The sequence below is a fragment of the Akebia trifoliata genome, chromosome 6 (genome assembly GCF_017979445.1).
Source record: "Akebia trifoliata isolate Shusen 1 chromosome 6, ASM1797944v1, whole genome shotgun sequence".
Lineage (NCBI taxonomy): Eukaryota > Viridiplantae > Streptophyta > Magnoliopsida > Ranunculales > Lardizabalaceae > Akebia > Akebia trifoliata.
In genome coordinates, this window is record NC_141380.1 from 27713999 (window position 1) to 27786087 (window position 72089).

Below are 72089 nucleotides of genomic sequence, written 5' to 3' on the forward strand. Positions count from 1 at the left end.
AATTTCATTTTTTCATTACTAATATACTTACTGTCTATCAAATAAACAATAAATAATTAACTAAAATTTTACATCGTCATGTATATATAACACTGTAAATATGCTGAGCAATCTCAATTCATACAATATTCATATCAGCAATTAATTCATCATCAAATATTCATGTCAATATTTTCATTCTCATATTATGTAAACCAATTATTAGTAACTGATTGTTATCGGATAAAATTATGAAAGGCCATGCACACACATACAATACGTGTTTGAGTCACAAAAGAATATGAAGACATCTGTTTCAAAATCAAAAATCGTTTCTTTAGTATACTGAAGCAATGCTAAATAATGTTTCTACACGAAGAGTGATTATAATTGAACCACCCCTCCTTTGTTCTTGACCCATTTCTTTACGGAAATCATGTATGTGATACTAGAGGTACAAGTTAATTCGATTCAAATCGAGAACCGAACCAAACCGTGAATTTTGGATTGGTTTGGTTCGATTTATACTAGGGGTGCAACTTAATTCGGTTCAAACCGAGAACCGAACCAAACCGTGAGATTTGGATTGGTTTGGTTCGGTTTAGATTGAATTCGGTTCGGTTTCGGATTTAAAAAATAAAAAACCAATGAATTCGGTTCGGTTCTCGCTTTAGGTAATTTAAAAAATCAAACCAAACCGAAAATCGAATTAATTAATTTAAAATAAAATATTACATATATATATATATATATTTGTTTTTTAATTTTTATTATATAAAATCTCATTCGTTCGTCTCTCTCATCTCTCTCACTCCCTGCGCTCTCTCTCTCGTCTCTACGTTTTCTCTCGTCTCTGTGATCCGCTGCCACCGGCTGCTATTTATCTCTCTCTTGTCTCTCTTATCTCTCTCTCGTCTCTGTGATCCACAATCAGTGGCTGCTCTGCCTCTCTCTCTCTCTCTCGTCTCTCTCATCTCTCTCTTTCGTCGTTGCGCTCTCTCTCTCTCTCTCTTCTCTGCGATCCACCGCCAGTGCCAACCTCTCGTGTCTCTCTCTCTCTCTGCGACCTGCTGCCACCGTCCTTTCTCTCTCTCTCTCTGTGGTTGGGTCTTGATCAGTGACCTGAGGCGCGATCTGCGACTGTGACCACCGGTTGCGACAGGTTCCTCCCCCCCTTTCCCTCTCTCTCTCTCCGTTGCTGCAATTTACGACCAAATTGTAAATCTCATTGAACCGAACCGAACCAAACTGAATTAAGATCGGTTTGGATTGGTTTGGTTTTAAAAGACTTCGGTTCTGGTTCTTATATAGTGGAACTGATCTTGGTCGGTTCGGTTCTGATTTTGCTCTAACCCGAACCAACCCGAACCAAGTTGCACCCTTAATTTATACTAATAACGATTTGGTTTCAGGTTTAAAAAAATGAAGAATGGATGGGTTCGATTCGGTTCTCGATTCAGACTTGATAAATAATCGAACTAAACCTAAAATCGAACTAATATATTATTTTAAAATAAAATATAATTTTTTTAAAAACCCTAAAGAATAAATTCTTATTCTCTTTTTTTCTTTATCTTTCCCTCGTTTACTCTCTTTCTCATTTCTTACGACTACGGGCTGCGGACTACTCTTAACTCCGGTGGTCGGAGTCCTCTCTCCTGCTCTCTCTTTCTCTCTCTCTCTCCCCTCTTGCAACTTACAAGGTGTGCGGCTGCAGGTATGCGGGCTACCTCTCAACTCCAGCGGTCGGGGTCATCTTTCCTTCATCTCTCTCACTCTCTCCTCTTGCAACTTGCAAGGTGTGCGACTGTGGGCGTGCGGCTATGGGTTACCTCTCAACTCCGGTGGCTGACGAATCATCCCTCCCTCTGCGATTTGATTACTTTTATGAATTGATTTACTCACTTACCTGTCTCTTCTATACTATTGAGTGTGTGTTAGATTATTTTTTGGCTGTTTTATTTATTTATTTTGGAAATCATAAAAAAATATTATTGTTTTGAAATAATATTATTGTTTGTGTTCATGTTCTCTATTTTCTTGAAGGAGATCTTATTATGCTTTTACCATGTTTTATTATCTTAGTTTCTATTTTCTTATTATCACTTTGCAATTTTTGTTCTTAAATATTAGATAAAGTTTAGTAAAAATAGGTATTTTTTTTATTTAACAAAAAAAATATTAGATGAAGTTTTTTGGCAACCCATGGAGCCGAACCGAACCAAACCGAATTAAGGTCGATTTTGGTTGGTTCGATTCTAGATCAATTCGATTTGGTTCTAGTTCCTATATAATGGAGCCAACCTTGGTCGGTTCAATTCTGATTTTGCTCTAAACCGATCAAACCCGAATCAAGTTGTACCCATATGTAGTACTGTGTATTACGATATGTTATAAGACATTATCACATATTTTGGTAACCTGCATCAACCGTGTAATATTTTTCAAAGACAATTAAAAAAATTAGTAAATTTAAATTACCTTAATGGGTATAAAAAATATCAAAAATAAGAAAATAAAATAATGTTTCATTGCCAATAGGAGGATGTGGGAAATTCAAACTCTGATTGTTAAGTGTAGATTGAAAGACTCGCCAGTCGTGTGTCAAACCTCCCCACCCAACTAAAACAAAAGTGAACTGCATGTCAAATGAATAATTAATCAAAATATTCTATGTACATTTAATCTTTCTTCCTGATTGAAATGGTATTTATTTGTCAAATGGTACAATTACAAGTATATGAGTGTCGTCGTTTGCACCCATGCAATCCTGTTCCATTTAAAAGTAAACATTAAATAATTATTATGTTATTAATTATATTAATTCAAATATTAAATAATTAATTACCTTAAACTATGAAAAATATCGTCGATCTGCTAATATTTTTGGTGGTGTGACGTTCAAGTCAGGTGCTTTAATTAAGTTACAGACAAAACTATATAATGTTTGCAACACGTGTTGAAAATATCAGCTTATCGTTTCACCAAAATGTTGGAATCTACCCTGATTATTTCTATTCCTAAAATTATATCTAATTGTATATCAAAAAATTACAATTTGTTCTTCAATTCTCACTGCTCTACTATCTTGAAGCAATCTCCTATCTTTTATAAAATAACATAATCTATTGAAGACATACTTATCCATACGAAAATTGTTATAGCAAAACATCGATTGTCTGAATCAAGTATTTCGCTGACATATGAATTATCAGAAAATAGTGAAATCCAATATGGTTGCTTTATGCGTTGATTTCTTGTACGGTAGTAATGTCATAGTAAAATAAAAAAGAATTTTTTTTTTATACTAACATCCATCTACAGGGTGCATCCCTACAACGGTCGTTTTGACTAACTGATCGATTGGGTTATCACCTGCGACTAGCATCCTGGTTTAACACAAAAGGGTATTTTAGTACTCTTCCAATGGTCCATGTAAAAGATCAATTTTTTATTTTCTTTTGGAAAATTTTATGGAAAATATTCTTTCTTGAAAAATATTTTTTCTAGAGAACACTTCTTTTGGAAAACATTTTCTTTCTGGAAAATATTTTTTTTCAGTAAATTATTTGAAAGTTTGATTTCTATTTTAAATTTAAATGACTCGGCCCACCATGATTGTTGGATCGGGATGGACTGAGTCATTATTGTAAAAGAATTGATTCTTTATTGGGTCGGTGCACCCATTTTAATTTTCAAAAACAACATTTGATCCTTAAGGACAATCATACACTCTGATCTACACCATTCACATCACTCACATACATTCATCAATCAACAGGCTCCATTCAATAAACAACCCGGGAACACCCATGATAAGTTCGAGTCGTGACCTACTGGGAAGGTTTCTAGACTCTAAGCTTACTACGTGCAATGCATTTTTATCTAGCCACCCTTACCCAAGCACACATATATACCTTTCGATACGTGGTGACTTGGTTTGATATACCGTGTAGGTGATAATCTAAAACTTCAATTCACTTCTCTGAAGCCAAAAACAGCCAGTTTGATCTCCAGTTGAGAGGTGGCGCACAATGCTGAGCAAGGGCCCACTTAAATACCTCTCGTTTAGAATAGACGTAGTCTATCCCCCTAGTACAGTAGGGTACAGCGGGGCAAGATCTGCTTAGGCACCGGTTTTGACCAAGAAGTGCAATTGATATACTTAGATTATCTTTTATACCTATGGGTACGAGTCAAGAGTTGTAGCTTTCATAAATGGTTTGGCATCCCACGAGGGGACCGACCACGTACTAGTACTACGTTGGCAATCGGGACATATGACTGTGTGACTTACAATAGGTCAAAGGCTCAGGTTGCTCCAGCCTGGGTGCATCAATATACTTCTCAGAATCACCTGATCAGATGGTATTGATGCCCCCAGTTTGATATACCTTAAGGTACATGACTGGAGTTGTGGGTTTCATGAATGACGTCGCATCTCCGAAGAGACCGGGCCACGCACTAGTGCCACGTTGGCTAAATGGGACGTGTAAGTGCTCAAAACAGGGTGGGGTGTGCCCGGGGCCTTTTCAAACAAGTGGGTCCATGGGCTCAATCAAACCAATCATACATTGGATTAAAAAAACATTCGAATCATGTGAATATTCAATCAAGATCAACACCATTCCATGTTATAATCTTGATTGAATATCAAGCACACATATCCATGTTATAATCAAATATTTAATCCGGCATTATTTCTTTATGTATTTCGATCAAGGGTTATTTCGGATGGCCCAAAATAATTCAGAATTTCAAAGCATAATGACTTGAGGATGATTGGATATATGTTAAGATGGAGATTTTAAAATCAAATGCCCTTTTTAAAATAAAACAAAAACAAAATCCTAAGAAAAAACTAACCAACGAGTGGATTGTTGTTGACAAACCAACTTTTACTAGCGTCACCCCAATTTCCACGTACATCATTAAGGCGGCCTTAGAACAATTGGTGAGTCAATAACAATTCGCAAAGGAACCAGAATCATTCTCTATTTCAATAATTTGGGATAACATTTCGAGACATTATTAGTATACCCAATATTCATTTACAACACGCCAATTATCTTTAAAGGCAAATAATTGTTTACATTTAGATTGGTGTATTATAAATAAACAATAGGGTGTTACCAATAATTCTCTAAAACTCCTCAACAAAGAGTACTAAAAATATTTTGATTGCTGCCGATACCAACGATTTATTCGATTTTCCCCTTTTTTAAAACAAACTCACTTCGATCATTGTCAACGCATGAGTCTTTCTTGCACCATATTGCTGACCCCTTTTTTTTTTATTTTAAAAGCACATTCTCGAGTTCAAAATAGTATGGAAGGATTTGCTTAAAAATGGCACTCATTGGAGTTCAAAACAGTATGTAATGGTTCGATTAAAAATTGTTTTTGAACGCAGCCCTTACTCGATGATCTTAACCCAACCAAAAAACAAATACATATGGTTCTGCTCTTCCTCCAATTCCTTGATCCACATAGCCATCAAATTCTACCATTTTATGGAGCAAATTTGCAGACAAATCGAGCCTGCAAAAAGAGCTTTATAAATAATGGCAGACTTTGCAAAATCTGGCCATTTCCTAAGGTTTCTTGCCGATCCGAATCGGCAAAAATTCTGCACGTCTACACCATGGATTTTCATGAAACTAAACCTTCAAGGTTGATGAGGTTCAACGATTTCAGATTTCGCGCCTCTAAATCAGATGAGATCAGAAGTTTCTTTGAGTCTTAACGGCTTTGAAATCGACTAAAAAGGAGGTTCGATTGGTTTTAAAGAACAGGCCGATCGGGTCTTGCTCAAGATACCATGAATATAGCTGAAAACTGCTTAGAATCAAGGGTTCGGTTAGTTTGAAGGAGCAATCCGATCGGTTTCCGTTGAAAAACGCGAAGGTCATAGCTGAAAATCGATAAAAATGGAAGTTCGACTGGATTGAATGAACCAGTCGATCGACCTCTGTTGGAAACCCAACGGACCTGGTTGAAAACCGATTAAAAATGGTGTTGAAGTCGAAAATAAACTCAAACGTCCAAGCTTTGGATCGTTCGAGCCTCACAAACCAAAAATAAGAGTTTAAAACCCTTGAGGAGTCGATCTCTCTTTGTTAAGGTCGACAGCACCAAATGGAGAAGACGATGGATCCTTTTTAAAACAAAATTATTTAAAAGGGGTGAAACAGAAATAATTAAAAGCTTTCTACTAACAGCACCCCAAAAACATTGGTTTACACTAAGCACACACCAACGAAAATTTCTGCCGGCAGAATTTTTTTATTTTTTTTTTTCTTTCTCTCTTTGAAATTCTATATGCTGTCAATGGAAAACATGTCTCGCCTACTAAAAGAGATCAAATACCTACGTAATAAGCGAAAAAAAAACAAATAATTAATAATAAGGAAAATGGTCAAATGTTGAATCAAGCACACACCCAAATTTTCAATCGAAATATACTTATATGTGTAAAAAAAATCATGGTCCAAAAATCATTATCTCATCCTCAATAAAATTATTCCTTCGAAATCTCGCATTATCTAGGGTCATTCCGAATGACTTTCGATTGAACCATAAAAAAAAGATATACCGAATTAGGATATTCAAAATTGAATCACATGATCTATAATTAAGCCAAAAAAATAGAGAAAAACATAAATAAATAAAACACAATAAACAAATAATCAACTAACTAAAAATCAAATAAAAAGGTCCTACTAGCGACGTATCCCATACTCGGGGCTTTTCAAGTTTGATCCTCACTTTCCCCAGTGGAATCGCCACTGAAAGCGCCCTCGATCCGCGGGATGCGCGGATCCACTTTTGACCCTTGAGGTTTGGGAGTCGCCACCTAGTTATTACGGTCTAGGAACCAAATTGACCCTACAATGGATAAAAAGAACTAATCTACTATAGAAATCTGAATCCGGGAATCATGTTACGGGGTTGGAAGGTGTTAGGCACCAACCCCGCCCGGCCAATGCCGGTCTCTACTTATCCCAAATAGATCTACATTGCTAATGATAAACCTAGATTAAAAAAAATAAAAAAAAATTTACCTTTGATCTGCAAAAGTGTTATTCCCTCAGATCTGGTTAGAATGGCTCCTTGTACCGTATTCCTTACTTCGTTCTATCTCCGGATCTGATTCCTGATCTCCGAGGTAAGGTATCTCCTTCTTGGATCTGAGTGCTTCAAATTTGTTGTGGATTTTTGGGATGTTTTTGAGAGGTTTTTAGGTGTTTTTTAGGCTAAAATCGGAGTAGGGGCTCCAAAATTAGGGTTTTGGGGAGGCTATGGAGGCTTCTTTACCTACTTTTCCTAGGGTTTTTTCTTTGATACGAAAATAGGGTGTGGAGACTCCTATTTATAAAGTTTTTGGAAGCATTAGGGTTTGATTAGGGTTTCTTTTTAGGGTTTCAATTAGGGTTTAGACTTTGGTCTCATGAGATGGACTTAATCTTTAGGATTTTGACTTTAGTCTTAGGAGATTGACTTGATTAGTTTAGATTAGGGTTTTGATTTAGGGTTTTGACTTTAGTCTTATGAGATTGACTTGATTAGTTTAGATTAGGGTTTTGATTTAGGATTTTGACTTTAGTCTTATGAGATTGACTTTAATACTTGACTTTAGTCTTACTTAATTGACTTTAATTTTGACTTTAGTTTTATTTGATTGACTTTAATATCTTGACTTTAGTCTTGCTTGATTGACTTTAAATTTTTGGAGAACCCCTCTCTATTATATCTTTAATTCTTTGGACCCCCAAATGGAGGGGTCCTTAAAGAAATATCTTGCGAACCCTCAACAATTTTGCCTGAAAGCCTGATTGATCGATTTTTTTGTTCACATTTTAAAATTAATTTTATTAATGTTTCACTTTACATTATTTAATGATTTATTTATTAATTTAGAAAATTTTAATTATTAAAATTGTGAAATTACCGTTTTGCCCTCGGAGAGGATTTTTTACGTTTTAAGTCGTTTTTCAATGTTCCAAGATGTTTTGAAATCAGGTTTTCGTAAGGAATTCAATGGGAATGTTGGTTTTTGTCATTTATGAAATTTTTTGTATGAAATGGTCGTGAATTTTATGAGGGGTATTTTCGTAATTTTGTCAAATTTTGTGAAAATTGGCGAAATGATTTATTTGATTTCGATTTGTCGTTTTATGTATTTGAACGGATTTTCCTAAGCGTAATGTAGGCTCTAAAGTTGTTTTGAGGTTATGGGTATATTGGTAATTTGATCATTTTTAGTGATTTTTATCGTGAAACTTTTTTTTGGCTTGCAGGATGATGATTTCTATGTTTCTGGGGTAGTATTTTCCTAGCGTAGCGTGGTTTCTAAGTTTTGTCAGTTCGAGATACCTCATCCGGATTTCTGAAACATATCTGGTAACAAAATAAAGCATTGGAATAGACATCCATCATTGGGAACCTTTGCGATCGGATTGCCGACTTGATTAATCAGGCGGATGCAAAAATGGGGTGTCTACAGTGGATGGGACAATCGATGAGTGATACCATTAGATGATAAAAGAGTACGGAATCAACAACTTGTGAATTCATCACCACCATCTGATTGTATAGATTTGATTTTAATATTGAGCATGTTTTCAATCAACAATTTAAAAGAGACAAAGATATCATATGTTTGAGATTTAGAACATAGGATACAATCATGTATATTTACTAAAATCATCAATAATGATTAAATAAAAATGTGCACCATTTAGTGATTTAATTAGAGAATATCCCCAAACATCAGTGTGTAGTAGTTCAAAAGGGGATTGAGATATAGTAGATGATAACATAAATGGAAGACAACAACTTTTTTCCTGTTGTCACGAGGAACATATAGTGGTAATTTTTTGTGAACCACATAGAGGAAGATGCTTGTGGGAAATAAGAAAGCGAAGGACCCGTTGAGAAGGATGCCCAAGTCGCTGATGCCATAACAAGGAAGATGCACATTCACCTACAAAAGCACAAGGAGGAGAAGAACTAATGTGGAAACTACGAATCAAAATGTGATAAAGTCCATCTTTAATTATTTCGTGGATGAGCGTCTTCCCTGTGAGTCATTCATTCACAACAAAACCAAAAGCATCAAATTCAAATATGCAATTATTGTTTTTTGAAAACTTTTGAATAAAAATTAGGTTTGAATGAATTAGAGGGACATGTAAGATGTCATTCAAAAGAAATGAATTTGACTCAAATGAAATAGAGGATTGTCCAGTGTTACATATGTGCAAACCTGATCCATTTTTTTTTTATCATAATCTGGTCTGGACCACGATAGTTTGATTGAACAAATGAGTTAGAGACAAATCTTATTTAACGTGGTTTGTGGCCTTTCGTTTTCACTCCATTAATTTTATGTCTTTCCTTTCCCCTCCCTTTTTTTTAAATATAATATCCCTCCAATTTTCCTATATTTCATATTTTACCCATTTAACCCACTTTATTGTCTTTCTTTATCTCCCACTTTCTTAATAGTACCTCTCTAACTTTGTTATTTTTTCTCTTTTAACCTTGATTTTTTTCCCTTTTACACGTAAACCCCCAAAGGGATGCCTGTGCAATAGGCACATGTGCACTCTAGTATATATATAAAATAAAGGAAAAATTACTTAAAGGTCCTTGGTGCCAACTTTTCATTCTGATTAGTTATTGACTTTTCAATGTGAGCTAAATAGTCCATTTACAAAATTTCTCTTTTTTAATCAATCTCTCAAACTCATTTTCCCCTATTTTCAATTGTGAACAATCAAAAATATCATTTTTTTGCTTTATACAAATCTTTGTTGGTATTTTTTGGCTCTTTTCTTCTACAACAATCGCTCTAAAGAATTATTTTACTCCAAATCCATCGTTTTCAATGATTTATCTTATTCTTTGGGTTCCTTACCACTCTTCTTCTACCAATACAGGTTCAAGTAAGTTATTCTTCGATGTTTTACCACTTTTTAATGTGGATATAAATAATCTAGTTAGGTTTTATTATTTTCCAATGTTATACAAACTTATTATGGTCCATATTGTCCCTTAGAAGAAAAAAAAATCAAGTTTGTTTTTGTTTTTTGTTTTTATTTTTAGAAAAAGCCAAAAATAGCATTTTACAAGTTAAAGTATTGAGGTTGGCAATAATTTAAATTATCATCAAACTCGACAATTTTCGATTTTATTAATTGTCAAACTTGATGAAAAGTAATTGACGAACTCGACAATAATTTCATTAAATTGTTGACCTCGACGGTAATAAAATTCACTTTTTTTGTTGTGTTTTTTAATTTGTTTTTGTTTCACTAGGTTCCATTACATTTTTATTGTTGGAAGTCAAATTTAGTGTCTTAGATGGGACCAGTTTGTTAAATTGTAAAACATTTTTCGTACAAAATGATTTCTTGGTGAATCAGTACCAAATAACTAAAAAAATAGAACAAATTAAGATTTTGATCTTATTAAAAATAGTAGCAAGTAAATTACAAAAATAGATACTTAAACTTCTCGACATAAAATATTTGTGTTAGTTTGTTTTAATTTCACATGGTGGTATACAAATTCAAATGGTTTTCTCCTTACTTCACTTTCTATTAATTTGAACTCAATATCCAGGTAAGTAATTTTGTTGTGTAAAAAAAAATTTCGAGATCGACTCTACATAGTAAAAGAAATTGTCGACCTTGACTCTACAAGAGTATCGAGGTTGTCAATTTTATTTTGAGTTCGACATTTTCAATTTTGTCAAAATATTGTTGACCTAGTCAATTTTAATTGAAAACATGCATTTCGATTATTATCGAGGTTGACAATAAAATTGTCAAACTCAGATTTAAATTTATCGACGTAGTCATTTTTATTTTGAGTTCGACATTTTTAGATAAAATTGTCGAACTCATCTATTCTTTAGTTATATTATTGTCGAGGTCACATTTTTATATAAAATTATTAGTGATCTCAACACTATAAATCTGAAGCAATTTTTTCACAAAAAAAAAAAAAAAATGTTAAAATAACATTATTTAATGATTTCGAACATAATGACAATTTGAAGGATTTTCATTCAGAAACGAAGTGAAAAATTGAAAAAACCCTAACTATAACATACCTTGTTAAAATACGTGAACCCACCCTAGAAAAATCAATTTTTTCTTCCTTCTTTCACGTTTTCGGTAGGAATGAAAGCTCCAAATCATGATGTCGAATGGTAAAGGTAGGTTTGTATATAGAAAATAGTATTTTTGGTAGTTTACAATAGAAAATGGGTTTGAGGGACTTATTAGAAAAGTGAGATTTTGTAAATAGACTATTTAACTCACATTGAAAAGTTAAGGACTAATTAGAAAGAAAAGTTAGCGTCAACGGCCTTTAAGTAATTTTTTCTAAAATAAAATACAATGGTGGGTCCCACCATTACTATAATTTTGTGGGGGATAAATGTTCCATCCAGTTACAGTACCTTTCCTCTTCACTCCATCCCTCAATTTTATTATCGTTCCTCTCTTCCTCCTCCTCTTTTCAATAATGCCCCTCTAACTTTACTATCTTTCCTCTTTCACCCCTTTAACCCACTTTATTGTCTTTGTTCATCTCTCATTTTCTTAATAATACCTCTCTAACTTTATTACTTTTACTCTCTTAACCTCAAAGATTTTTAATAATGCCCTTCCAACATTATTATTTTTCATCTTTTACCCCTTTAGTCCCAAAGAGGATGTTGGTGTTATGGCACGAGTGAACTCTAGTATATGGGAAATGTTCAACACCCTAAGTTTTACCCTACACTTTAACAAACGTGTTTTGTCCTACATAGGTTAGAAGTTTTGGAATGGGCTGATTTTTTGTGAGGATGATCTCTATGATTAGAAGATCATCCTCACCAAAATCAGCTCATTCCGAAATTTTTAGCCCCATGTTTACAAGTTGAAAAATCGTGGACCGTCCATTTTTTGTAAACCATTTTTATGGGGTTAGAAGTTTTGGAATGAGCTGATTTTTGGTAAGGATGATCTCCTCACCATAGAAATCATCCTCACCAAAAATCAACCCATTCCAAAACTTCTAACCCATGTAGGACAAAACACGTTTGTTAAAGTGTAGGGTAAAGCTTAGGGTGGGGAACGGGACCCCTAGTATATATATACATACATATATATATATATATATATATATATATATATATATATATATATATATATATATATATATATATATATATGGGAGCGGTTCAGCGGCCCTAAAGTTAAACCAGATCCGTGCCAAGTTTTTTCAACCACTAGATTTCCACGCATCCGACGGTTCAGCGGTAAAACACGGTTCTAACATTAAAAACCATGTTTTTAACTGCTACCCCCTCAAATATCCAAGTATTCTATTAGAGGCCCTCCCCCTTAACTAACAGGAACCTCTCTTCGTTCAGAAAGAAAACTTCTTTCTTCGTTCAGAAACGAAATCCTTGCAAAACCTCTCTTCCCTCTCGTTACAGATCGAAACCCCCCTCCCATCTCTCTCTCTCTCTCTCGTTACAATTTTCTTGGTTGCAGGTCTTCTTGGAGACAGAAGCATAAGGTTTTAGAATTTCCTTAGCCAAAACTCTTGCATTGAAGAATAAATAAATAAAACAAAACAAAACATAACCCAAAAATAACCACCAAATCCATACCTCGACTTTTAATACACGAGAAGTTTCGGTTCTGTCGTATATATGATTGCACCCTTACATAAACAAAGTCTAGCATTCAAAATGGGAACTGGATATACCTTGTTAATCAGTGGATTATGGTTTGAGAGGATGGGCTATGAGTGTTGACAAATCCAGACTTGAGTCAATATCTTCATCTACTTCTCCAACAATACTTCTGCAAGAGCCACAAGAGGTATAATAAAGGGGTATAAATGAAACTTTTTTTTTGTTTTATAACACACCAAACAATGAGATTAAAATTGGTGTCTGGGTGTGGATGATCATTATACATTTTTTATTGACCGCACCCTTTTCCCAATTATTTTACTTCTCAAAATAAGCTAATTCAATTTGGGTTTTTATTCCAATGAGAGTGGTCAGGAAAAATATCGAAGGTTGACTGCAGCTGTCAAATTGCGGTCACAACTATTTCGTTCTCTCTTCTTTTTAATGTGTTTCGAAACCACTGTTATGTGTCTATATTCATATCTGGTATGTTACATATAATTCCCTGAATAGGAGTGCTATAAAGAAAGGTTGGTGTGACAATCAGTTTTGAACGGTAACGAAAGAGAGAGAGAGAGATGGGGGGGGGGTTTCGATCTGTAACAAGAGGGAAGAGAGGTTTTGCAAGGATTTCGTTTCTAAACGAAGAAATAAGTTTCGTTTCTGAACGAAGAGAGGTTCCTATTAGTTAAGGGAGAGGGCCTCTAATAGAAAACTTGGATATTTGAGGGGGCAGCAATTAAAAACGTGGTTTTTAATGTTAGAACCGTGTTTTACCGCTGAACCGTTGGATGCGTGGAGATCTAGTGGTCGAAAAAACTTGGCACGGATCTGGTTTAACTTTAGGGCCGCTGAACCGCTCCCTATATATATATATATATATATATATATATGGGAAATGTTCATCAACAAACATTTTGGCAAAACATTTTTCAAAATATGGGTTAGAGATTTTGGAATGGGTTGATTTTTGGTGAGGATGATCTCTACGGTGAGGAGATCATCATCACCAAAAATCAGCCCATTCTAAAACTTCTAACCCATCAAAAATGGTTTACAAAAAATGGACAGTCCACAATTTTTCAACTTGTAAACATGGGGCTAGAAGTTTTGGAATGGGCTGATTTTTGGTGAGGATGATCTCCTCACCGTAGAGATCATCCTCACCAAAAATCAGCCCATTCCAAAACCTCTAACCTATGTTTTGAAAAATGTTTTGCCAAAATGTTTGTTGCTGAACGGGACCCTATATATATATATATATAGGGTCCCGTTCAGCAACAAACATTTTGGCAAAACATTTTTCAAAACATGGGTATATATATATATATATATATATATATATATATATATATATATATATAGGGTTCCGTTCAGCAACAAACATTTTGGCAAAACATTTTTCAAAACATGGGTTAGAGGTTTTGGAATGGGTGATTTTTGGTGAGGATGATCTCTACGGTGAGGAGATCATCCTCACCAAAAATCAGCCCATTCCAAAACTTCTAGCCCCATGTTTACAAGTTGAAAAATCGTGGACTGTCCATTTTTTGTAAACCATTTTTGATGGGTTAGAAGTTTTAGAATGGGCTGATTTTTGGTGATGATGATCTCCTCACCATAGAGATCATCCTCACCAAAAATCAGCCCATTCCAAAACCTCTAACCCATATTTTGAAAAATATTTTGCCAAAATGTTTGTGAAAATGTTTGTTGTTGAACATTTCCCTATATATATATATATATATAGGGAAATGTTCAACACCCTACACTTACCTTACGCTTTACCAAACATGTTTTGTCCTACATGGGTTAGAAGTTTTGGAATGAGCTGATTTTTGGTGAGGATGATCTTTATGATTAGAAGATCCTCCTCACCAAAAATCAGCCCATTCTGAAATTTCTAGCCCCATGTTTACAAGTTGAAAAATCGTGGACCGTCCATTTTTTATAAACCATTTTTTATGGGCTTAGAAATTTTGGAATGGGCTGATTTTTGGTGAGGATGATCTCCTCACCATAGAGATCATCCTCACCAAAAATACCATAGAGATCATCCTCACCAAAAATCAGCCTATTACAAAACTTCTAACTCATATAGGACAAAACACGTTTGGTAAAGCGTAAGGTGGCGAACAGGACCCATATATATATATATGAATCAAGCATGATAAAATACAAGATCCTAACCATTAAATCATAAAATCCAATGGTTGAGGCTTATCCATGGATAAATATTAATGGAATATGTATTATCAGGTCATATAAATCCCAATGATTTGATTTTTTGTTTTAATTGTTGGGATCATGTGTTTTATCATGAGTGGTGACTCCCATTACTAATGCAAATAGGTTCATCATTTTATTTCACTCATCCAATGAACCTTTATCCCTTTTCGATCACATTTTTCTAAGACAAATTTACAGACCTATCTATTGCAATTTTATTATTAAATTTTTTTTTTACTTTATCAATGTTATTACAGAATAAACCTTACTTTATGAATTAGGCTAGCATGTCTAACTTAGTAAGATTTCAAATCTTATTAAGAGTCGTCGGGCCCACATGGATTTTCAAATTGACAATCTAACACCACAACCTTTTAGATTTCATGTAAAAACTCATCTTGAAAAGAAAAAAAAAAAAAGCAAATCCTTTTTTTGTTTGATCGAAGGCATTGAAAATGGATGGCTACCAAACTCTCAAATTTGAGACTAAAATTCAATGGTGAAAATTAATTATTTTTTTCAAAGTTCTTGGAATTTTGTCCTTGTTAACCTTGTGGCATCATATTATGTTATTGTATGCCACAAAGTGATGCTCTTAGATCCACTCCAAGGTAGGGTTGCAACCTGGGTGGGTTGGAGGGTAAACCCAAGCTCAACCTAAGTGGTAGAACCCTCAACCTGAGCTCAACTCAACCCGACCATTGGCTTGAGCTTACTAACTCGAGCTCAACCTAAGCTTAATCTTTTAAAATCAGATTGAGCTCGAGTTAACCCGAATTAGGTAATTTTGGGCGAGATTGGACATGTTGGTTCGTTGAATATCACTAATTTCATTTTAATTAATCAATAAATTTTATATCTTAAAAAAATACAACATCAAAAATAAAATCACACGCAACCACCAAATCCATCATTGAGAATATTTAAACAAACATCCTTAATCAAAGTCTACATTAATAAGATCCAATTGTCCACAAGTCATAATAATAAGATGGAATAAAAAATTTAAATAGGAAATACATAATTATTATAAAAATATTTGTATATTAGTATGTAGGCATGGGGTTCAGGTTGAGTCCAGTTGCTCAATCCCTCAATCCGAATTGATGTTGGGTTGAGATATTCTGACCTAGGCTCAACTCATTTTCTATATAACTTATCCCAAGCTCACCCATCAATTGGGTTGATTTCAGTCCATCTCACCCAGGTTGCAACCCTACTCCAAAGTATGTTAAGTAACAAATTAACCGCGTTGCAAAACACTTTATTTACTAACATGGTAAGATTTTAGTCCTTACCACGTTCAAATGGATTACCACATCAACAATCCAATATCACAACCTTGGAAGTTTCATCGAAAAACTCAGGTAAAAAAAAATTCAAAAATAATTTATTTTGAGCTTGATCTAAAGTTTTGAAAATGGACGGCTACCAAACTTCCACATAACTTCCAAACTTAAAATTGAAGTTCAACGGTGAAAAATTAGTTTTTTTGAAAATTCCTTTTTTCAATATTCATAGAAGTTTTTCCTCTACAACACTGAAGCATCAAATCATGCTTTTGGATGCCACAAGGTGAGCACAAAGACCCTTAGTAAGGGTGAAATCCTTACTAACTTAGTAAGGATATCCGGACTCGTTTGAATTTTATGATGTGGATCCCCACTCCAAGGTTAGCTGGGTAACAAACTTGATAAAGTAAGGTTTGGTGGGTACACAATTCATAAAGGTTCCAAAACTCCAAGCACAGGAGCGGATTTACCATGGGGGCACTTGCCCCCACAAGAAATTCAAAGTCGATGAAATAGTGAGCTATTGCAACATATTTTAGCTGTGGATAAAAAAAATCTGTCATTATTGCCCCCATACATTTTTTTCCACTTTTAGTTGTCCCCCAAACTATTTTTTTTTCACTCTTTATTGTCCCCACAAATTTTTTTCTACTCTTAGTTTCCCCCACATGATAAAATTCCTGGCTCCGCCCTTGTCCAAGTGAGTTTTTGTAATAAAAATACAACAGCTAGGTCTGGAGGGTAAATCTAAAGAACAAATGGTTTTTACAAAGAATATTCATTATTAACACTTGTGCATCCCAAAATGCCACATGGTATTTTTAGGAATATTGACCATAATTGATTTGGCTCATCAAAGAATCAAGAGATGTAATTGCTAGATTCAATGAAGCCCATATAACATCTCTTGTGTTGTTTTGGCCTTTTACCTTTTTTACATGGTTTATCAATAATGGATCATGGATCTTTGTTTCCACGGTCTATATCACATTTTGGCTAAGGTTGGACATCAAGTTAAACACAAAATTAGGTCAAATAATTTAAATGCCTATGGCACGGGCATCCTCTTTGAGATTAAGGGGGTAAAAGCAAAAATAAAATAAAATTGGGAGGTATTATTATTATTTTTTAAGATTAAAAGATAATATAATAAAGTGGGTTAAATGAGTAAAATAGAAAATACAGTAAAATTAGTGGGGGTGAAGAGGAAAGACAATAAAATGGCCCTACAAATACTTTTGTTGGATGAGATGTTTATCCTAACTAAATGGAAGTTTGCCCTCCACAAAAGTGGGTCATACAATTGTGTTTTATTATATAGATGTGAAATCAAGATCCATGGATTCATGAAACACAACTCATTAAAACACATAATCCCAACCATTAAGACACTAAATCCAATAATCAAAATAAATATATATCTCGAGGATGCATGATGTATCCCTTGACAAACTTTTCCTGTTAGATTCCATGTTCTAATGATTAGGCTTGTGTGAGGATATTTTATGAATCATTTTACTTGTGTACGGACCCCAACCCATATGTTTACTATTATAGTGAGAGAACAGGGAGTAAATGTATTTTTCGACATTAATATTTGTAATCTCACAATTTTTCCCACACTTTACATTTTAACTTAATAATATCACAATTATTTTCATAAAAAAAATCAATGAAATTTCAATCCCATAATCACATTTTTTTTTCCTATCCCCAATCACAATCATAGTAGTTAGCTTTATAAAATTACAAAATTATCTTTTTTTATTTTATTTTTAGTGTTATCTTCAAAATCTCCTTAATTAGATATTTTAAATTACAAAAAACCCCTTATATCAATTAATATAATTAGGGCTGTCAACATATATAGATATATTCAAATTCTGAAAAAGTACTAATATCCGAATTTGAATTTGAATTCGACAGATATTGAGAATCAAATTTTGAATTCAAATCCGATTACTTCTTCGAATATGCAATAATATTATATCTGGATTTGAACTCTTGATTATTTTTTTCTAAACCTGTAAGCAATTTGAAAAAAAATCCCTTTTCCCCCTCAAACCTTCATCTCTCCCCTCTTTAGTAAACTACCATCTTCAAGAAAAAAAATATAAAACTTTAATTTTTTTCCCCTCAAACCCTCCAATACTTCCAATATTTTGCTTTGAGGGTGAAAATGAGGGAGAGATGAACAAAGAGAGAAATGACTTACTTGAAATATTCATTAGAGATCGCCGTCTAATTTGTAAGGCCTAACGAAATTGATGGAGATGAGGATGAAGAGAAAAGATTATAGATGAGAGAAATAACCAAGATGAGATTGTCGATATTGTTTAACGTTGTTCAATATCGTCATAACCTTCGTCAGAGAGTTGGAGTTGTGTTGCTATCGCTAGAATTATTCATTAGTGGGAGGAGGGGGGTAGAATTTTTTGGATTCAATTGTTAGAAGAAGAAGAGCGAAGAGATTGGAGTTCGTATTTTGGTAGCCTAATGGAAATGTTAAGTGGGTTTTGAGGTTGTTTAACAACATTAGACATTTGTAGATCGAACGATTGGATTTCATTATAAAAGTGACAGTAAAAAAGCACTATCCCAATCGCAACCCATATATACAATAAACATTATTTTGAATTGAATTTTATTTGATTGGATGTATCAACAATCAAATTTCTACCCGAAGTTAATTTCAATATTATACATTATCTAGAATCGAATTCGGATTTCAACTATCCATTTATGGATGATTTCTTGGGACTTATCATCAATAAGAACTATTTTTGCGGGTCCAATAACTGCAATTAGAACGGGTTGAAAATACTGTGCCACGTGTCACATATTGACATGGGTTCTGATTCTCTACATGACATCATCCTTAAATAACTATGCCACGTGCCAGAGCCTCGCTTATGGATAAAACTAAAGACAAAGCTGTAAGTAGTAAGAGAGCAACCTTTAAATAATCGAAAGCTCCGCATTTTTTTTGTCGTTTTTTCTTTTTTTAGGGTTTTTGACTTTCTTGTTTCTCTGCAAAAGCAGAAGCAACAGAGCTTCATCTTTCTATAAAAAATGGCGGAAATTATCTCAAATTCTCTTTAAATTCCGAAATTTCAATTAGGGGTTTTGTCTTCTTTTATACTATCTTGATCTCTCCTGCACTGTTTCGTCTCTGATTTAGAATTTGATTCGCTCACGCAAACTTTGATCCTGAAAATTCGAGGTTACAACGATGAAATTATTGTGATTTTGAGATGAGAATTAGGGTTTCATGAAGAAATGGAGCTTAAAGGGATCACTGTTCCTCAATTTCGAGAAGTTCCAATACCTCGATTAACCAAGGTGATTGTCAAACCGTCCAAGCCCGATCCAGTGCTCTGCGTTGTTAGGGCTTCTTCTTTGTCCTTACGGTACGAAAAATTCCTCTTTTTTTTTTCCTTCTTGTATGATTTTATCTGTATGAACTTTATAGTTAATTAGTACTGGTAATCTCAATCACATAAGTAATATCGCTCAAATCAGTTAGAAAACTTGTTCATCACGTCCAATTTTATAGGCAAAGTAACCAAAAACCTTTCAAAAACCATAATCGATCCTCAAATTAGAAGAAAAAGGGAACCTTTTGAGTATTTCAATAATTTGCTACACTAAAAATAAAATAAAATAAAGAACAGTAAAGTGGATGGTCAAAATTGTCAGGTTTGAGTCTTGATTTAAGCTGGATGAAGAGAATTTGGTTTTACATTTTATTTGTTTTTCTGAAGGAGAGCAACGTGGAGAGAGAATATTGGTTAAAAATCAGATGTCAGTTAAAAATCAATAGAAAGTGGAACCACAAAGAGTATTGGTTGTGAGACGTATTACTGTGTTCAATTGTGAGAGAAAGGGATGCTGTTTTTCTGTTTGTTTGGCCTTGAAGATCTCCATGATCAGAACCACATGCCTGTGTATGTGTCACTGGTATTCTTACCGCTATTTTACAATGAATATATGTTTGTCTGTCCGTGACTTTGATCTTCATCTCGTATATGCTTCATAGTTCAATATTTAATAAGTCTAATTGAAAGTTCAAGCAACCATCAATGACTTTATAACCTTAGCTAGATTGGGCATAATTACTTGGATCTCATAATAGTGTAACATGGTTATCATCTATACATGACTAGAGTTTGCCCGTGCCTCATCGTCTTTGGGATTATGGGGGTGAAAGAGGAAAAACAATAAATTTTGAAGGGTATTATTGGAAAAGGAGAAAAGAAGAAAAGAGGAAAAAAAAGTTGTAGGGGTGTTTTTGAAAAGAGGTAGAAGAGAAAAGACAATAAAGTTGGGGGTATTCCTGAGAAGGGGAAGAAGAGAGAAGACAAAGGAGAAGGGACAACCGTCCTTGAGATACGTTGTTTATGAGGTCTAAATATATTCACGCACACTAGGACTCCTCTAGGAGTTAAGAGTCTTAGTTAGATTGAGTCCCTATTTGATTAGGAGACTGGAATCTCACTATCTCTTTATCCCTATAAATAGGAGTAGAGTCTCGTACATGAAAGACACCAAGAGAAAAATTAGAAAAATCTCTTTATTCTTTCTATTATCTAAGTTCTTTGAAATTCTGGTTCTTCTTAGGCGTAAGATCATTAGTTTGAATTATTTTCTTTGGCTTGCGATTGGATCTTAAATTCTCACGCTTATCGGATTCAGCTGTAAAAGCGACAATATTAGTCCTTGTGGATTGACGCTCAACTTCTAACTCAAGATGTCATGACAATTGAGAAAAATTGGTAATGCTCTCATTGTGCATCAAATTGAGATTCATTTGCTCCTAAGAATCAGGTAAGGACCTCAAAACAACAATGATTTGTTACTCATCTGTCAGAATATTTCCAGTATTTTTTAGATTGTATATCATTTGATACATTTTTCTAAGATACTTAACTATGGTGTCATTAAGAACATTTTTATATGAATCAAATTTCAGCGTCAATGCACACAATTTAGTTGTTGAGGTTCTCGCAAAAAAAAGTTTTAATGCGTCTCAGATTTCTTTGATTGTCTGGTATCCCTCGAATTCATCAATAAGATCATTGTGCATGCTGGTAAGCATAGTAAATCTTTCACATCGATATTGTTTCTGTCAATTCATCTATGTGTTCATGTTACGACGGTGTTGGGTAGAATTACCTTCTTCAGGTATATCCATCACAATGGTCAAAGTATCCAGAACCCCTTTCTCATCTAAGAGATGCTGGATCTTACGGTGCAAAATATCATAATTATTTTCATCCAATTTATCTCTCTTATTCAAATCTTCTACTACGTTTTAGATGTTATTGCAAATCATTGTGTTTAAAATATAGGTACAAATTTTTTAAGAAATAAAGTATATATCAATTATGCCACACATAAAAATATGTTATATCCCTTAGATCAGCCAATTGAGATCAAAATTATGACATCAGATTGAAAAACTAAACATTGATTAAAGATGAACCTAAATGGTTATCACCTTTCTCACTAATAAATTAATTTGAACATTTATTAATTTATTGAAAATTGAGAAAAAAAATATATGTTCATTTGATTACAAATTTAACAGTCATAATCATGTTGTTCCCACAAGTATAAGCAAATAATTAATTATGGACAAATAAACATTAATGTTTAAAACATTATAACCATCTAATTAGGAAATTACGTATTAGGCCCACCCCTTGATAGGCCTACAAAATTTTGCCATACAATATTCAAAATACGGTTCTCTAGACCCCAAGCCAATGTTATTTAATGTCAAGCAGTAGAAAGGGGTTTTAAAGAATATTTATATTAAAAGAGTGGGGGGGGGGGGGGGTTGGGCTTGACATTGTTTTAAAAAAAAAGAGGCTATCAGAAAAATATAAAGCAAAAGTTAGTCAACATACATTTTATATATATATATATATATATATATATACTAACACTGTCAACACTTTATATAACATTAAACAAGAGATTTTATGTATTATTTATGTCTACTTGTCAGAAAGTAACTTGAAGGGATGCTTTCTTTATTAAATATTAAATTATCATTAAAAGATTATTAAATAAAATAAAGAAACTCATTCCTTTTACTACTAAACAACTTCCTGTTGTATAGTAAAGTGCCTTGTAAAGATAAAATATAAGTGAGGAAGCAATTTGCTTTTGGACCCTTCTTTCTTTTAAGCAACCTATCATCAGAATAAGAAAAGAAAGAAACAAATCCACCCAAAGGATGGTGTTGGGTTCAACCATGGAAGGCAACCGATCTTGCGGTTGGGTTTAGCCATGGAAGGCAAAGGATGTAGCGACATCAAGAGGGTTTTTATGGGTTCGACTATGGAACCCAAAAATAAAAAAGGGCTTCCTTTTGAGATCTAGGTTTGATCACCATGAAGAGATCAATGAAGGGTTTTGATCAAAGACGGTGGGAGGCACTTGAGTCCATCAAGAACGTGAAAAGGGTGGTAACCTTTTGGGGTTTTCTTTAAATGTGCGTTTCATGGACTTAACAATTATGATCAAAAGAGATAATTGTTAGCTTTGACTATTGTCAATGTTTAGTCTTTGGATTTGATTTCATAATTTAATCTCAATTGACTGATTTAAGGGATAAAGCAAATTTTTGTATGGCATAATTGATATTATACTTTTTTTTTTTTTTTTTTTTTTTTAATTTAAAACTTGTGCTTATATTTCGAATACAGTGATTTGCAATGACATCTAAAAACGTAGTAGTAGATTTGAATAAGGGAGATAAACTGGATGAAAACAATTATGATATTTGGCACCGTTAGATTTGGTATTTCTTAGATGAGCAAGGGGTCCTAGATATTTTAACTATTATTATGGATAGACCCGAAGAAGGTAATTCTGCCCAATACTGTCGTAGTATGGACACGTGCCTGAATTCGCAGAAATAAGATCGTTGTGTACGCTTTATTATGCTTAGCAATATTCATAATGATTTTATTGACGAATTTGAGGGATATCAAATAATTAAAGAAATGTGGGATGCATTAAACTTTCTTTTGTGAGAACCTTAACAACTAGATTGTGCGTGTTGACGTTGAACTTTGATACATATAAGAAGGCTCCTAATGACACCATGGTTGAACATCTTGAGAAAATATATCAAACGATACACGATCTGAAAGTTGCTGAAAATATTCTGACAGATGAGCAACAAATCCTAATTGTCTTAAGGTCTTTACCTGATTTTTGAGTGCAGATGAAGTTCAATACGGCGTACAATGAGAGTATTATCCATTTTTTTTTGTCGCGACATCTTAACTTAGAAGGTAAACGCTAGTTCGCAAAGACTAATAGTATCGCTTTCACTGCTGAATGTAGTAAGAGCGGGAATTTTAGATCCAAGCGCAAGTCAAAGAAAAAAACTTAAGCTAATGATCTTGCGCTTAATAATAATCAGAATTTCAAACGCTGTATAGGAAAGCGTTGTGGAAAGAAAGACAAGTCAAGTCAAAGATGGTATGCTACAAAATTGGGCCATTTCGCTTGTGAATGCACTGAGCAAAAGTAGGTAAACACTAACTCTAAGACCCCTTATTATTGCTCTATTTGCATAGAGATGCTTGTTGCTTATTCTTGTAATTCTGATTGGATTGTAGATTTCGGAACAACCAAACATATAGCAAGGGATAAAATAGGATTCGTAGGGTTTCTTCGAGTCCTGCATGACAACATGAAGATATTCATGGGAAACAGTTCTAGGGAAGATGTAGTGGGAGTGGGAACATACCAACTACGGATGTGCACATGATGCACACTATTACTCTACGATGTTCTTTATGCGTCAGGAGTTCAACGTAGTTTGCTTTCAGTTACATCGCTATTAAATTTAGGTTTTGATTTCTATTTTTCATTAAAGACAATTAGCATTTCTTTGGATTTAGTTGTTTATGGATACACTTTTATTTCAAATGGTTTGTTTAAATTAGATGTTGATTATTGTAATTTAAACCTTGATGCATATTTGATTTCTGATAGTATTGTTTCTGATTTTATGAAATGGCGTGCTAGATTGGGCAAGATAGGATGTATAGACTAGCAAAGGATGGGCTATTGGGTCTACTTTCAAAAGTCAAGTCTTCTGGTTGTGAACATTGTGTAGCCCAAAAGTCGAGTAAGAAATCATTTGGAAAAACGGTACGTGTATCAATTCCCTTAGAGTCAGTCCATTCTGACATTTATGGACCACTTAATGTGAGGGCACGCCATGACCTATTTTATCACATTTATTGATAATTATTTGCGATTTGGATATATTTATTTGATTTCACATAAATCTAAAGCATCAGATTGTTTTAAAAAATTTATGTTGGAAGTTGAAAATTAGTTGGAGAGAAAAATTAAGACTCTCAAAACTGATTTAGGGCGCGAATATTTATCAGAGATTATGAAGAGGCTTTGTGAAGAAAAATGTATTCGTAGGCATTAACGATTCTTTTTACTCCACAACAAAATGAAGTACCAGAAAGAAGGAATAAAACTGTATTAGACATGGTTAGATCAATGATGGTGCAAACAAATCTTTTTGTTTCTTACCGGAGAAATGTTCTTTTGACTGCAGCCTACATCCTCAATAGGGTTCCCTCCAAATCTGTTCCATCCACCCCCAATGAGTTATGGACAGATAGAAAACCCAATTTGGGTCATTTATGTCCACGAGGATCATCTGGTTTTATTCATATTCCTTTTCATCGGATTGAGAAATTAGACATAAGAGTTAAGAAATGCATGTTTATAAGATATTCTTATCATTATAAGGACTTCATGTTTATTTATGAATGAGACAATGGTGATATGGTAGAGATTGAATCGCGGGATGTAGATTTTATTGAGAATGATTTCCCGACTAGGAAGAAAACTTAGATATCACATGAGTTCTATGAAATAATAAAAATCAAATTCGGAATCAGAAGAGGTAACTCCACTTATCTTTAACGAGCAGAGACGAAGCTAGGATTTTGCTCATGTGGAGGCAGCCAAGAGTAGAAAAAATTGTGGGGACAATTAAGAGTGAAAAAAATAGTTGTGGGGGCAATAGTAGCAGGTTTCTTTATCTGTCACTAAAATCTGTCGTAATAGCACATTAATCCATAGAATTTGAAAACTCTTGTGGGGGCAAGTGCTCCCACAACCCCCACTCTAAATCCTTCGCTGTCGACGAGGGTGGGGAAAATATACTTTTTGATGATCCGATAATCATTGATGATAGTGGGAGTGTATTAGTAGATGTTTTTGATGATGATTTTGAGCTTCGTAGGAGCAAACGTAGAATTATACCCTGTCGTCGATTTGAGATTGAAGGGGAATCATTCATGTCTACCCTAATTGATGATGACAAACCTATGAATTACTGGGAGGCGTTGTCATCGCCTGTTTTTAAAGAATGGATAACTGCTATGCAAGATGAAATTAGTTCTATGATGAAGAACTAAGTTTGGAAACTTGTTGATCATCTGTCTGGACACTAAATTGTTGGGAACAAATGGGTTCTAAAAGTCAAGAGAAAAATTGATGGAACTATTGATAAGTATAATGTCTGTCTGGTTGTGAAAAGATATGCCCAAATATAGGGTATTGACAATGAGAAGACTTTCTTATCAGTAGTGAGACACACCTATGTTCGTCTTATTTTAGCCATTGTCGCACATTTAGACTTAGAATTCTTCCAGATGGACGTTAATTAAAACGATATTTCTCAACGAAGATTTGGATAAGGAGATTCATATGGATCAACCTATAGGCTTCAAAGTAGAAGGACATGAGAGCTCAAAGTCTGCAAGCTTAAAAAGTCCATCTATGATTTGAAGCAATCATCTAGGTAATGGTACTTTTGATTTCATTAAGCCATTACTTCAAATGGGTTTACGATGATAGAAGAGGACTGTGTACGTGTATGTCAAACGGAGTGAAAATAGTTTCTTGATATTGTCTTTGTATGTTGATTGGCTGGAAATGATATGGAGTCAATTGTTGCCACTCAGAGGTGGTTATCCTCTAATTTTGAGATGAATGATATGGGTGAAGCAAATTTTGTACTTGGAATTAAGATTACTCATGATCGCTCTAAGAGACTTTTTTGTTTGTTTCAAGAGAATTATATTAAAAGAGTGCTTGAGCGTTTCCGTGTGCAAAATTGTAAACCTATACACTCCAGTCTAGAAGGGACATTCTTTACATCTTGGTCTTTGCCCTATGACAGATGTAGTAAAGGAAAAGATGGCACAAGTGCTCTATGCAAATGCAATTGGAAGTCCGATATATGCTATGATGTGTATTCGACCAAATATTTGCTTTGCAATAGGATTTGTTAGTCATTATCAGAGTAATCTAGGAATTGCTCATTGACAGGCAGTGAAGAGAATATTTTGATACTTGCGTGGAACTGCAGATTATAAACTATGTTATCAGGGAGCAGATTTGCGATTACATAACTATAGTGATGTGGATTCGGCTAGTGACCTGGATGAGCGTAAATCCACATCAGGTTATGCATTCTTGCTTGGAGGTGGTGTTGTTTATTGGTCTAGCAAGAAACAATCTTGTGTTGCTTTATCTACGATGGAGTAATAATATGTTGCATGTTGTCCTGCAGTTCAAAAAGCTTTGTGGTTGAGAAGGTTCCCTATTCAACTCAATGTAGTGCATAGTGCCAGATATCTTGTATCATTGTATTGTGATAGCATGACAACACTAACATATGCGAAAGATCCTAAGTACCACGGAAAATCGAGGTACATCGACATTCATTACCACTACATTCGAGACGTAGTTGCACAAAAGGAGGTGGTCCTATCACATATTTCTACAGGCCAAATTGTAGCAGATCTTCTAACTAAGCCTATTTTCCGAGATGTTTATCAGACTCATGTTAGGAGTTTGGGACTTCATAATTGTTGATTAGTGATTGTAGTAGACTTTTAGATTTATTGTCACTCATATATATATAGTATTTCATCATTATATTACATCTTTTTGGATTATCTTATGCTCTTATGCACACACACTTTTGACCATGTTTTTTGAACACGGACTTACTTTTCGTTATCTGGCTAAGGTCATTCACTCACACAATGAGCGTCCTAACGCATACACTGCGAGCAGGAAGACAATTTGTTTAGACATTTGAATCCAAAGGGATAAATCAATTTACAAGGCACAATGATTGCAAGCTTGAGAATTGTATTAATGTTGCCTCGAATGTTGTTGAAATGAGATTCATAGGAATCAAATATGGTTCGTAGACTCACATAATTATATAGCCTAAGGAAGCCATACCTGAACTTTATTCAGGTGCTTTGGTAAACAACTAGATTGAGAAGTTCAGGTTAGGCACTTACAATGCGACTAGACTCAGATCTATATGGTGTTGAGGTTGACAAACTCTTAAAGAGTTTCAGTATAGCATGTAAGTCATATTACACGTGCTATTTATTTCAACTTTTTTTTACCTACTTGAGTAAGTGAATGATTCCATGTTTTCTTACTGTGTGATTATATCGAATAAGTAAGTAATCATTGTGCTCTTAGTGACTAAAGACAATGTTGTGAAGTAGAGGTCAATGTTTACTGACTTTAGCATGTTACCTGTGACTAGGATTGATAAGATCTAATGGAACATGATTGGGAAAGTAACTTAAACTAAAACTAAACAACATGAGGATTTGAGGAAGACTATTTGACATCACATTTTGATGATAATTGTACACAATGATTGGAGTTTGTGTTGGTATAGATATTTCTATTTTCAATAAGCTTTTCTTAACTATCATCTATTCAACTATATGTATAAATTTACAAATTATTTTGTTTTTTGAAAAGAAGCTTGTGTATTGTGTACAGGGTTGAGCATTGTTCTGAGCTTAAGCTTGTGAGGGTTTGAAAAATGCTCAATCCGATGTGGCCAAAATAAATCGGGGGCATGTGTGAGTTATATGAGATGAGATGTGTTTTGTCAGTTATAACTTGGCATAATACTCTCTTCGGAAGACAAACTCCTGTTGGTCGCACACCTTATTCCCTTGTATGAAGAGATGATTGTTGAGTCCCACCATGGACGAGTAGGAGATATTGATTATTTTGGACGTCCATGTGGGCCCATCTTATATTTGCACATACTAGGACTCCTCTAGGAGTTAGAGTCCTAGTGAGATTGAATCCCTATTTGATTAGGAGACTACAATCTCACTATCTCTTTATCCCTATAAATAGGAGTAGAATCTCGTATGTGAAAGACACCAAGAGAAAAATCAGAAAAATATCTTTATTCTTTTTCCTCTTTAAGTTCCGTGAGTTTTTGGGTTCCCGTTGAGGACCAGGGGCGGAGCCAAGATTTTCTTGTGGTGGGGGCAAACTATGATTAGTTGTATAGCTGAAGAACTTGAATGGAGGGAGACGAGGGTGTGGGGGCAAATGGGGAGAGAGGTGAGGGAGTGGGGACAAATGGGGCATGTAATTAGTTGAAAATATAAGGGAGTCTCAAAGTTCTGTGGGGACAATTGCCCCCACTAGCTCCGCCCCTGTCGAGGACCCTAGGGTTTAAGGCGTGGAAGCATCGTGGCTGCTCTAGTAGCGTCGATGTGACGGATGTTTGGACTTTCCGATGTCCGGCGACCGGCAAACGTGACACGACTCAAGGTTGGATCTCCACTGCGCTTAACAGGTAAGCTCCTAAATTCCTTGCAGTATCGTGACCCTAAAAGACAATGCATTGCATAAATGTCACACATCACCTTTCCATAAATTACTATTGTAATCATCAAAGCCTAATCCCAAAAATTTGGGGTTGTATTTTGTAGGACTTTTTGGGACCCAATGGTTTGTTTAAATAATATAGATTGATGGGGTTTTACTACATATGTGAGTTTTAGAGTGAACTGGTTTGTTAAGTATGATTACACGTGAAATGTAACACTGTACTGTCCTGCGTGTTAGACATGTATATGTAGTACGCCATAGTTTACACGTGAAAACAAGCTTGAGTTCAGACACAATCACGGCATTCCAACATCCTTTCATTCCTATTATAACATAATATTATAGCAAATTTTATTTAGATTGTCCTGTACATAAATAATAAAAACAGTTAAGTGGACAACATAAATTACTTTGGACTTTTTATTTTTATTTTTTATCGATAAAGATAGTTTTATTAAAAGAAGAGGAAAAGGGAGGTCGAGGTGACCACCCCATAAAACAACAATGTGGAGCCATACCCAACCACTAACACAAACTAATGAAGCTAACCCACCCTATACCAATGTTGCAGACCCGATCCTATCTCACCAAGAAATCCTCAAAGAAGATCCCCTTGAACTCATTACTTTTGACTTTTCAAGGAGAGAAGTAATTTTTAAATATTATGCTCCCTATAATGCACTATTTCAAAAAACTTTGATGTTCTTTGTATTATATATTATGTCAACATAGACTATGTTTTTGTTGATTCATTATGGTGCCTAATGGACATCGTACTTTCATATTGATATACTAGAATACTCCTTAACTCTTCTGATTTCTTCCTTGTGATCATTCCTTGCAGGGAAACCTTTCCAGTGTCATACCACAGATGGAAATCTTTTGAAGTCCATTGCAATGACAGCTCACAAAGTATTCATCAATCATCTGTTTCTAAGAATGACAGCTTGAGGATTCCTGAACTTGCGTTTGACCGCTTACAACTCAGTGACCAGGAATATTGTGGAGTGGAAAGGCGGGCCTTTAGTCGATTCATTGCTCGTGGAGCAATGTTGGATGAAGAATACTGGGTGAGTTTTGTCTTTTTCTTGCTTCCTCTCTATCAATGCCTGGATTTATAAAAGCTTTTGAGGTTTATACTCCAAAGTGCTCCTTGATGTGGGTCCCTAAAGGTATCTGGTCACTAAGATTCATGCTTCCAAGTTCCAGTGGTGTGTCACACATGAAGTACAAGGAGGCTCACCACAAGGCGTCCGCCTCATGGAACTTTTTTATTCATTTATCATTGATACACGTCATATTCTAGATTTCTTTCATCTATTGTAATGACTTATCAAGTAATTGTGGAGCTCAAGGATCATGCTCCAGACTTTGAGATTTACATCTCAGGCAATGAGAGACCTCTTCTCCCTCATTCACCTTTTTAAAATAGTATCAACAATTTGCTCTTCTTTTCTTGTCGATGTGTTCTTAATTTGTTTCTTGTTGCCCTCTCTCATTTGCATGGCAGACAGCAGCATGGCTGCGGGCAGAAGCCCATTGGGAATCATTATCTTATATGCGGTCGGTTCCTTCTCATGGTTTTGAGCTTCTGACCTTCCTTGTCATTATATGTTTGGACTCAATTGTATCATTTTCTATATTTTGTTCAAACTATTAAATGTGAATTGTTAATGAGAACAATTGATATTGTCCAGGCATTGTGATAGTTACAAAAGGAAGTATGCTGAACAGGTGAGGCTTCCTTCCCTAGTGTACCGTCCAACGTTTAAATCAGTGAAATTGTTAGGCATGGTTATCCATTTGAATTTTGTTTATCTTCTGGATATTATTATGTTTGTAATTGTACACGGTGATCTTCCAAACTTGCAATATATAATTTTGTTTAGAAGTTTAAATAAGGACTTTTTGACTGGTAAAAGCTGAAGAAACTAAAAGGGCATGTAGTCTGTTTTTAAATAATTGAATTGATTCCAAGGAGAAAGAAGTAACAAATAACTAAGTCTACGAAGTCCAATCACCCATGAGATTAAGATGCCTTCCAGAGCGAATGGATCTGTGAAGTTGTTCACACTTCCTTGGAGTTAGGAGATAATCGTGCAAAGTGTCTATTTTTGGAGTAAAAGAAAGGAGGAAAGTGTAATTTTTTAACATAACACAATGTTCGTTTATATGTTATAAAAAACCAGGAAGCTACAATTGATGCTCAAGTCAGTTGGGAAAATATGTATGTTAGACGAATTGACTTAATGTAATGAATAACAAGGGATAAAAAACTCTCTGGTCTTGTAAAAAGCACCTTCTATTAACTTCACTCCAAAGGTTAGCTTTCTAGTGTGAAATTCATCTGACAGAAGAGAGGTGAGAAGAAATAGGAATTGGTGAATTAGAGATTTGAGTTTAAAATTGACTCTTTTCCCACAACTTTTTTTCAATTAATTGCCCACATGTACTGGTTGAACAATTTAACAAGAACAACTACAACCATATCCATTTTAAGAGGTACCAAAAAAAGGAAAAGAAAAAGAAATGTATGAATGTCTTGTATATACACGTAACCTAAATATGGATTGATTAGGATATGTTACACAACTCTCTTGCCCAAGTTGGAGCATTAAGGTCTATCGTGCCCAACTGAAGTTCCACTATTAATACTCTATTTTGGTCTCACTTATTCCCTTTTTAGTCTTTTCAACTAACACAAATCATTTGCATGTAACATATAAAAAGAGACATCCTCTTGAGTTGAATATGATCAAGTAATTCATTCATAACTAGAAGAAAAGGATAGGGTCTCGAGGCCAATCCCTAGTGTAAGCTCACTATAACTAGAAACTGATTATTTCACTACCCAATTGTTCTCACGCTAGTTATCACTCCCTCTTACATGCCATTAGTGATGTCGATATATTCAATAGGGACTCCTTCCCAATACCCACTATTCTCTAGGTTAATAAAGACCATAGTGGTTTTTCTTATATCTTAATTACATACAAAGTTATACTAAACTATGCTCCTTGCCTTCATCACTTTCCCGATTTCATGGTGTGGCCCATAGATTTTATTTCACGTTAATATGGCAATTTATTCCCAGTCCATTGCCAATTACAACTTGTGCGAACCCGAACTTGTCTTTCTTCCTTTAACTGGAAAAGCTAAAGCAACCAACTCAACTTGTGGAAACCCTTTAGGTTCAACTCAAGTTTTCTGCTTCTAGCTCTAAATATAGGAAAAAATTTCTATCTTTACCACTAGCCTTACTGCTTTTTTTTTTTTTTTTTTAACTTTCAGGGAATTCAAGCCTCTTGCTTACCTAGCTTGAAAAAATCTCTCTTCTCGTATGAGCCGCACTGTACAGTTTATCACTTGAATCTGCGTACCGCACATTCAAGTGGTTTGCTTCTCTCTTTAAAGGGGAGATTTGTTTTACAGTTAAGAGGACCGTTCCTTAGCTAAAGCCTAGCTATTTCTGCTTGTCGACAACTTTATCTTCCATAAAACTTCAATTGTCTTCAGGTATCAAAGATAATATTTTCATCACCACAAATCTAATAGTGTTGGAGTAAAATTGTAAGAGAAACAGAAGCAATGAACAGATCGGAGAAGGTGAGGGTGATCCATGATCTTGTTGAGTATGTAAGGTGCTGCAAATGTACAAATGATATGATTTTGTGCTATGGAAACCAAGTGAACAAAAATGGTAAGAGAGCTGTAAATGCTTGCATATGCAAGCATTTGCAGTGCTACTTCATAGAGCCTATCTTTCTTGTACTTGGGAGGAACTATACAGTTTAGCATTGGAGATCACCCAAATCATGCAGCAGTTGAGTCTCTTTTGTTGTTTTGCTTTTTTACATTTGTTGTTCACTTTCATAATTATAAATTAAGCAATAAAATGGGCATATAACCAAACAAATTTGAATCCCCCACCTTCCTCTCAGTGGCCTTTTTTTTGTTTGTTTGTTTTTTTTCTTCTAAAGTACTGTCAATAGTTGCTTCAATAACCTTTTATTGATCCTTCTTTTATGCTTAAATGTGGTGGTAGTACATGATTGTTTTTATTAAAATATAATGATATCCATAATCAGGATTATTGTTGTAAACCAAGCTGAAAAGAGGGGCTATCCATAGTGAAAGAGTAAAAGTTCTTGTCATGATTTGTCTATCGATGTTTGACTCTTATTTTGTGAATTAAAAACAAATCACAAAACTATATGAAACACTTGGTACACTTTCCCTGCATCTAATTTTATCTTCATTTTTACTTGAGATGCACTATTGTGTTGAGACACATAACACAAGTTATCCCTTGGTCATTTCTAATAAATCTAGAATAGAATTGTGATAATTTGACTACCCCACGTGGCAAACTCAATCGACTACCCTGACGTGACAAGTTTGGGACCGTAGATCTGCGCTCCTTGGGATACACAGCTGCACTTCCTCATAAAAAGGTGTGTCTCGAGGGAACAGTGTATCCTGATGAGCATCTATGGTTCCTAAACTTGTCACGTCAGGTAGTCGATTGAGTATGCCACGTGGGGTAGTCAGATTATCACGACTCTCTAGAATAATGTGAAATTTTCAACTTGATATATCTACTTCCTTGTAACTTCTTATTCTGAGTTCAGTTGGTGTTCTTTTTGTTTATTTTCTGGCAGGAGTTCTATGCTTTGAAACGCCGGTGTGCTGGGCGAGATGGAAACTCATTGAAGTGTCTTTGCCTTGTTACAGTATGTCATAATCGGATAAATATAAGTTTATTTATATTTACTTGTCTTACTTGAATATGTTCTTTGTTTCATATGATTAAGTTCCACTCTTTCCCTTGAAAAATGCATAATCCATATTCCATTAAGATGAGGTTTTTTCCTTTATCCTAAAATATGGTGTCCTTTATTTGCTCTGATTTTCTTGGAGGAAGGCTATTGCTATATTCTGAAATAGTGAAAAAGGATTGGGAATTTGATCTTCCCTTGTGACACATGAACCTGTATGTCACCCCCACCTAAAATGCCTTTTGGCACCCTTTTTAGGGCCACTGGCCCCATGAACACTTAGCCCATCTCTTGGTAGGCCTACACAACAAAAATCAGTGTGATCAGTAATATGTAGCCAGAATATTTGATCATTTTTTCGCTAATCGACACCTGATGATGATAAAAATTCTCTATTCTACTGTTTTTGTACCTGAGATTTGATTTTGATTTCTATATCTACAGCCCAATGAAAATTTAAGTTTGATTTCTAATTGCATAGCCTAGGGAAAATTTGAGTCCATGTATTGATTACCGTCAAGGTATATTCATTACCTGGACTGTTGACTTTATTGGTTGGCAACTTCACCGAGATAATTAGCCAAGAAATCAGTACCCCTCACAAGTTACCCGTTAGAATAAGCTCCAGTACATCCGATGTGTTTTCAAACTGCATAAAATGAGGTCCCCTTCTTGCTGAAGTGGACAAGCTGGGAATATGCACTACTATTACACAGGAAAAGTATGTTCTTATCTCATGAAAATCTGGAACCTAGAAATATAAAGGGGATCCTCCCCATGATTTGTTTTGAGATCTCAATGGATTTTCATGGAACCATTTTCCAAAAGACCACTTGGAGGACTGTGCACTACTAATCATCCATAAGAAAGGTCCCCCAATTTTCCTAATAAAAAGAACTCCAAATCCTAGAATAGGTGTGCCCCGTTGAATCAAGGTTTTGCTTAAAATTTTGTGGAATATTTTTTTGTCGATAAAATATTTAGAACCTTAATTTTCTAAGATAGGCGAGCAATTCATTGATGCAACTCCTGCCTCAAACACGTGAAAAGTGAGATTTTTGGTATTGATCGGCCAGAGAAGCGGATGACATCACAGGGGTAGTTTCATCAAGGATTTATTTAACAAACACAAAAGAACTTGATTGTAGGCTCTTACAGAGGGGTAGGGTTTTTGTTGAAGGAGAAGAGGAGATGAAAGAGTCAAGAGCAAGACGGGTCAATAGAAGAGGTGGAAAGTTTTCCCTACTCCCCACCCTCCCCAGTTCTTCATTTTATTGGTTTTTTACTTCAATAATATTTAGAGTTTCCTTTTGATGAATGGCGTAAGGCATAATTACTAAACTGATAAAAATTTCTACTAAATGTATACTAAAAATTAAATGATAAAATAAAAAGAATTACTAGAAATAGGGAAAATCAGCCCTCCAGCAACACTCTTCATAGTGCCAAAAGCAGTCAACTCATTGGCAAGCTGAAGGCGTGTGTAGATGTCCTTTATCTATCTCTGTTCTTCGTAGTCCCTCAACACAACTATAATTCCTGTTACGTCAATGCTTGCTAGTCTTATGAGTAAAGTTGATCTCCATTACTGAGTTCTAGATCGATGATTGAGAAGTAATCTGACGATGGGAAACTGAAGAAATAATATAAATTTTCTTCAAATTTTCCTGGAACTGTATTACTTTTTCAAATTGAAAGTATCCATTCTAAATCACTGACTAGGAGTATCCTTAACAAAGCTAACTAAGTTATAAACCATGAACAATGGCTCGACATTTTTAGGGTTTTCACCATGTTGACCCCAGGCGACACACCTGTCAACACGTCTGGACACACTTCCTGACATGTAAGGTACTGTGACCCTTTAGCTTGATGTTTCTAATGATTTATAAAAGAGTATAGTTGTGCTCATCCTTCATACTCTATAGGGTTTTTAAACGGAGCTATAGTTATTTGGGTCTTTCTTCTTATGAATCTACTTATATTTATCTAACTATATGGTGTATGGAATTTTTTTTATTTTTTTAAAAAACTTTCCATGTGTTTCTGTCATTGTTTTTATTTTAAATAAATAACCTTCTAATTTGAATATAACCAAAATATCATCCTATAACATGATATGGATGTGTTAGAGCTTCGGGCTTCTCGATGTGTGTCAGCCACATAGTATGTGTCGGAACCGACACCCGTGTCTGTCGTTGTTACGTAAGTTGCAATTTTGAAATAATCACAGTAAGGACATCTGCATAACATTGTCTATAATAGAGTTCATATGCCACCTCAGTTGACTTTGTAGTTATCTTTGTAGTGCTTTTGGTGGCCTATTGGGTTTGTATTAACACTTTTTTCTCCACTTCAGGTTAAGAAGGATGATAAAAATGTTAGGCGAACTGTCTTAAACAGCGTTGTGGGAACTCTGGACCTAAGCATTAGGCAATTCTTGCAAGGCGAAACATTTCCAGGGGTATATATGTGAAGTTATATTTATTTCTGTTGTAGGAGACTTGCAAAGCTTAGGGTGACATGGCAATTCAATTTAGATCTAAACAATGACATGTTTGTTGCTCTCTTCAGGAACTTAAAAGGCCCTCTACTGTGCTGGCAAGCCACGAGGCCTTTGATGCACACAAGTATGCTTACATTGCTAATGTTTGCGTGTCAAAGTATGCTCGTCGTCAGGGAATTGCTTCTAATATGCTGTATTTGGGCACAGATCTTGCCATCTCAGCAGGTATTTTACGTCAAAGGATTTATAAGCATCATTTTATTTGCATTTTAATTCTGTTTTGAGAATTTCTTACATTTATATAAATTTCAGTATTTTTTTCCCTCTTTTCTGGCGTCATTATTAGGTATGAAACAATTATTCGTTCATGTAAACGCTGACAACAAGCCCGCCCAAGAATTGTACAAAAAAACTGGCTTTGAGGTTTGACTCCAAAACCATTATACTGTTTTAAGACATGTCATTCTGTACTCTCAATTCATATGAGCTTGGCACACAGGCATTTCTTTACCAAGGGTATGTTTGGTTGCATGGAAAGCCAATTTCCATGGAATTTGAATCCATGGAAAAATGGCGGTGGAAAATGGGTAGGGTTGGAAAATCAATTTCCATTGTTTGGTTGCATCTAGATAAAATTTGTGAAGTGCCAACATAGCTAAGTGATAAGACGTGTGGAGTGTTGTTCTCACATCTTAGGTTCAAACCCCCTTGAACCCAACTTCATTTTCTAACCACTAACCCTATATTTATAAAAAATTAAAAAAAAATAAAAATCGTGGAAAAAAAATCTGAGAGAGAGAGAGATGCCTGTTTCTCGTGATTTCTCCCTTTCCAATTGTTTCTGATATGCATGAGCATTTTGACTCTTATAATTACTAGAAAACTGGCTACCAGTCACTAATACCCTCATTTGTCTCATCTACAAATTGACAGCATCGTCACAAATGTGAAGCATTTCTTGAATTCTTTATCTACTTGGCGACATGACATCTACCAAAAAAAGTCATGTTTTTTTTTTTCTTCCCGCTAATGGGTTGCCACATATCTGCATATCTGATTGTTGGGCTTCCTCTTTAATTGACCATAACCCAAAATAATACTTATTGGAGTTTCCTCTCGGTCTTGGTCTTGGTCTCGGTTCAACTTATTAAGGTCTTTGGTGGATCATTCACGTGTTTTTCGCATTGGTTTAGGTCTTAGCCTTCGTGCATTCCAGACTTACTCTTTCAATGATCAGGGTTTGGTCTTGTTTTCTAATGGATTCTTCATTTAATGGCTGCAGATGGTCGAAGCTGCATCATCACCTTTATCAAAAGATCAAAGGCTTCTGATGCGTATGCAGTTGTGAGTAATAACATTCTCACAATCGACATATTTGCAATATTGTGTTTGTGAATATATAATTTATTTTTGTTTCGTAAATGTATTGTTGCTTTAAGGTGTCTCAAAGTAAGTTTATTTTTTTCACCTTTGAGACACTAAAGTTGGCTTCTATTGATGTAAAACCAATATCTTATTGGTTTTTATATTTGTATGTATGCGTGGTTTGGATTTGCTTGCTGTGTAAAACCCTAAAATGGAATAGAGTTGTCTTTTACATGTCCATATTTCTACATCAACTAAGAACCAGATTGAGATTCTAAATACATTGAGTTGAGAGGCCTCATCCCATAACTGTCACAATCTGGTGTCACTAGATATTCGATAACTTCGTGTCCCAAAATGCCATTTGGTTCTCTTTCGGACCCATTGAACTCGTGGATTTGTAATGTTAAGTCAAGGGGTCTGAGAGAATACCACATACCATTTTTAGAGATTTTCTATTGCCACACCAACTTTTGCTAACTCCACCCCAATTCATATGTAAATCACCCAAAGAATTTGCACACATATTGGGGTAGCGTTAACAAAAGTTGGTGTGGCAACAGAAGCTCTTTTTGTTTTGTTTTTTTATTCTTTTTATCGGTATGACCCACCCTGAGGTCATCGCCTATCAGATTGGTACAAAGCGAATCAGTTTCCAGTATGGTTTGTTTTGGGTTTGTGGAAACAACTAATCACGAATCAATAGATTTGCTAAACAAAATGTGATTTGTTGAATGCTTTTAGTCGGGATTCGATGAACTCAATGTAACATGTGAAAGACGTAAAATGTGAAGGTATGACATATTTGTTTGAGAACTTGATTATGTCGCTTGGGTATTGAATAGAAATCTTTAAAAAGATTTTGGTGTAATTATTTAATGGTAAGCTATCATGCAGTATCAGAAAGGTTATTTCAAAAAGCGCCATTATGTAATGAGGAAAAAAGAGAGCTGCTATTGGCACTCCAATTTTTTATTTGTTACAATCCAATTTTTTAAATTATTTATCACACCGCAATTAGAGATTAAGACACACTATTCAAACATTACAAAGGTTTGGCTCATATTATTATTTCAACAGTATAACACTCTCAAACAATTTGTAGTTGTTTACAGTTATGATTAGGCTCATGAAAAATCCCAAATAAATAAAAAAATCTAGCAAAAAAGAAAAAAAGAAAAGAAGAGAGTTTTCTTTTGGCAACCCATTTTTTACTTACTCTCAACCATTCACTTATTTTCTTCATTTTTAATTGGGGTGTAATAAGTAAAAGTTGAGGAGTCAGTAGCAGTTCTCAGAAAAAAAAATCCTTATTTTTTTTTGGATAAAGAGAAGAAAAAATAATATTTTTTACTGACATTTTTGAAAAAATAAAATTAACCATCTGTTATAATTGTAAACAACTACTGAAATTATATTGAACATCTGTTATGATGTTTTGATTGAGATTATAATTTGAACTAAACCTTTGTAATGTTTGAAGAGTGTGTTTTAATTTTTAATTGGGGTGTGATAAATAATTTTAGAAATTGGGATGTTATAAGTAAATGTTGGGGTGCCAATTGTAGCTCTCTTAAATAATTATAGTTTTTAATTATAAAGTGGATTAGTTGATGCTCTATCATTAAATCTATTTTTCTTTATAGAAAAATATTAAAATTAAACTAATCATTGTTTTTGAGAAAACGGGTCAGGTTGACCCGGACTTGATTCGATCGAAATTGACCTGACCTCAACTTCTTTCTATATGTAAGCCTAAAATCGAATCTGGGTCAACCATATCCATGGATTACAAAAAGTCCATAGTATGATGCTACAGGGTTATTAAGGACAAAATTCTAAGAAATGTGAAAAAATAAAAAAAATAAAAAAATTTCAGAGTTGAATTTTGGTATTAAAGTTGGGATTTCTATAGCCATCCATTTTCAATACCTTTAATTTTTTTTTTTTTTTAATCTGAGTCTTTACATGGAATCTAGAAAGCTTGCATGTTGGATTTCCAATTTGATAATCCACATGGGACCAAAAAATCTTAGTAAGATTTGAAATGTTACTAAGTTAGTCATGCTAGCGTGATTCATAAAGTGAGGTTTCTTCGGTAACAAACTTCATAAAGTAAGGTTTGTCTGGTAAATCTCTCTAAATTTAAGCGATTTGACTCATCTGATACGACTCGGACGATTCAAAGTCTAAGTTGCGACGTGGGCTAAGCCCCTGTACACTCTGATGGGCCACAGTAGATACTTAACGAGTGGCGCTTGAAGCACCACTAATATCAGATTTTTCTATGAAAATTTCCTGATTTAACTAACTATATTCAAATTGAATCATTGTTTGTAGTAAAAATCTCTCTCTGATGGCTCTTGATTTGTTAAGTGCCTCTGTTTTTCCTTCTTCTTCTTCTGTTAATGGGTTTTCCTCACAAATAAGACCAAGAAGCAACCTGTTTAGACCATCTTCTCTTCTTCACAGATCTTCACGTAAGTTTTTTAAATTTTTTTTGGATTGTTTCTCATCTGGGTTTTGTTTATAATTGTGGAAATCCTTTTGGGTATTATCTAAATAGTGATTTTTGGCAATTATCTAGGAAGAAATTTACATCTATTCAGTTATTAGTTTCATGATTTTGATGCTTAATTAGTTTGAATTCCAGCTAATTTTAATATAATTTGAAAAATTCTCATCTGGGTAATTTGTAATTGGTGGTTTTTGGGAGGAACTCTTTCTTAATTTGAAGCTAAATTACTTGGAAATCTACCTGTTTTTACTTCCTTGAAGAATGCTTATGTGATTATTCTCTAGATGGATCTTTTGGGAAGTAGTTTGAGGAAGAAAATTTCATTTTGACAATAATTTTTTCCTCGATTTTTGCTTTTTTACTTAGTAGAAATGAAAATAAGTTTACTTGAATAAGTATTGTCTTGGTATTATGTAGATGGTCTCTGTGTCGTGGTTTAAAAACTCGGTTTATATTGACTGATTTATTTATATTTAAATTAAAATAGTTATAATTTTATAATAAAAATAAGATATATTAGGAAATGTTTAGTCATAAAAATCATGTTTTATTTATATAATAAATATTTAAATCTAAAAAATTAATTATTTTTATCAAAATCTACAAAATCCCAGTTGACTCGGCCGAGTTTTGCTGTCATGGAAGAGATTTAAAACCATGCTCTCTGTGGTATAGTTATGCAGCTAATTACAATACAAATATTCAGCTATTTCAGCTTTCTTATTACTTATTTATTTTTAAATTTCACAGTGAAATTTTTATTAATAAGAGGGAAATATACAAGATTAGGGAAGTATCTTCCCCAATATATGAAAAAAAAACTATTATAGGGATCAACTTGGATAGATTATATATTTTTCTTATTGTTGATCATCTTACTGATTCTGAAACTATAATTCTCAATAGCTTCACAATTTATGGTCATCACGTGGAAAATGTAAGCCACCTTTTTTATTCAGTGCAAGTTTACTAAAGAGGTTTTTGTGTCTTCCTTTTGGTGTATTGCGTCTTCCCAAAGTAGATGTCATTTTTTTTTTCTTTAAAGTTTATTTGGTCCTTCTATTGTAAGAGGGATCGTGTTTCAGAAGTTCTTCGAAATATTTGCTAAAATTTTGTTTGAAGAAACCAAAGAGAGGTAGAATAAAGCTCAAAGCCAACACCATTTGTTTAGTAAAAGACACTAGTAGTCCATATCGTGCTTTCTAGCCAGAAATATCGTGTTATTTCCCGTTCTTCTTTTAGCCATTGAACTACCCATTTTTTCCAACAATTTTAATGTTTTGGATCCACATCAATATTGATATTTGTGATCTCTCCGTCAAGTTCTGATCATGTTCATCTCAACAAGAAATTGAGATTGCAAACTTAAGGCTCATATCATTGAGACTAATCCAGGACAAAATATTGTCTTGAAGTAGCATGCAATAGGACCATACAAATTCTACGAGCAATTATACAGTTAGGAAACTTACCAAGTAGGGAATTCTTCTAAACAAACAAAAAGAATGTGGATTGTTATATATTTGGGAAATCTGGTCACTTTACTTGAGACTATACACACCATGAAATAACTGAGAAATAACATGCCATGCAAACAAAGGAAAGCTAGTGGCAGGGATACTTTAAGTTCATCATGCTTATTTTATAACATGATAGATGGTAATGTATTGTGTGTACTTAGTATATCTTTTTTATTATTATATGGCCATTGGTCTTCTTCGACTATATTGAGAGGATCTTAACTGGATTTTACAGGAAGCATTACTTGCCAACGCTCATATTCTACTGAGCTTTTCTCTTTTCCAAATAGAGACACCACCAGCATTAAATCAAGGAAAATGTTCTCTATAATCCCAAGAAGCAGTGGTCCCTCATCCTCCAATGGCAGTCAAGATGATTCCAAAGCTACTGACAAGGCCAAGGCATGTATAGGCAACTAAGTATGCTTAAATTGTCCCTTCGCCCCTTGTTGTGTTCTATGTTTTCTAAGAATGCTACTTTATGCTTCTTCAAATAGTTTAAGCTGGAAAAAGGTTCTTTGTGATCTACCCATAATAGATATATTCTGGAATTTTCTAGAACAAAATTTAATTTGGTTAATTGCAGGGATAAACGCTCTCCTATCCTGTAATTGATGGGGTAAACTGTTAGTTTTATATGCAACAAGGGCATGTCATTTCTTAATGATTTACTATTTAACCAGCGGTTGTATTTGCTTTTTCTCTTCTTTCAATATATTTACAATTATCAAAACAAAACAAAAAAATACTATTTAACAAAAATCCATCATTGAATAGGTCTTCTTGCATTAGAGATTTCGTTAGTCAATCTGTGAAAAATAATTTTAATCATTGAATATGTTAACGTTACTCCGCCCCAACCCACCCAAAAAAATAAGATATGATGTGTGTTGCATGGACTTCTTCCAAAGGGGTGAAGTACTTGTGTCATACACGTCGGATTCCCACACTACATTGTCTAACAGTACGACACTTGTGTATGGCATTTTTGGTTTTGTTTTACCTCCCTTATTGCTAGATATAGATAAACATTTATCTTTGGTTATGAGTTTTACTTTCTGGTTGAACATTTCTTTATAGCAAATATACATTATTATCCTTATTATCATACAAAATAGTTACTTTGTTATAAACTATTTAAAATATAATTCCAAGTTTATGAATCTTATTTTCGGGGTTTGTCAACTCTAATATACTGTATCTGTGTTGGTCTCTGACACGGTGACACCCATATGTGTATCCATGCAGTCTGACTATTTATGGTTACAATCATCCAAATGTGTTAGATTTTGACCTAGGAGTACTCAAAGAGTGTTCCAGGGCATCATGTGCAGCATATGACCATGTGCTCATATTGGTTCCCTCTTGCATAAGTTTGAGTCCCTATTACGAAAAAGAAAAACTTAATGGTATCTGGACAAACCAAAGTCACATAATAGATTGCAAGTAATAACTGAAAACAGTATAATCTGGTACATGCAGCCCGCCAAAGCAAAAAAAAAAAAAAAAAAAGTGAAAACAGTATTACCTAGTCGGTACACATCTGAATGGCAAATTTAAAAGGTTCCTGTTGTAGACATGTCAATGTGTATATCTATTTACTAAAACACAACTGTAGGACCTACTTTGCTAAAGTTTTGTGTGGTCCACCCTACTCACTTTGTTGTCTTTCCTCACGTCCCCTCTCCCCCTTTCTTAATAATACCTCTTCAACTTTATTATTTTTCTGTTTTTACCCCCCTTGGCCTTAAAGAGGATGCTCGTGCCATAGGCACGGGCGAACTCTAGTATCTCTAGTACAATTACAATGTCAAATGTTTATATCGACCATAATTACTATTTATATCTTTCAAAATTGTAGTATCTGTATGGGTCAATCGACATTTTGGGTTTCCCTTGGTCTCCATTTCTGATGGTTCATTCTTTACACCAAAACATGTTTCCGTGCTTACTGCAAGTATGCGTGGAGCTTATAACTTATAAGTGGATGTTTCCCTTTTAGTTGGCTGCTGCTAAATGTCTCAACTATGATGTCACCAGTCAATTTCCACCATCTTTTTTTTTACTAGTTCAATTTTTTTGGTGTTGCCACCGGGTAAGCCTGTTTTTAATATGTTCTATATCTTCGTGATGGAGAGAATTAAACCCAGGTTTGGTATCACCACCCGTAGACTTTTATCAGGTAAGCTAGCTTGCACCTTCTCAAATTTTTTGGTGTGCCCACCAGGTAAGCCTGTTTTTAATGAGATCAGTAACTCGGTTGACAGCCAAAGAAAAAAAAAAGTTCACCCGTAGGCGTAGCAGAGATGTTGAAACTCTATTTTACAGATTGACAAGCTTCTCATAAAACAGTTTAACATTTTTTTTTGGAGAAACTATTGTATCCTTTCAAATCAGTCTGTGCAAGTCAAAACTTCATCTTTGATGGTAAACTATTTAGACTAGAGTATCATGTAGTCATCATTGATAAGAAAACTAAAACTAGGCATGTCTACTAGGGAAAAGGAAATTGTATGCTTCAGTTTCACAGGTATCTCTTTTTGGTGACAACCTCATCAACTTGGGCATAACCAGCCATACTTGAAAAATAATCTTTTTTTTTTTTTAATCCAATGGACAGGTACCTTTTGGATACTCAAGGAAGGATGTTTTGTTGATAGGGGTTGGAGTTACTGTGATTGGAGTTGGCTTAAAAAGTGGATTGGAGGTATCCTTGTTACCCTTATTTTATTCATCACTTTTTTTCTTCTGTTATAATCATTTTCTGAACACCTCATGTGGATTTTTCTTTCTATTTGTTGATATGGTAAGATCTTTATTAATCAAATAAAATAGTCTAATAGGCTATGTATAGTTAACAATATGTATTAGATGATCAAATGGGTGGTATTAAAAGACTTTGTAGTTATTGCTTATTTCCTATTGCAATTGTGTTTTAAGTAAATCGATATTTGAGAATCTATCACTATTGAGAAAAGCGAAAATTCTCATGTAAGAGGCTCTTAACCAACCGATACTGTTGTGTAAGATTTAGGGAAAATGTTTTTGTTAGACAAACGGGTTAGTGTTTAGCAAGTGAAACCGGGTTTTGAAAACAGATCTGTGATATCAACACTCATGGTTACTTCTTTTATGGAATGGTAGACACCCTAAAATTTCACAACCCCAGAATCCAAGAACCCGAGAGATTGAGAAAGAGTCAGAAATAGAGAAAGGAGAAGAGAGAAATTTGAATCCAAAATGCCTAACGACCCAAAACCAAACCAGTTGCCAGAACCCAATACCCAAAACTCAACCAAAATCAAACCACTTACCCAAACCCAAAACCCGACCAAAAAGCCATCCCAATCACCTAAACCCATCCAACCAAGCCCAACTTCAAACAACCCTATCCACAATTCTCTCTCCCTAATATCTCCCCACACGTGGCCCCCACTTGTTTTTTTTTTTTTTTTTTTTTAAAGTCTTACTTTTCCGTAATTCATAGATTTTCCCGTGGAGTCAGCTCTCTGGTCATATCAATTTAAAAATCAAAATCAAATCAGATGGCCATTCACACCCAATTAACTCGATGAATGGTGACGACTCCATATCACGTAATACTTGGGTAGAAATGAAAGAATATTATTTTATTTTTATCCCATTGTTTGTTTTCTTTGTTCTTTTTTTTTTTTCGGCCAGAAAGATCAAAGCTAAGCAGCATATCATATGATGTGTATTCAATGAATCATTTTACACATTTAATAATTCAAAGGTGTCAATATTTGACTATTTGCTCCAAAACTGAGTAGATAGTTTGATCTCCTTGTCATGTTTTGTGCAGTTTGTTGGAGTTGATCCTTTACAAGCAGGAAATGTAGTTCAGCTGGTTTTAGTTTTGGGGTTAACAATTGGATGGATTTCTACATACATCTTTAGAGTCTCAAACAAGGAAATGACGTACGCTCAGCAGTTACGTGACTATGAAAGCAAAGTCATGGAGGTTCACATTCTTTCTCTTGTTTTTTCTATGTTCAGGCTTCGTTACCCTTATTTCCATTTTGTGTAATATAGTCACATTGGGTTTTAATTCTTTTATCTTTGGGATAATGCTCACATTCGGTTTTAATTGACTTATTCTAAATACAAAAAAAAAGTCATCCCTTTTACCTATACTTTTAGACTCTAGATATGTCTATTTTCAATGGTTAAAGATCTGAACAATACCCGAACAATTTTTTTATTTTTAAATTGGTCCGACTGTTTCGGATTCTATTTTGTTGAACCATTTACTTTTATGATATAATTTAAAAAAATATATGAATTTTTACCCACATTTTTTATTCGCTAGGCCTATTTTTAGCTGCATTATCTTCTTTTTATTTTCATTAAGTAGCTATTATTAAGGTTTGATTATTAGAGGATCTTTCCTTTAATTAAATTATAGTCTTTTCTCAATGTCTTATCTTGATTCAACAAAAAACAGAAGCGCACTCGGTTAAATAGTTGAAATAAATATATAAAATTTTCAACTTCCTTCCATGTTTTAAAGATTTTCAATGTTAGATTTTTTTTTTTTTTTTTGGATTGTATCAGTGGAGACTTTTGGTTCTACTCTTGATAGAAATGATGCCTCATAACAAAATTTCAAACTTTGTTTGCCGTACCACATTACGAGTTTTGTGCTGTTGATTTGGTTATCAACTTGCATGTTGTACCCCACGGAAAAAAAAAAAAAAAAAAACCCGAAGAAAAACAACAGTTTGAGGATCAAATATCATACTTGATGACTTAAAACATTTGATATTCTTAAATTTCTCCTTATTTTGTGTTCTTTTGTTCTTAATATTGAATTTGGTTTTTAACAGAAGCGGTTAGACGGACTAACAGAAGCAGAACTCGAAGTATTGCTTGAGCAAGTAGAGGAGGAAAAGCAACGCCTTGGGAGTGGTGAACGAACAGGTTAATTTAAACTCCTTTATCTTCTTATTCTTGTAATGTGTATCGATCACATTTTCTTCATATAGTTGAAATATACATATCAAGACATTTGCACAGTGACCCTTAAATTTGTCATTCCCATGTCTTGGCCAAGGGATATACTCTCCAAAAATAGAATGGTTCTTATCAATGTTTCCACTTATTCTTTTTTTTGTTTTTTATGTTTGGGGATTTGGGGGTTGGAGCTGGAACATGGTTTTAAATCTTGTCCGAGACCGAGACGACTAGTCCGATACGTCTTAGTATCGTCCACCAACAAGACGGATAGACAAGTCAAATGTATCAGATGAGATTTAAAATCACGGTTCATTTTTCTCATTGTTGAATGAGACGACTCAAACGTGTCAGAAAACTTGTTAAAACGGGTTTTAAAACATTGAGCTGGAATCAAATCTTTGTGAACTTGACATTACAATGTTAGCTATCTTGGGTGGCATCCGAAATTTATTAAGGGCTTGTTGGGGGAAGCTATACTTTCGACTGATTTTTTAGTTTGGCAAATTTTTGTGGGAATTTTGTGAGTAAAACATAGGGGTGCAAAAATATTCATGTGCTTTACGACAAACTGCAATGGGCTTGAGGAAATTTACATTAATTTGTAAAAGGTTAACAAAGTCTAAATGCCTGCAAATTTTTGCCTAACGACGATGGATTTAGAATCCTACCAGGTGGGCTTTTATGTGAAAGTGCCTACCAATCAGAGAGAGAATTGTGAACACAGCAAAATTTGCTGCATTGTAAACACAGCAAATTTTTAGTTTGGCAAAGCTTTGTGGGGATTTTGTAAGGAAGAACATGAGATTGCTCATTTGCTTGCAATTATTTTTGCGTAACGTTAATGGCTTTACATCTAAATAGCCCGGCCCATTTCTAATTGGACCTCTAAATCCTAATTGAAGCCTGACCCATTTAATGGAAAGATGGGTCGAACCAGGCCGAATAAAAACCACCCAAGTCCCTAGCACACGATAATGACATACTATATAAAATTATAATTTAACATGAATGGGACCTAGTCTGACCCGATAACTTCGGGTCTCATTCTGATAATGATCCAGTCCGATACTTATTGGATCTGATCTAGATCAATCATGTCCCAATCCGATAAGAACCTGACCTGATTTATGAAGTTTATTTAGATTTTGTACCTAAAATCGGGTTTGTCTTGATCCGATTGTTAATGGATTGGATCTGGATCTTAATACTGAGAACCAATAAAAACCTAGTTCGATAACGGACCGGATCTGGATCTTAATACTGAGAACCAATAAAAACCTAGTTCGATAACGGACCGATCTAATACTCTTATCAGATAATTCCTGAATCCAATCCAATCCTTATTGGATCGGTAACAAATAGATCACAATCCGATCTATTAACAGCCCTACTGGAAACTAACTGGCCTATATTCCAACCCAATCAACAATGTCCAAAGCCCAGCCCATTGACAGCCCTACACAAAATACACCCAAAACAAAACTTGTTTGTTAGTGACCAATCACGTGTGCCTTATACTCTCACAAGTCAAATAGTTGACAACATGGTTTTATAACTCGGTTTCGCGTCTTGTCTCATCCATGCCAAATACCGAGTCATCTCGGATGAGTTTTCCAATACGTTTGAGACATCTTGTCCAAAAATTTTAAAAATGAACGTGAGGTATTAAATCTCATTCAAAAAACTGACTTGTGCGTTTGTATCGTTCAGCCCTAATACCGAGTTAACTCGGATAATACATCTCGGTCCCAATGAGTTCTGAAGCCATGGTTGACAAGCTATTAACCATGACCAGGAATTAGTTTAAAACTGCATCCAAACATGCCCTGAAAAAAGAGGAAGATTACAAGTGTTTTTGGATCATGTGTGGAATGAGTGCTATTGACACCTTCACCTCCTTTTTGTCTCTAGTCTAAAGCTACTCTTATATCCTTCCAAGACTAATTCTACTAAGTGTCCCCACCACAAGACCAAAACCTAAATAAATAAATAAGAAAAATAAGGGAATAAAGGGAAAAAAAAAAAAAAAAAAAAAAAATAAAAAAAATAAAAAAAGATATAAAAAGGGAAACAAGAGAATAAAGAAAAGAAAAATGCACATGAGGTGGTAGTCAAGCATGAGAAGCATATATAAAACCTCACATGCCAAAAGATTAGGTTACTTGGAATTCAAGTCCTTGTTGGATGCTCTTTTTTCAAAAAGATATAAAATAAAATAAAATAAAATAAATATTTTTATATTTTATTGGGTTGATTAATGTGTATAATCCTTTTTATAATAATAATGTGCTTTTTGACTTGGTTGATATTCTATATTACCTAACTTGTATAATATAATATTGGTGAAAAAATATCATAAAAATTAAAGACATAACTAAAATACCCTCGCTTTCATTTGAATATTACGAGTTGTCCATAGATCGGATTAGACTCGAATCTGATAACTTTGGATCTGGATCGAGGATTTGGGTTCTGAATGATAACGTATTTGATAGATTTTGGATTAACAACAACTTAATCTGAGAAAACGTGAGAACGTATTTAAATTATTACTTTATTTAAATATATGACATTTATCTGTATTTTATATATTATATAGAATTTGATCCTATTTGGTCTCGATCTGATTTTTATCATATTGGATCGGATTTGGATCTTATTTTCCATACCCAATAAAAAAATACATATCAACGAGGATCCATTCTCAAATTTTTTTTTTTTTTTTTATCGGTAGGATCCATTCTCATTCGTATCAAATTAATCAACTTCAAGTACGATCTGATTGTTATCAACTTGATCCTAGATCGACCTCAATCCAATCCATTTAATCAAATATTTTTTGATCAGTTTAACGAATCTTGTTCCTCCATTCAATTCTAATGAAAGCTAGAGCTTGCTAGTTATTCTAATAACTATCATGCTCTATGGAGCTTAGATGAGGCGGTTATGTTGCTCGTAAGCTTCTATAACTAGCCCCATTTTCATGAATTTTTATTTTTTTAATTCATAGTATGGTTTCAAAACTCGTTCGAGACTAAGACGATCGCCCAAGTCATCTTGGTATCAGGCATGGATGAGATGGACAGACTAGTTAATGTATCGGACTAGATTTAAAACCCCATGCTCATTTTTCTCATTGTTGAACAAGATGTCTCAAAAGTATCGAAAAACTCGTCCGAGACGACTAGGTATCTGGCATGGACGAGATGAGACATGAAATCAAGTTTTAAAACCATGATTCATAATGAAATTAATAACTTTAATAATAGAGAAATTTACCAAAACAAAGAACTTTTCACACTTATTTACCAAAATGGAGCACTATATATCTTATTTTCGAAAACAGTATTTTATCATTTAAAAAAAAAAAAAATTTATTTTACCAAAACAGTAAAAATAGTAATTTCCATATTTATGCTATCGAAAATACCTTTTTCTAATCTCGTGTCAGAAGGATCCTTCTGACACTATAAAAATGCATTCTGATCTCATGTCAGACAAATCCATCTGACAAAAAAGGGTATTTTCGGTAGTAACAATATGAAAATGATTATTTTTACCGTTTTCGAAAATAAGATGTACAATTCACCATTTTGATAAATAATCAATATGTCGTGCATGTTTTGGTAAATTTGCCATAATAATAATCTAAAAAATTATAATTACCCTTTTACTTGAATAATATATTATGAAAATATCATATAATAATAAAAATAAAAATAATTATAATAATAATGATGATGAACAAACGATATGCTTCTAATATAAGTTTGTTTTATTAAAGTGTTATAGAGAATCAAATATGCTTTGTAAGATCAACTCTCCTTACATTTTGCCTACAAATGAGGGCTTAATTTGCAAGACCAACTTCTTACATCAATGTTCTTCTTTCTCAAACCTCTTCTTTAATGGCATCTCTCTTGCAACTCCTCTCCATTCTCTCATGTTTTCTCCTTCTTCATGGAAATACAGCAAATCAAAATCCACAGGTAACAAAATAACAAATTAAATCGATTTTGGATCGAAAACCCAATTTTCAAAATAAGGTTTTTGATCCATTTTTATGATCTTTAATTGAAATCGATTTTTTTTTCTCTCTTTAGTCTTATGTTGTATATATGGGGAGTTCAACTAGTGGTAATGGAGAAGGTGACATTGAAGTTGCAGAATTAGCTCACTTGGAATTATTATCCTCCATTTTGCCAAGGTAATTATAGTTAAAATTTATATTTAATTTATATTTGAATTTTATCAAATTTTAAATCACAATGAGGGGATTATAGCAGTATTTTCAAAACCGGATTGAACCAAACCGGTGGTCCAGCCAGATCTTACCTCATTAGAAATTGTTTCGACTAGTGAACCACCGGTTTTTTAATATAGAACAAGTTTAGATATTTCAAAAAAATTAATAAAATGTAAGTCAATCCAACCAAATTGAACACAAATTTTTTATCCAATCAAATGTTATATAAAATCGTGATATTCAAAAGAACCGTGGGCTGGTTTTTACTGAACCAATGATCCAACCAGTTCCGATCAATTTTTTTATTATTAAAATTGGTTTGGTTTTTTATTAAAAAAAAAAAAAAAAAATGGTTTATATCATGTTTTAAAACCAGACTGAACCGGTGGTTCGACCGAATTTTGTAATAAAATCGGTTTGGCTAATGAACAATTGGTTTATATGAATCATTTTAAGGGTATAAAGTATAAACTTTAATTTTATTTATTTATTTATATTATTTGAGATAAGATTTGGGGAAGATATAATATTTAATCTTATTTTTTTAATAAAATGAAACGAAGTACTAAAGAAAAAGATGATATATATTTTAAAACTTCTTTAATAAATGGAAACCGGTCCAACCAATCACGGTTCGGTTCTTACAGCATTGGCGGTTTTAGGTGCTTTATGGTCGGAAATATTTACAAAAACCAAAAACAATTATTTGTGTGGATTTGCAGTGAGGAGAAAGAACGAATATCTCTAATTCACACTTATAATCATGCTTTTAAGGGGTTCTCTGCCATGCTTACCAAGAAAGAAGCTTCTATATTATCTGGTAATTCCTCTTAATTACTTGCATTTCTCAATTGGGTAAGTTCTCAAATAATTACAAAAGTTTTCGAGATTTCTGAAATTTTGTTAATGTTCACACAACTACCACGTAATATTGACAATTTAAAGTAATATTGAGAAAATATTATCAAATTATCAACATTACGTGATAACTTTGTCAACATTAACAACATTTCGAAAATACCAAAAACTTTTGTAATTATTTGGGAATTTATCATTTTGAATTTAGGTTGATGGGTATCCAATTACCCGAAAGATCCGAACCAAATGTCTTGAGTCTTGACACCCACGTAGAATGAGTTGACTCATTGAGTTTAATCTTTAAATGCATAGTCACAATTCTCCAATTTGTTTTTTTTAATTTCTCTAAAAAAAATTAATTTTTAAGTGACTCCTTTAAAGTTTAGAAATTCTTTTGGGGGCAATTGCCCCCATCGCCCCCACTGTAAATATGCCCGTGTTCTTCAATCTTGTAATCTCAAGGATAATGTAAGATTTTTAAGAGAGGTTGAAGAGGACGGGTTTTGAAAAGAAACTCAAAAACATCATTTGTATAATCTACGAATTTTTCTTTAATTTTTCACAAAAATTAATTCAACTTATCTAAATTTATCGAATTGAACCCTTATCAAATAATTGTCAAATCCAAACTTGGTTGCTATGGAGAGATGACCAGAACGAGTTGTTTAGTTCGAGTCATCTCGTCTGGAAAGAATCATTTCATCATGTCTCAATCACAAAATGACAAATAATTCAATAGAGTTGATATTGCCACACCAACTTTTACTAATGCCACACCAATTACGTTACATCACAATTGGTGTGGCAATAGTAACTCGTAGTTAAATTATTAAAGATTATTTATTTTAGGGTTGTGATCTGTTGACTCATGAACAATGACTCGTGAGAAAAAAAAAAAACATGATCTTTACCATGTAAATGAGATTTATACATATCTCCATAACACACATCTTAGAGATATTTATCACGAGGATAAATATTAAACGTTAGATTTTATGTTTAAACGATTGAGATCCTTATTTGATCTTGGCCCTTTTAGTTTATATCATAAAACACCAAACAAACTTTGATGTAATTAAAGAATTTTTTTTTCTTTTTTTAATACAGGGCATGATGAAATCATATCAGTTTTCTTGGACCCCACTCTTCAGCTACACACCACACGTTCATGGGATTTCCTCGAAGATGAGTCGGGTATCCGAATCCGATCCAAACATCCGTACCCACCTCCTTCTGATGACGTCATAATTGGAATTATTGATACAGGTAAGTGATAAATCTCACTTCAAAAAAAAATTGGCTTCATTTTCTCTATATTCTTAACTGTTCCCTATATTACACCATAGATTGCGAAGCACAATATCATGAGAAGAAGCATTCAGAGGTGAGGTGCACCATTGCTTTGACAGTGGGCCCAACCAAATGAATGGTTATGATTTGTAGAGGATTTTGTGGGTCCCACGAGTTATTATTGACCCAAAATTTGGGAACAACGGTTGCAACTTGGTTCACAGCCAAACCAAAATTTCATACAATAAAAGATCATTAATATATGTCCTAACTCCTAAAATAATTCATAATAATAAAATAATAATAATAATATTTATTGCATATCGGTTCTCCATTTTCGTAACTTGAAAACCGAATCGCAACTTGTTCCAAACCGAGCCAAACAACTCCAAAGCTATCAATTTGGTTTGGTTTTCAATTTGAACCGGACCAAGTTGCACCCTTAGTTCGTATTGCCACTGGGACACAAGACAATGAGAAACACGTAAAGGTGACTCACCTAACCATGCAATGTGGTGGGTGCACGTGATCCTGAGGGAAGTCTTTGTTATATGTTATGGAAGAAGTGTGTATAGTAGGGCTGCAACTTGGGCAGGCTAACTCGAGCTCAAATCGATTGATGAGTGAGCCTGGGCTGAAATATATGAAAAATGAGTCGAGCTTGGACTAGAAAATTTCAATCCGAATTGAATTTGGGCTACCCAACTCAACCCGAACCCGATGCTACATATTTACATATAGATATTTTTATTTATTTAAAAAAAAAAATTCTCTTCCTAAATATATTTGTAAAATTAAGGAAAAAAAATTGTTCTTATTGATTTTTCTTTCCACATTTAAATTTATTGCTATAGATGTTTAAGTTTAGTATTTTACATTGGTTTGTTTAAATATTATTTAAATGATGGATTTTGAGGGTTGTGTGCAAATTTATTTATTAGTGATTTTAATTTTTTTTTACATTGTATTAATTTTTTAAGATATAAAATAAAATTAAATAAAATTAGGTTTGCTCAATCCGTCCAAAATTACCTAACTTGGACTAAACTGAGCGCAACCCAATTTTAGAAGCTCAATTTCGGGTTAATGAGCTCTAAACCGATGGTCAGATTGAGTTGAGCTCGGGTTGAGGGTCCTACAACTTGGGTTGAGTTTGGGTTTTAAAAATCATCCACGATTGAGATGATTCATCACTAGAGTCATCTCTATATCATTCATGAATGAGATGGATTTTTAATGTGAATCGTCCAAGATCTGATATAACTACTCCAATATTTTCAAAAAATTTGTCGAGTTAATCGATTTTTTATTTTTATTAGATAACACTATATTTTTTTTATTTATAAGAAGGGTATTTGGGCTAGTTTACGCGCACCAACTATTCCCTCCTCCCCGAACAAGACTTGCGAAACAGGGTTTTTATCAGATAACACTATATATCGATCCCAAACTTAGATAAAGGAGGAGGATTATAGTACGAAAAATAATATTAATCTTGACCCTTCATTTGAAAGAATCGAATGAAAAAACACTATTTGTTCAATCAACCTAAAATAATCCGTATTGTTTTTTATCAGGGATTTGGCCAGAATTACCAAGTTTTGGCGATAAGGGGATCGGCGAGATTCCTTCGAGATGGAAAGGAGTTTGCATGGAAGGATCCGATTTCAAGAAATCTAATTGCAATAGGTGATTATTCATGATTGTTTTCGAGTTAATTACGAAGTTACTCGGATTAAATACCCACAAAAATGGATTAAAATTTATAATCTCTCATTATATAATGTACCATTGTAGGAAGTTGATAGGTGCTAGACACTACGATACTCTCAATGACATGGCCGAATCAAAATCCAATACTAACAAGACCCATAGAAAGAAACCGAGTGGCTCACCGAGAGATTCGGTGGGCCATGGTACCCATGTTGCATCGACCGCGGTGGGTTCCCAAGTTGCTAATGCTAGCTACTATGGGCTCGCTCGAGGGATCGCAAGAGGCGGGTCCCCTTCTAGCCGGCTTGCAATGTACAAGGTGTGCTCGCTCGGAGGTTGTTCTGGTGCCACGATACTAAAGGCCATCGACGATGCCATCAAGGATGGTGTGGACATAATTTCAATCTCTATTGGGATGAGTTCAATCTTTGAATCCGATTTCTTAGACGACCCAATAGCACTCGGTGCATTCCATGCCAATCAAAAGGGTGTCATGGTAATTTGTTCGGGCGGTAATGATGGACCCGACCCATTTACCGTCGTCAACTCTGCTCCTTGGATCTTCACCATCGCTGCTTCTAGTATTGATAGAGCCTTTCTATCCAATATAGTTCTCGGCAATGGACATGTTTTCCAAGTAAGTTTTAGCAGTATGAACTATACCAAAAATTAATTTTCTTTCAGCAACTCCATTTTGTTATTAAATGTAAATCATAAACTACATATATAATTACTTACATTCATTTTATTTATTTATTTATTTTAAATTCTTATTTAGGGATCGGCCATAAATTTATCAAATCTCACTCAATCAAAAACGCATCCACTCGCGTTCGCAGGAGATGTTGCAGCTAATTTAACTCCTTCGTCCGAGGCAAGGTACTTCTTGTCAACTATTACTCAAAATGATATATTATGATGTCTCAACCAAGACTAAAACAAAATATTGGCCATCAACATTTTGAAATTTTCTTGATCAAGATAGTCTCAATTTTTTTTCACGACGAGAAAATAGTTAGAAACAAAATGATTTTACTGTCTTTACTGATTTGGTAAAAAAAAAAGTTCGAAAACAGTAAAGTACCATTTTTGAAAATAATTATTATAATTTACCGATTAGGTAAATAATTGATATTTTGTGCATGTTATGGTAAATTTGCCTATTTATAACAATGGGAGAGTTGTTTATTTATGAGATTAATTATTGTAATTTTAATTTATGTACAAACATCAGCAACTGCTATCCAGGATCTTTAGATGTGAAAAAGACCAAGGGAAAGATTATTATATGTAGCGACACCGATCCAATGGTCTCGAGGCGAATAAAGAAGTTAGTTGTAGAAGCTGCTCATGCTAAAGGGATGATCTTGATTGATGAAGTCGAGGAAGGAGAGCCGTTTGATTCAGGTGTTTTTCCATTTTCAGAAGTTGGAGACATAGCTGGGGTTCAAATACTTAAATACATTAACTCTACCAAGTAAGTATTTATACGATTCTTAATCTATAATTTTTTATTATTTATTATTGGCGTAAAACATAGTGATCTGTAGATTTGTTAGGGAATCTCTAGGAATTTCTTCTTATCTCAGGTGTACATTTGATGATCTACTTCAATGGGTCTCAAATTATAATAGTCCAATGGCTGAGATTAGATCAAAACTCATAATTTTTCTCTGATGTAACAGGAATCCAACGGCAACTATCCTTCCAACCGTGGGTGTAGCGAGGTTTAAACCTGCACCAGTTGTAGCTTATTTCTCCTCCCGTGGTCCAGGAGAATTAACAGAATCCATTCTCAAGGTACTTTCTTCTCTTGTGCCACTCATTGTGCCCCTCAACCTTCTCAAATTCTCTAATCGCACCCCAATTGACAACATGTTATGGGGGAAAAAATGAACCCACTTAGCAAATTATTACGGAGTAGTTCTGAATGGGTTCAAATAAGAGTTCACCAAATGAATCCATTTTGGTGTTCTTTTTAAAATGGGACTGACCATATTAACATAAATCATTTAATTTGTAAATGAAGAAATAACTCTGCTAAGAGTCATGATTTTCCGACGTCCCCTCTGACACATATGCCCTTGACATGGCATGGGTTAGAACCATATAATTTTCCTCGGGTTGCACAATTGTACATCTCCATAAATTATTCAATTATGTATCCCGAGAAAAAGTATCTATGATTCTAACACATGCCATCATGAGAGCATGTGTTAGGGGGGTATTAGAAGATCATTATTCAATCTATTATTGTCATTTAACAAATGGCAATAATAGATTTTCTTATCCCCCTGGAGTGGCATGGGTTAGAATTATAGATATGTTTTCTCCTGATACACAATTGCCCAAAAAAAATGTATGATTCTAACACATGCCACATGGGGGGGTGTATGAGAGCATATGTCCAATAGGACGTCAGAAAATCATTATTCTTAACAAATTACCATGACCTGGCCCACTTGATTTGATTGAGTCAACTCTTTTAAATATGTATTTAGTTTAAAAATTAATTATTTTTTGTTATAATTTAGATAAATAGGTAGAATCGATTCTTGGCTAGATCAACGGGGTCTTGATGGGTGTGAATCAAAACATAAATCATAAATCATCAAATCACTTTTTTTACGATTAGGGTAATTATTTATTTAAAAAGCAATACCATAGTTATAGAGAATATATTTACATCCCATGAAGTCTTGGATTAACTCAACGGTTCGATATGATTTTGAAATCCAATTCTTGAACCCATAAATTCACTAGTGCTTGGATATATCGAACGATCAATTGTACCACATTTTTTTATTTTTTACTAGAGAGAACTTTTTTATCTTCTCATTTGCTTTACGATTAAAGACTAACGGCCAATCACCAATCATGCAGCCAGATATAACTGCTCCAGGTGTTGGTATATTAGCGGCAATGATCCCGAAAAATGATCCAGGGAATATTCCCTTCGGGAAAAAGCCATCCAAGTTTGGCATAAGATCCGGAACATCTATGGCTTGCCCTCATGTTACAGGGGCGGCCGCATTTGTTAAATCCATACATCGCGACTGGACTTCGTCCATGATTAGATCGGCTCTTATGACAACAGGTACTAAACCTCATTAGTCCTCTACTCATCATCATCATCACCATCGTCCTCATCTTCATCATCATTAAAGTCTTATTATAAAAATTTGGATTGCCAAGAGTAAATTATGTTTTTTCATTCAATAATGTCTAAAGTAGTGTACATGCCTCCCCAATTTTTTTTAAAATTTTCATTTTTGAAGGTTAAACTTGATGAAACCTTTTATCATCACACCAAGTTTTATTAAGAGCACCCCATTATGTATGCTAACTCCTTGTTAATATCAACCGGTCTATCATTTGAACTAAAATTGTGAAACTAACAGTTGTGTGATGCATAAGATAGGTGTAGAATACCCATCAGGGGTGTGCTTCAGTGGTAAGACCAACAACTAGAATTTTCTCCTCTAAGTTGTGAGTTCGAAATTGAGGACCATTTCTTGAATAAACTGTCAGATGTGTTGTGTGGGTCGGTGCATGTAGTCATGGATTAGTCCTATTGGGTATGACTGGAAACCTGGGTTGGGCCTGTCTTATGGATTGCCTGATGAACCGGGTCTTGGTCCTCTACCAACGAGGATACCATGTTTCAAAAAATAGATAGGTGTGGAATGAGTACCCCAATGTGCTTCTCAACTCCTTTTTTAAATTTAGGGAGGAATGTGAAATATACTTCATTATTTAGTGATCTAAATGAAAAATAGCCTATAATAAATTGTTATTGATGGATGTTTAATATTTTCATGCAGCAACAATGATTAACAACATGGGAAAGCCTTTAACAAATAGCTCACGTGCCTTTGCAAATCCACATGAGGTTGGGGCAGGAGAAATAAGCCCACTTAGAGCTCTTAATCCAGGATTAGTTTACGAAACTACGATCAAAGATTATTTGTATTTTCTTTGTTATTTCGGATATAAAGAGAAAGTTATACGATCGATCTCAAACATCAATCTCAATTGCCCTAACAATTCCGCAGATAGTCTCATTTCTGATCTCAATTACCCTTCCATCTCCCTCACTAAGCTCAATGGACATAGAACGATCAGAAGAGTTGTAACAAACGTTGGACCTACAAATGCAACGTATCTTGCGAAAATAGACTCCCCGATTGGCTTGGTTGTCAAGGTTTCACCGAATAAGCTTGTGTTCTCCGAAAGTTTGGCAAGGGTGTCGTTCGATGTCTCGTTCGACGACAAGGGTGCAAAGAAAGGGTATCAATTTGGATCCGTGACATGGTCTGATGGTATGCATTTTGTTCGTACAGTGTTCGCCGTGAACGTTGTATGATTGAAATTAAATTATTATGTTTTTTTTTTTTTATATAAAGAAAATAGGAAAAAAAGAATAATTGAAATTTTATATGTGCAAAATTACATTTTTCAAGTGGTACACATGATGTATTCTATGCATATTTAGGATTTTTTGTTTATCTCCCTGGACAATTGAGGTATTTGTAATATACCTCCCTCATTGAAAAATAATTAAAGTTACTTCCTTGACTAATGATCTTGATTCTTGATCCAATTACCAATTTATTCTCCATTATTTAATCAATCTGTTGGAGGGAGATTTAATTATTTTTTAGAATCAAAATTTAAATTGATCGAAAATTACATACATTTCTCATTGATGAACTAAAAATTCTAAATTATTCTTGATGAACCAACATTTACATATAGATATAGGGGAGCTGGGATTTAACATTTTTGGAAATTAAGAAACCCTTTTGACATCTCTTGGTTTGTAAAGAATTCTCGACTTGAATGAGTAGAGACGAAGGCCTGAGCTTTGAATAAGGAAAAAAAAATTAAGGTTTTGTAGGGTCCAATCATTTTTTATGAATCGAATTATAATACAAATTTGAGTTTTTTTTTTTGTTTTTTCATATTTTTCAAGTTTCATTTTAAAAAAAGGGTCTGAATCTTTATAATGGGAACTAAGATTGTAATGAAACATTAATAAGATTTAGTTAATAATATCCTCCAACGAATTCTTGCGAAATAACTGACATTAATGAATTTTTTACCATAAAAAGAATTTTTCACCCCATAGTGAAGATGAGGTTATTTTGGTCATTCTCAATTTATCTTTCGTAAAAGACCATAGTCAAGGAGTTATATGTCCTCAAATTGAAATCGAAAGGGTGTCTAAAAATATTTACTAAAATACGAAGGGTATCTGTCTAAATTACGTATTCTTTATCCCTCTCCTACAAAACCTTCTCTCAAACTCTACCTCCTCTCTCTTTATATTTCCAATCGATCGTAGAAGAGATTCGAAATTAAAGAAGCAAAATTTTGGTCGAAAATTTTGTTTTTGATCGATAGGTTTTTTATTTCTATCGAAATTAATCTGAGAAAAAAAAAGAAAAAGGAATCGAATCCATGTCGTACGACGATGTTGAAATCGAAGATATGGAGTGGAACGAAGAGATCCAAGCTTTCACGTATCCATGTCCGTGTGGAGATTTGTTTCAGATCACCAAAGAAGAATTGAAATTGGGGGAAGAGATCGCTCGATGCCCTAGTTGTTCTCTTTATATAACTGTTATCTACAATATGGAAGATTTTATTGGCGAATCTGCTCAAAACGCCAAGAATATCGAGCCATCGAAGCAACAACAATCAGTTGTTGTCGCTTAAGGTAGAATTCAGGTTAGGGTTTTGGAGAATTGGAGTCTTAGGGTTTTTTATTTATTTTTAATGCTGTTGAGGATTTTTGATATATGGTTTTATGTTACTTTTGCTTCTTAAGCATCAAATTCAAAGATATCTTTTTGGTGTTTTAAAAATTTATATACTATGTGTTGTTTTGTTATAAAATTCACGGTGATTGGAAGAATTCAAGTTTGGGATTTAGGGTTTTGGAGTTTTTAGGCTTTATTGTACCCTTATGGGATTTTGATTTATGGTTTTATTATGTTATTTTGCTTCTTAAGAGCATCAAATTCAAATATATCTGTTTGGATTTTTTGGATTATTACATGTGCTTTTGGTTGTGGAAGGGACCTACTTCATATTGTATTGACCATGTTAAAAAAATTCATGGTGATTGAATGAATCCAGGTTAGGGTTTTTGGAGATTTTAGGGTTTATTGGACCATGCTACCATTTAGGGTTCTTGATTTATGGTTTTATTTTAGTTTCGCTTTTTAAGCACCAACTTGGAGTTATCTGTTTCAGGTTCTGATAAGTACTTTTAGATATTGCATTTAATGGAAGGATTTGGTGCATGAGAAGAACTCTTGTCTCATTAAAATCTCTGTCTTATTATGATTCCACTCCCGAGTTTGAGTTCTTGAATCAACCAACTTATGTGAGTTTCCCAAGATATTGTTACCTTCACACCTACGCTCCACTTGTATTTTGACTTATGATGGTAATCTTGTCATGAAGATATGATTTCCCGATTTTTGGACTAGGTTGAGATCGTACTCTCTTGTGACCACTTATCACTTTATTTAAGTCTTGCACGGATCTAGGTAAGTACTTTCCCTTATTTAGCAAATGATGATTCCACAGTATTTGCAGTTAGCATCACAGTATTTTTCCTCGTGATTGTTTTCCCATAAGGACATGTGCCCTTATCTAGCATTGTGCCAAAAATGGTCTCCACACTTATATCCTTAGAAAAGAAAAAAGTATGATTCAACACAATTTATAAATAATTCATAACAATTACAAGTAGAACACATGGATTATACGTGCTTAACAAGCAAAACATGGTCGATTGGCAGTATGATAGAAGTACATAAATGAAAATATTTCTAAATTGCTTCCTTGGCCTTCACCCGACTCTCTTTCATCATGAGTGACAAAATGAGGAAAAGCCTTGCAAACATGGATGTATATAGAGGCAAACAAACATGCATATTTTCACTAGTATCCATAAGAGTTGAAAGAAAGAATGTGGGCTTTTTGTTGAAGGAGATGCAGCAGGAGAAGTTGATTAGAGAAGATTTCTTAAACTTTTGGAGAACCATAAATGATATTTACTTATGAAATATCCATATCTTCTTCTTGTTTATATATGCAATAATTCTTTATCAACTTAAATGATATTTTCGTTGTATATTAATCAACCAATGTACATTTTTCATGTCCCACCATCTACTTAACATGAAAAACAACAACAAAGCCTTATTCCAAAAATATGGGTCCGGCTAAACAAATTGTATTCGTCCATTCCACTTTGTCTAATGCCAAGTCTTGTATAATTGAGAGTTCATATCTGTTTTCACTGTCTCCATCCACGATCTTTTGAGTCTTCCTCTCGCACTTTTAGGATGTTCAACTTGAATATTTTCATTGAAAATGCCCAAATCATCTCAGACGACTTTCTTGATTTACGGCCTATTAGAACTACTAATACATTATCCTGAAGCCTTGGCCATCTATACATCTTCAAAGTAGCACGTGTAGACTCAATCCATCAGATCATATGTAGTTTTCAGCTCAATTTTTTTCATTTAATTGATGGAAAACTAAACTGTTAATACTAGTACGGATGCTAATACTTTCTTGCCAATAGTATTATGGAAGGTTTTGCAATTTTTTGGATGCTTTTGTTATTTGAAAGCCACACTGATATATGGTCTCCATCAGCTTCACTTGTAAAAACTAAAAAGTAAAATTAGTAGCATTTGTTCCTCAAATCCTCTGTTACTGACAATTCAGGCTAGATTATATTTTAATTACAAGTTTCTGGTAGGATTGTCATTTACACTGAAGCATTCTAGTTTATCATATTAGCTCCCAACTTCTGATAATGCTAGATTGAATGATGTTTCCTTTCTAGGTTTGGAGAATACTATAGTACCATGTCTTATTCTAATCTTCCAAAGTCTCCCGTCACCAACTCTTAATGTTTTCATGAAATATTCATTTTTTATTTTTTTGGGTTCGTATCAGCTGTAGGCTAGCCTGTTATCATCTCGATCCAAAGTTATCTTTCTTCTTCTTTTGTTTCTCGTTCTTAAGGTTCTAAAATAGTGAGATGAAGACCCAAAAGGACATAGATTGAGATAGTGAGAATATGAGCACATTAGAAATAGAAAGACATGGTGTTAGGTAGTATTGAATGTAGGAACACAATATCTTTAGTTGATCCCAAAATTTTGGGAAGAGGTCTTAACTACGATGATTGTATGAGGCCTACTTGACCTTATTTTTTGTGGGTTGGACCCATATTTCAGATGGTTGCCCTGAAACTTTGAGGTCATGAGCAATTGCCCATATATGAATGATTTGCACATGGAAAATCTGATTTGGCAGTCATTGTCAGATTCGGCTTCAATTAATAATAATAATAATAAAAATATCGATGGTTGATAGTTGGGGGTGTGGGAAAATGATTTCCTCTGGTAATCATGTAACCTATTACAATCTGATTGTGTATTTTGTACCCCACTAAAGTCCTAATGTAATTAATTGACCATAGAGTTTGATCAATATATATTCAAAGTAGTAGTATTATTCTGGTTCTCAAGCCTTATAAAAGACTCTTCTACCTTGTAAAGAAAGGTATGTTTTTCAGACCATCCAATCCTACTTAAAATACACTAGTATACTAAAACACCCTATTAAAAAGTCCAAATTCTTCAAATTCAAGTCAAGTTTTGTGTAGTAAAATATGTTATAATGGATTGAAATTTTGTGAGAATCTTCAACAAGTGACAATCATGGTTTTAAAACTCTTTCGAGTCATCTTGGTTTCGTTCAGCAATGATATGGATATACATGTTGTCTCAACATTCAATTCACATCATCTTGTGAGATAAACAAGATGTCTCTGGATGACAATATTTTGAAAATCTCAGCCAAGTCAACAGGGACTTTTTTTTATTTATAGATTTTCATTAAAATAATTATAAAAAAAATTTGTTAGATTATATAAATAAAAATAATTTTATGACAAGATATTTTAATTTAAATATATGTAAATCAATTTATTCTAAACTGAGTTAAATGGTTTGTCTCGTCTGAGACAACAAACTGAGTTTTGAAAGCATGGTGACAATTCATTGTACACATTTCAAATTTTGTGAGATGATCTTCAAGGATTGGCAATTCATTAGAGTAGAGACAGAGAGGGAGTGGGCCCATTAATTTGCCGAAAGTCCCTATTTTGTAATACGAGATGAGATTATTCCTCTTGGAGAAGATGGATCAAAACCTTCCAAGTAGCTATTGAGCAAAGATTGGTTGTACTTGTATCTAAAAATAAAACCATTATAAACACACAAATCAAAACTGAAATTTTGAATGTTAAAGGCGTAAAATTAAATATATACCCTTTTTATACATGGATAAATAAAACATACTTAAAATCCTCTTTACCTTTCCTGGGAGTCTCGATGTTACCTTGAGACCAAAAAAAAGTTATTTGTCAATTAGATCCTAATTCTGCGTTAGAAATATATTTTGATTATACTCCGAAATATACCTACAGAACATAATAGAGAGGATCTCTATCTTAATTCATATATCATGTTACGAGCCTAAGGCCTAAACCTGTTGGATTGGATTGCATCAAATTTAAGCTTTTATCCACTTAGGCACACAACATATTCGTGCTTTGGTGCAAACAAATGAAGATTTTTATCAACCAAAACCTGGTGAAGACCCGTCACTGTTTTTTATATATATTACAAAAATCCATCACCCATAAACTTCCCTTTGTTTCCCCAAAAAATATTGATTAAAAAAAAACCAAAAAACAAATTTCAAAAGATCATGTTGAAATGAGACATTCAAACACTTGCGTGATAAATATGCACACATGCATGCATGCATGCAAGTAGGTGTGCTGCCGGTCATCACAATGAGGGGTTTGTGAGATTAGCTCGTTTGCATTCGCATGTGCAAATCCTTCTCGACTCTTGAACCACACGCTGTGACCTACGGATATGCAGCTTGATATTTGATAACTTACCTGAAATCTGTTGCATCAAGGGGTGGCACACAAAAAAAAAAAAAAAAAAGAGGAAAAATTAGTTGAAGAAAATAATTTTGTTAAAATCAGATTTTACTACACTTTTTTTGTGTGCTGTTCTCAAATGACAACCAGATGGGAGTAGAATGCATGCATCATCACAAGAATTTGACAAACTGATCAACATGCAATTCCTAAACTAAATCATGAGAAACATTCTGGTGCTTCGCTTCACCAATGTTCATATATTGATTGGATCATGATGGTTCAATTGAGGGATAACTAACATGTGATGATCAGTAATGGGATGAAACTACATGTCAGCAAGGCAGTACAAGAACATATCTATACACAGGTCGGGTTCCATTGACTCGAGATACCACATGATCTTGACCATGTAAACACATCCAACAGCTGAAAATCATCCTCGAGATGAAGCAACATTGGTATATTTATTATCGAGATATGCAAAAAATACCAACCATTGGATATTGTGCTTACACGGTCAGGATTGTGTTATTTCTTAAGGCAATGGAACCTAGCTATATATATATATATATATGGGGAATGCTAACATCCAAGACCTTATGGGGACGTTAGCATTCTCCAACACTTTTTTTTTTCAATAATACCCTTATTCATTTTGTTTTTTTGTGAAAATAAATAGGAATATGATGGTCTTTTACACAATAAATGTTTGTTTGCATTGATTACCAAATCATTATTGCAACAAGACATGTAATTCTAAAAATTAAATGCCTTGAGCATTAATTGTGTAAAAGACCACTATAACCCTATTTGTTTTCACTAAATGACAAAATAAGTAAGGGTATTATTGGAAAAAAAAAGTGTAGGAGAATGCTAACATCCCCTATATATATACACATACATACACACACATACAGTGTAGAAGTTAAAAAATCTCAGACAAAAACTTCACTTTAATGAAAGAAAGAGAGAATCACAAACCATTCTCCAAGTTAAATCCTCTGGCCCCAAAGGTTGAGCTGGGCTGGAATATAGGAAATGCCTCGAATACTGAAAATTTAAAATTACATATTTAATCAGAAAAAAAGATTTGTCCAAAATATAATATTTCTAGCTTCCAAAGAAAAAAATACACAATATGCTTGCCACAAGACTATAATCAGAAAGTAAAGCAGAAACTCAAGACTTGGATTAACCCAGTATATAAATTCAGCTTCCGTGTAAAGTTGGGGGGGGGAGCAACATTTTCCTCCCATTGGACTAAATTCAAAATGCATTTGTGAGGAGATTGTTCTTGACTAATATCAACAACAATAAAGATGCTGAAGGGTCATCAGTGCAATAACAAATGCCCCTAAACAGAACAACAAACCTTGGCAAGGTTAGCACGCATCTCTCTGATTTTCTCAGGACGAATGCTCTTGAGGAATGTTATAAGCCAGCCTGGTTGTATGGTATCACTTGAAGAAACAAATAAAACTATCTGCATTCAAGGAAAATAAGGCTTAGTTTAGATTCAAATATGTAGATTTATGGTTGAAATTTCAAGATTTTGAAGGGTTTAGAAAAAGATCTAAAAGTTTTATGAGAAATTTGAGTTGATTGTGATTTGGGATTAGTGCTGGACCCCTCCACACTTTGTGTAAAAGAGCCTGAGACCAGTTTGAAAAAAATCTTTATTAATAGAGCAAAGGGGAATCGGTCGAAACGACCAACCCGAAAGCAGAGACAATGCCAGACAACCGGATAGACCAAACCAAATGTATACCCCAATTATATTATATTTGACAAACCCAATCCCATCACCACATAAATTCATCAAAAAAGACACTCTTGGATTCTTCCAAAACTTTATACAAGAAAAAAGAAAAGCTCCATAGTGTTAGATAAAGAAAATCAGAAAATATATATATATATAGATCTTCATTAAGAGATCGTTTCTGTATGTTTCCACGATGAAAAGAGTGGCGAGCATGCGAGCATTCCATCTTTTCAACTTATTATATGGTTCTCAGCCCTGCAGAATAAGTGAATTAGCTACCTCATAGGCAATGAGTATTTGGACCAACTGCACACATGCTCAAGAATGTGCATCATCTTGCTCAAGACTTGAAAGTATATTGAGCCACGACACTAGACGTGATAATTCAAAGATATTGGGAGCATCTTTGAGAATAGGGAGTAATTGCAGCAGGAAATAATTGGTTGCATCTTGGGTATCCTATTCTATTGATCCAAGTTTTTTACAGAGAATTTGGGGGTGTATTAGGATTGGTATTGTAGCATTTCTGCAGAGTAGTGTTTGTTGGTCTGAGTTGTGTGGCTTCTTGGTTTTATATCTGGCTGGCCAACTCGACCTCCTTTTATTTTCTTTAAGAAATTTTACTTAAAAGAAAAAAAAAAGGAAAGATAATGCTAATTTTATCTATCTATTCAATAGCCTAAGAAGTTAATATAACTTTACTGAAGGTAAGCGCCATTCTAGGTGAAATCATTTTCACACAAGTATCTGAGAATCTCACAAAAGTATGGAAAGACTGCAAAAATTACAAAAAGCTCTGCAGTTTCAAATGTTGGCATATGAATATTTTCTAATATCCGCGCAAGACTGTAGTGGCACACCTACAAAGAATGAAAGTTCATATGATTATTAAATTATAAATAAAGGAAGGTAGCCTGGGGTCATCATCGAAAGACTTCATACCCTGTTTAAGGCTGGGTTTCTCTTGGCACGTGTGATGTGGAGGTGGCAACTCTAAACAATCCATCTGATGGATAACCATCGGAATGGCCACATGGAAATCAATCTTATCCAAGTCACACACATAACCTACTATGTGAATTTTCCCAAACAAATGATAGCAGTTATTAGTTGTTTTTTTTTAAATAAGAAGAAAAATAAGGGGAAATCTTCTCTTTTAGCCTAGTGGTAGAAAGAAATCAGGCTAAAACTTGCCACAGAGATGGGATGAAAACAGACCAACTTGCCACTTGGAGGTGGTGAGCCAAACCTATGGGTGGTGCAATCCCTTGGGTCCCAACACTTCAGTGTCACGTGCAAATATTCAGGAAAAGAAGTATGATGTCAACCCAGAGTATTAAGCCTCTAAAAAATATCCCTAATTATAGATCAAAGCAATCAACTAAAGCCAAAAAAAAATAAAAGTTTCAAAGTAAAGTTATTGTGTTCAACTTTTGGTGTTGGACTCCCTCTACAGCTCAGATTTTACCCTTTTCATCAATATACTTATTTTAACTCATCAAAAATAAAAAGTAAAACTTAAAATAAATTACATTTTTAAATTAAAATCTAATTCAACTTAAGTAATGGATTAAGATTAAACTTAAAAGTTAACCTTAGTTTATGAAGTGACACCATCATAACTGTAAATTGAAGTAAAAAAATGCAATAAATACATAAAAATGTATTACTTTAGAAGCATTTTTTGTGGTTGTGATATAGAGAAATTTATGTCCAAAATTTTTTAGATTTCTTCCTTCCATATTACCAATATTACCCACCTTAAACTTTTGCCTTTTTTTTGTAATTTCTTCAAAGAGATGTAAGTAAGGAGAAGGAAAGTGAGCTACATGTGTTAAGAATATGTACCTTCCGATAGTCAATTATTCCTTCAAAAGGAAGCTCCAATTCGTCACTAACTATAACAGGGATGCACCCACTGACAATAGCATCAAACAATCTAGCAGAAGATGGAGTATCTCCAGCAGGGCTTAGGCAAAAGATAGATCTGAAGTGCAAATAAAGGAATTTACCAGCTCAATAAGGTATTCCAACAATAGAAGTTTGAGAAAAGAAAAATAAATTGTTAACTCAATATGATACCTGCGCATGCCATTCTGAGCTGCTGATTTCCCTGCATCTCCTGCTGTTCCCTCCTCTATAACAACTCCCTCCGCATCATTCAATTCTGCTACAAGTTTGGCACGTATCTTTCCTCCCTGAAAAAATAACTCCTTAGCATTAACAACCATATGCCAGAATATAGAACCTATGTAGCTGCCGCATAATTGTGGCACATTCATGGACAGCAAGCAATGTTTTTCTCTTTTATTTTCATCTCCTTTTTTCTTAAGTATTGATTTCTGGAATGCAACACTTGATGGGTCTCACCTAGAAGATCGTGCAGACCAAGAATCAATTTATTGGATGACCCAAAGAATCTGATCTGTGGCTCTGTTTTTTTCTTTCTACCGGACCGCTCTTTATCTTCTCTGGCATCCCAAAAAAAATATTTACTATTGACTATTTTCTTTTCATTTCTTTCTTTAACAAGAAGAATGTAATAGATTAACTGTTATAATCATATCAGGTTGATTTATGTCTAATATATATATATATTAGTGACCCCATTAAATGGTGGACCTCCATGCACCGAATGACTGCCTTCAGTGAGGAGAACTTTTTCCCATTCTCCAACTCTTAACATAGTTATTCTTAGGATTTCACCACCAATTCAAACAGAGTAATTGTACCAAAAGACCAAGAATACAAGTATTTATCCTACTCCAAAACTCTCAAACATGGTGAACATCAGACGAATCGTAATTCGTTGCAACCAGGACCAGGACCAAGCACACTAAAGATGGGATTTCAGCCCAACTGGCCTAGAATTCCTACCATAATGTAATTGAGTATAAATGGCATGGAAGCATATAATAATAAGAACAATCAGAACATTCCAAAAGAAATTTATGAATTCTGGGGCAAAAAACTCACAGCATTTCTTTTCAGTCTCCCACGAAAGAAGAGCAGTGTGGTTCTCCTAGCTTCATTTTCTAACAAACATTTTGCATCACATACTTCAACATTTGGGACATAAGGAAGAATGAGATCCTTTTCCAGCCAAACTTCACCAGGCTTGTACCTAAATATTCTCAAATAATCAATTGCACAAAAACACTATCTTGCACTTCTTAAGCTACGGTGGATCTCAATCTAAGAAGTAGGGATAAAGTATTAAGTGAGAGACCAGTTCCCTGTGGAGTCCATATCTGGTAGAAGCCAAATCGCCTTCTTCATAAATCTCCGAACTGACTTGAAAGACCAGGGATGATGAACTGGAAGTATATGATCCCTTCCTTCAGATCGCTTCCAGGCAGGTTGGTCTGTCACCCACTTCAAAGCCTCCTTCATAGACAAAAAACCGGACATAAGATTCTAAATATAGAACATACATGCAAACTATAAACAATGACGGCAAAGGAAATAGAAGCATTTGAATCTCAAACCACATGACATCCATCTTACAAACAATTTAATTTTAGATCAGGTATTGTTCATGTTTGCAACAAAAAAGATGCCTTCCCATCAACCGTGGCTAGATCTCAAACAGATTCTTTGGATGTTAAAATTAATAAAGGAATTTTACCACTAAGAACCTAAAGGGAAATTGTGTCCTGAAAGCAACAAAAGAAATTTTCAAGATGATTGCAAAAACAATGTAGGATAAACGCAATGCAGAAAATAATAACTTAAAAAATGAGGTCTACAATACTAATGACAATGCATTTTAGGCAAGAAACCCAAAAAGAAAATTTGCATAATCCACGAACTTTTTTTTGAGACTTTTCTGGATTCGTCTGAATTGATCCCGGTCGAATAATTGTCAAATCCGAACTTAGTAACTATGCCTCAGACTCATTTGAAAGACAGATACTTTTTTGTCGCATGTATGGTAACTAACAATTTTATCAAGTGAGAATCCATACAATGAATAATGTGCTTGGCATGTTAATGAAGATCTTATCAAGGAACAGGGGTCGAGTGTACTTGATGATGTAACCGACTTGACAAAGTTTTACGACCAATGTCAAAGGAAGATGGAATTAAAATTAATACAAGCTTCAATAGTTGATGCTATGTTGCAAGCCCATCAACATGGTGATGATGTTCATATCGGATAGATCAGTTTGAGACTTATTATTTTAATAAATCTTTTCCACCCTTAGTTACTGTAAGCACCAATAATCATCTCTAAGTTGGGAGCGAGAATACCATCCAAAACTAGAAATTGAACTATTTCATGATTTGAAGCAAAAATGGGAATGGGATTCTGATGCAGGGGTGGCATGTCGGATAAAAGACTCAGATTACAAGGAACCTACCACTTTGTAGTTGTGGATTTGCTATTTTACTTATATTTTATTAAAAAAATGTTGATTTTAATGTATTAATATCTATTATATTTCTTTCTCGTATGCAGTGTGTCGCAATCTTTGTGTTTTAATCTATAATAAGCTAGTATCACATTAATCAAATAATTGTATGCTATTCGTTGTTCATTAGGAGAATGATGAAAGTATATGTAACAACCAACACGAAAGGAAACCGGGTAGGGCAATTTACAGATGCCCATCATGGTGGATTTAAAGACATTCATAACATTGTTTTGTAAATTTATATGGTGTAGCATATCAATAATTAAATAATAATTTAGATGGCATTTTCCCTGTCACAAAACCAACCAAACTTGTTTGAGTAGGCAAATGAAATATTTAGCAACAAAACGGAGACTATGATCCTCAAGAAAATATGAGAGCCAAGAAGAAACAAGTCCATTATGTGTGCATGATTTGGATGTAATGTTGTGTGATGAAGTTCTTTGTGATCTTATCTATGTTTATTCAGTTATTTGTAATTTTTGTCCCAAAGTAAGGAACATTTGGAATTAATATTTTTTCATTTTTTCTAGCTAAATTTGTCATAATACTTCCCTCTATGTTATTTCATTAATGGGATCAGTAAAGTATGTTAAGTATTTTCCTAGAAGAGGACAAAGTAAAACATATGTTGTACAATACCACCCAACTTCTTATTCAAGAAGCATTATGGTCATTCAAATACAATCTAATATACAAAAATTATTTTTAACCAAATGATCAACCACATTTCTAGAACCCAAAAAGAACTTATAAGCATGATTAACAAATGCCCAACAACACAGCTTCAAATAAAAGTTACTTTGGAAGCATCATTGCCCCAAACGAGAACTTAGGTGTATTTGAAGCAACTCCACTTTCAATCAAAATTCTTGTATGGAATCACTTCTAACAAATGTGCAATTATGGTGTCGATTGTCTGGTAACAGTTTTCAGAAAGTGTTGTATGATCTAAAAGCACTTTCAAACATTGTGAGGCGTGGGTAAAAACAACTTATGCACATTAGATTGTGTTTGATTGACCAAAATACCCCTTAAACAGCTAGCATGGCATTACCATAAAATATGCAATCAATTTGGTCTCATCATGATGAGTATTTTGTACTAGCTAACTTATCTTGTGGGTTTCATTATAAGTATCCACAAATCGGACAACTATAAAATCTCAATACGTTCAAAAGAAGGGAAAAATTCAAACGA

At 34.1% G+C, this 72089-nt stretch overlaps 5 protein-coding genes across 6 annotated transcripts in view; 4 read left to right on the top strand and 1 right to left on the bottom strand.

The window, feature by feature from the left end:
• The first annotated feature begins 19204 nt into the window (after positions 1-19204).
• Positions 19205-37775, top strand: LOC147400604 (GCN5-related N-acetyltransferase 6, chloroplastic-like). Of its 2 annotated transcripts, XM_086446357.1 has the most exons (9): positions 19210-19613; positions 29783-30008; positions 30449-30501; positions 30636-30672; positions 33600-33671; positions 36076-36180; positions 36291-36447; positions 36569-36645; positions 37505-37775. In XM_086446357.1, the coding sequence occupies exons 1-9, from the start codon at positions 19483-19485 to the stop codon at positions 37568-37570; spliced, it is 924 nt and encodes a 307-aa protein (XP_086302483.1). In that variant the 5' UTR covers positions 19210-19482; the 3' UTR covers positions 37571-37775. The 2 variants fall into 2 exon arrangements, with proteins under 2 accessions (XP_086302484.1, XP_086302483.1); XM_086446358.1 differs by lacking the exon at positions 36569-36645 and having other exon boundaries at positions 19205-19613.
• A 2040-nt stretch (positions 37776-39815) lies between these two features.
• On the top strand, positions 39816-46735 carry LOC147400605 (uncharacterized). The gene is made up of 5 exons (XM_086446359.1): positions 39816-40067; positions 41861-42027; positions 44246-44332; positions 45449-45607; positions 46473-46735. Exons 1-5 carry the CDS (start codon positions 39944-39946, stop codon positions 46569-46571), a joined length of 636 nt encoding a protein of 211 aa, XP_086302485.1. The 5' UTR covers positions 39816-39943; the 3' UTR covers positions 46572-46735.
• Positions 46736-50413: 3678 nt separating this feature from the next.
• LOC147400606 (CO(2)-response secreted protease-like) lies at positions 50414-59261 on the top strand. The gene is made up of 11 exons (XM_086446361.1): positions 50414-50591; positions 50706-50809; positions 51571-51668; positions 52814-52972; positions 54574-54685; positions 54794-55346; positions 55488-55588; positions 55944-56186; positions 56395-56509; positions 57593-57806; positions 58534-59261. Exons 1-11 carry the CDS (start codon positions 50511-50513, stop codon positions 59073-59075), a joined length of 2322 nt encoding a protein of 773 aa, XP_086302487.1. The 5' UTR covers positions 50414-50510; the 3' UTR covers positions 59076-59261.
• A 758-nt stretch (positions 59262-60019) lies between these two features.
• Positions 60020-60743, top strand: LOC147400607 (diphthamide biosynthesis protein 3-like). Its single transcript, XM_086446363.1, has one exon. The coding sequence runs from the start codon at positions 60173-60175 to the stop codon at positions 60428-60430; it is 258 nt and encodes an 85-aa protein (XP_086302489.1). The 5' UTR covers positions 60020-60172; the 3' UTR covers positions 60431-60743.
• Positions 60744-64363: 3620 nt separating this feature from the next.
• LOC147400608 (putative arabinosyltransferase ARAD1) overlaps positions 64364-72089 on the bottom strand; it is a 10377-nt gene continuing 2651 nt past the window's right edge. Inside the window, exons 3-9 of the mRNA XM_086446362.1 lie at positions 69701-69858; positions 69448-69595; positions 68554-68669; positions 68320-68458; positions 66082-66192; positions 65691-65759; positions 64364-64728 (exon numbers count right to left, since the gene is read on the bottom strand). Of these exons, the coding sequence (XP_086302488.1) occupies positions 64606-64728; positions 65691-65759; positions 66082-66192; positions 68320-68458; positions 68554-68669; positions 69448-69595; positions 69701-69858 (864 nt within the window). The 3' untranslated portion in view covers positions 64364-64605. The remainder of the gene's footprint in view (positions 64729-65690; positions 65760-66081; positions 66193-68319; positions 68459-68553; positions 68670-69447; positions 69596-69700; positions 69859-72089) is intronic.

Bases quoted from the DNA above. Each gene is read 5' to 3' on its own strand.
- LOC147400604 (XM_086446357.1), top strand. From the start codon at position 19,483: ATGGAGCTTAAAGGGATCACTGTTCCTCAATTTCGAGAAGTTCCAATA. The intron at 19,614-29,782 runs GTACGAAAAATT...CATTCCTTGCAG, and splicing joins GCTTCTTCTTTGTCCTTACG to GGAAACCTTTCCAGTGTCAT. The intron at 36,448-36,568 runs GTATTTTACGTC...CGTCATTATTAG, and splicing joins AGATCTTGCCATCTCAGCAG to GTATGAAACAATTATTCGTT.
- LOC147400605 (XM_086446359.1), top strand. From the start codon at position 39,944: ATGGCTCTTGATTTGTTAAGTGCCTCTGTTTTTCCTTCTTCTTCTTCT. The intron at 40,068-41,860 runs GTAAGTTTTTTA...TGGATTTTACAG, and splicing joins TCTTCTTCACAGATCTTCAC to GAAGCATTACTTGCCAACGC. The intron at 44,333-45,448 runs GTATCCTTGTTA...TGTTTTGTGCAG, and splicing joins GCTTAAAAAGTGGATTGGAG to TTTGTTGGAGTTGATCCTTT.
- LOC147400606 (XM_086446361.1), top strand. From the start codon at position 50,511: ATGGCATCTCTCTTGCAACTCCTCTCCATTCTCTCATGTTTTCTCCTT. The intron at 55,347-55,487 runs GTAAGTTTTAGC...ATTCTTATTTAG, and splicing joins GCAATGGACATGTTTTCCAA to GGATCGGCCATAAATTTATC. The intron at 56,187-56,394 runs GTAAGTATTTAT...CTGATGTAACAG, and splicing joins AAATACATTAACTCTACCAA to GAATCCAACGGCAACTATCC.
- LOC147400607 (XM_086446363.1), top strand. From the start codon at position 60,173: ATGTCGTACGACGATGTTGAAATCGAAGATATGGAGTGGAACGAAGAG.